Here is a 72,089-nt window from a genome sequence, read left to right as displayed (position 1 = left end):
AAAACACATGTGGCTGGCCTGTGTCAGTTGACTCAGGCTTGTGGAGCTTGGGCTGCAGGGCTATAACTCTTCAGAGTAGATATCTGTGCTTGGACTGGAGCCTGGGCTTTGGGACCCTGTGAGAGGGGGAAGGTGCCAGATCCCAGGCTCCAGCCGGAGCCCAGACATCTACACAACAATTTCATAGCCCTGCAAGCTTGAGTCAGTTGCCATGGGTCAGCTGCTGGTGTTTGATGGCAGTGTAAGCATGCCTGGAGGCTCTGTACCTTGCAGGATTGGGCCTCTGGTTAGAGCAGATATTTAGCTATCTAACTAATGCCCTGATCCTGCAATGTGTAGTGTGGGTGCCCAGTGGGGTCCCAGCAGGTGTAGGAGTCTTTTCTATGCTCTTCCCAATGTGAGGTTAGGCCTAAACTATATACTGATGTTCAAAAAGCAGCTATCTCTGAGAGGTATCTAAGTGGCAAAGTAAGCAGTGCAAGCTATCCACTACTTCCTATTACTAGTTAGACTTGAAATAAAAAAGTCTTTCTTGGGACATTTTGAAAATGTTGTTTCCAGCCCAAGCCAAGAGGAGTGCAAATGAAGCAAGGAATGCTTGGACAAGTGGAAGTGAAAAATCATTGAAAAAGAATAAAAAGTTAACTGAAGTTTTTGAGCCTCATAATAATTATTCTTCAAGTTACTTTTGATTTTTGAGTTGAGGTTTGTGCCATTCCTGATTGTATCTGAATCGGTTTCCTCATTCCTAATTGAGAAGCAATTATCTTCTTAGATAAATTTCATTTAAGTAAAAACTCTAATGAAATATGGGTGAAAGAACAGGTGCCACAAGACTAGAAAGATGGTATCATTGTGGCATTATCCAAAAAAGGGTGATCTCAGTGCACTATCTGGATAGGTATTGTAGTGCCCTCAATCCTGGGCAAAGTATTGACTACTGTTATGCTGAATGAATGAAGAATGAAGAAGGTAGTGGATGAACATTCTGAGAAGAACAGTCTGGGTTTCAGCCAGGTAGATTATGTGGGGAAGAGATATTCCCTCTTTGACAGATCATTGAAAAAGCTACTGCTTTCCAAAAACCCATCTTAGTCAATTTTCTCAACTTTAAGAAAGCATTCAATAGCATCCACAGGAAGCCCCTGGAGGATTTTGTTAGCAGTTATGGGATACCAGACAAGCTGATCAACATAATAAGGAGTTTTAGATGATGGAAGTAGATGCACAGTAAGATCGGATACAGGCTCGGTTCAATGTTGTGGTTCAATGTTGTGACTGGAGTTAGACACAGGTATGTGCTATCATCAATCCTCTTTGCACTAGCAATAGACTGGGTGATAAAGCAGACAACACAAGCCATAATGGATGGTGTAAAATTGGCTAGTGGAGATGAGTTACATGACCTTGACTTTGCCAATAACATTGGTTTACTAAGTATGATCTGATACAGAATCATTACTCCTACATCAGAGTGAGAACAGGAAGCAGTAAAAATTGGATTGAAAGTAAATGCAGAGAAAACCAAGATTATGAAGGTAGGAAACTGGTCAACATATGTAAAGGTGTACATGGATGGAAAAGAAATCACAGAGGTAGAAGACTTCTGCTATCTACGGAATGTGATGACATTTGAAAGTGGCTGCAATAAAGCTATTCATATGAGATTAGGAAAAGCAAACACTGTTTTTGGAAGAATGAAAAACATCTGGTCAACGTGAAGTCTCCCCACCAAACTAAAGGTCAGGTTATACCATGCGATTGTAGTGGACAGGCAAGAGTATGGAGCAGAGACTTGGCTGATGACAGTGAGTTACTACAAGAGATAGGAAGCTAACCAACACAGGTGGCTGAGGAAGATCCTGCACATTTCATGGAAAGATAAAATAACAAATCCAAGAATAAGGGAGCTGGCAGAGCAGGTCATACTAGAAAACATCATAGAAGAAAGAAGGCTTAGGTGGTTGGGACATGGATGCTGCATTTGATTGTCAGGAGCCTATAGAGAGGACAGTGCTCCTGCATGAAGGACTGCTGCTGTGGAAATTGTTTTTCAGTTCACTGGAGGTCTAGAGGAGGGAAACTGAATTAATTTGTTAAATCCATGCAGTGTATGTGCTCTAGCTTGTATTTTGAATTGTTTTGAGCGGAGTGAACAGACTAGGGTGCTATTCTAAGAGCTTCTAGAACATAGAATTTGCAGCTCAGTGGGAATGGGGTGCTTTAAGCCACTTTTGTGGCCTCCCGGTCCTGGGCTGCTCTCCTTGTTGGAGAGCCTGTATGGGCCTAATTTACTGCAGCTTCCTGGCATTGTCCAATGGGCTGCAGTGCTGCCTGGAATCTCACCAGTTCTGCATACTATGACCCTGATGCTGCATGACCCCTAAGCTGAGGCTTATAATGGGGTCATTGGAATGCAGCCTGATTGCTGTATTCTGCAGTGTCTGTGCGAGGGGACCCTTCCCAGGCCACAACTGGGGCTTTTAGGGCTCCTTTATGCAGGGCTGAATTAACTCTCCTGTGGGCCGGGGCAATTAGATTTTGTGGAGCCCCTGTATACAAGTCTTTTTCCTGGAAGGGAGTTTGGTGCAGGAGGCGGCTGGGGCAAGGGGTTGGGATGGAGGAGGGGGTGCGAGGTGCAGGCTCTGGCTGGGAGGCACTTACCACAGGGTAAAACACTCATATACTTTAAGGCCTGGAAGGGATCATCATGATCATCTAGTCAGACCTCCTGCACAGCACAGGCTACAGGATGTCAGCCACCCTCTCCTGTAACAGGCCCACAACCTCTGGCTGAGTTAGTGAAGTCCTTAAATCATGATTTAAAGACTTCAGAGTTACAGAAAATCCATCATTTACTCTGGTTCAAAGCAGCAAGTGACCCATGCCCCAAGCTTGCAGAGGAAGGTGGAAAACCACCAGGGTCTCTGCCAATCTGACCCGGGGAGAAATTCCTTCCAGACCCCAAATACGGTGATCAGTTAGACCCTGAGTATGTGGACAAGACCCGCCAGGCAGACATTGTAGGCAACCTCATTTAACTTAATGCAAAGGGGCTCAAGCATGGATTAGTATCTCAACCAAGGATCTTAATTGTTGGGTTTGCTAGCCATCCCTATGGAACCAGTGGTTTTTCTTTTCTTATCACAAGCCCTTGCAATGTAGTCACCAAAATATCACATTGCTCATAGAAAAGGAAAGAAAATATCTGATACCAAAGGAACAGGAGTTTGGAATTTGCTTCATCCATGAAGATTTTGAAAGTTTTGCCTGAAAGAGCAAAATATGACCTCATCATTTTATATCAAAGCAGATCCTGCGGCTTTGCAAAGTGGACCCTAAAATCTATCAGCCCAGGCACAAAATCCGCATAGAAACATTTTACAATGCAGAGTATGACAATAGGGTAAAATGATTACTTGGCATGGAGGCAACTGGAATTTTACAAGACTGTTTTGTCATTGTATTGAACTCCAAACCTGGGGTAAGGATTTTCCATTAGTTTCTCAGGCTAGGAAACATGGCACATACTTCATTTTCAATGGACAGGATTTTGAAAAAGAATTTTCAAGCCAGGGGTGATGACAAGTCATCAAGTGAGCCCTGGGGAGCATATGAAATATTACTTGTTTCCTCCCCTCTTTTCCACACAGTCTGCTCTTTTTTCTGCAAGGCCTCTTTCACAATAATAATAATCATACTAAAAATCAATAACGTCTATCACTTCCTACAAAGATCAAGGAGAAGGTCACCTTAGAAAACACCAGCTGTTGGCCATGAGCTAAGGTCATCTAATTTTTTTCACCTGAAATGAGAAAGCTGTAACACACACATCAAATATAATGCAAATACGCCCTTATTTGTCTTATACAGTGTCCTTCATACATGCTCTAGAGAGAGAGTCAGATTTAAGCTGGTGAGAAAAAATTGTTTTTAAGGCCAGATTTAAATGAGAAGGGACTTATTTTCTCAGAGTGGAAGAGAGAGTTCTAGAGAAAGAGGGTACCACAATGGAAGAATGATCCCCAATTGGGCAACATATTCTTAGACAATTTATTCAGGCAGAGCATTCAGGAAGGGCATTTATCCACAGGAGGGCAAATAAAAAGGACTCCTCCCTGCCAAGTCTCAGATCAGCTGCTGAGCTACTGTGGCTTTGAGACTATAGAAGCTATTCTAGCCTTAACATGTTCATTGTGTGGTAGGGAAGGATGGGGATGCAGGATATAAGTCATGTAGGGAATGTCCCCCATACCCTCATACATACCACGGACTGTGATATATCTGGACAAAACAAGGTCTCTTGATGGGTAAAGGATTCCAAAAGATCTCGAATAATGACATTATTTTAGTTAGGTAAACCTTCTTCCAGTTTCCAGGTGGTGAAGACTTAAAGAGGAAAAACCTTTTGATATCTACTCCACTTACTGTGCTGCTGATGTTACATTGAATGTTTTATTGAACATACTGATGTTTACACTGATGTTTTATTGAAATACAGGTTATAATTAATTTGGAACCCCAAAGGGGTAGTTTAAAGTGTTCTGTACAATCCATGTTACTTTGCATTTGTCTGCTGAAAAATGCTGTAAGGCATAGTGGTTCAGTATTTTGGATAATTTTATTTGTATAGAGCCCAATCTTTGCCAAAGGGATGCAGACACTTAAAAATAACATAAAATAGCACAGAGAACTATAATAAACATGTAATAAAATCTACACTCTTAACAGGTGAACAAATGAAGGGGCAATTCTTTTTAAAAAGTGGGGAAAGGGATTGAATAGGAAGGCAATAAACATAGGATCAAATATGTTCATTTAAAAAATGTCTTATTTAAAAGGGAGAAAGAAAAAACGAGAAGATTTCAGGGGTCAAGTAACTCTTAGGTTAGGATTTACCAGTTCAATAGTTTCAGAGTAACAGCCGTGTTAGTCTGTATTCGCAAAAAGAAAAGGAGTACTTGTGGCACCTTAGAGACTAACCAGTTTATTTGAGCATGAGCTTTCGTGAGCTACAGCTCACTTCATCAGATACATACCGTGGAAACTGCAGCAGACTTTATATATACACAGAGAATATGAAACAATACCTCCTCCCACCCCACTGTCCTGCTGGTAATAGCTTATCTAAAGTAATCGTCAGGTTAGGCCATTTCCAGCACAAATCCAGGTTTTCTCACCCTCCACCCCCCCACACAAATTCACTCTCCTGCTGGTGATAGCCCATCCAAAGTGACAACTCTTTACACAATGTGCATGATAATGAAGTTAGGCCATTTCCTGCACAAATCCAGGTTCTCTCACTCCCTCACCCCCCTCCAAAAACCCACCCCCATACACACACAGACTCACTCTCCTGCTGGTAATAGCTCGTCCAAACTGACCACTCTCAGTGGTCAGTTTGGACGAGCTATTACCAGCAGGAGAGTGAGTCTGTGTGTGTATGGGGGTGGGTTTTTGGAGGGGGGTGAGGGAGTGAGAGAACCTGGATTTGTGCAGGAAATGGCCTAACTTCATTATCATGCACATTGTGTAAAGAGTTGTCACTTTGGATGGGCTATCACCAGCAGGAGAGTGAATTTGTGTGGGGGGGTGGAGGGTGAGAAAACCTGGATTTGTGCTGGAAATGGCCTAACCTGACGATTACTTTAGATAAGCTATTACCAGCAGGACAGTGGGGTGGGAGGAGGTATTGTTTCATATTCTCTGTGTATATATAAAGTCTGCTGCAGTTTCCACGGTATGTATCTGATGAAGTGAGCTGTAGCTCACGAAAGCTCATGCTCAAATAAACTGGTTAGTCTCTAAGGTGCCACAAGTACTCCTTTTCTTTCAGTTCAATAGTGAGATTACAGGCTGACTTCAGACATGATTGTGGAAACTGGGAGACTTAAGTGTTATCCAGCATTAGGCAAAAGAACCAATAGGTCTTGCAAAAACCATCAAGGACCTTAAACATAAATACTGCTAATTTAATGTTCTGCAAATAAAAATATCATAATTTCAAAGGCTGCTATCTTGTGGTTTTCTGGGGCTAGAAGCAAGCGATGGGCGTACTATGGGGAAACTGGGAGTCTCCCATTTGCAATGACCTAATGCTCCCTATCTAGCCTCATAGGACTGCAAGATATCAGACCTTAAATCTCTCACTCGTGCAGGTTACCTTCAAGCAGGGTAATTTGGGGGCAGAAATACTACGTTCTGGGAAAGAAGGAAAGAAACCTTTTGAGGCAAGTAGATTTAAGCACAGTGGTGGGTGTTTGAAGTTGCTCAGAGGTCGGAACATTAGAAGTACAGTCTAATTCCAGTTATTCAAATTCCCTTTATCCAAAAATCCTAGTTATCGAAATCCACAGTGTTTGAACTGCAGCTCAGAGTAGAACATCTCCTTACCTGAATACCTCATTATCCAAAACTTTCAGATGTACCCCAGGCCATTCAAATAAACAGAAATGTACTGTAGTTCTGATGGAAATGAATTAGTGGACCAAGTGTTAGTCAGGGGGTCAAAGGTGCATGAGAAGTACAATGTATTATGTAGTTCTGAAACGTACCACATGGTTCTGCCTTTTACCATATGGATCTCACCTCCATATACTGTATATGATATAGATTAGATTAAAATCGTATCATTTCCCACTGTTGATTGTTAAATTTATAGCAGTATTGGCCGTGCTTCCCTGGGTAAAGCTATAGGAAATAGTGCAAATGACGTAGTAAATTCACACACCAAGGCACAGAACATGTTCAGTTTTTGAAGCCCCAACTATATTTGGCAGAGATAGTCAATCCCAGACCTAGATCTGCTTAGAGATCAGTGAAAGAGCAGAATCTTGCTTAAATTTCACTGCCTCATTCCTATGCAGAGCGGTCCCCCATAATTTCATACATAAGCCCACCAAAAGGTGCAGTAAGTATGCTCTCCCACCCTGATTTTGGTATGACAGTTGGTGCTTAAGAGGTAGTAGGACTATGAGCCCTTGACCTTTGGGAAGTCTAGTATGACTAGTGGCCCCTGGGGCAGGTGTGCAAAAGAGAGGTAAGGAAAATAGGGCTACTTGTACCCTCTCCTCTTGTTTGTGTACCCACAGCCAAAATCTGCTGTATAGTCAGACAAAAACCAGTATGGATTCACCAAAAGCCCAGGTCTGAATCTGGTTTTACCTTTAAAAATCCACACCAGAGAACTGGATTTTTAATAAGGAAAGCCAGAGCATTTAAAATAATATTGCAGGAGAAGGGCTGTTGCACTGCATTACTCTGTTTTCTTATCAATTATGCATAGCTGTTTGCACTGAAGCTGCAACCAAAGCTTTGTGATTAGGTTCGTTTTCTGTATGACAGAGCTCCTATTTAATCGGTTCTCATGAGTCCTCTATTGGAACGCCATGTTGAATTAAAGTAAATCTTATGTGTAAATTAAGTGCTGGTAAACAGGTGGTAAAGCAACAGCCCAAACAAAACCCTGGTCAGCCACGTTCTCCTGTGTTTGTAGATATAATATTTGAAATCAGTATTTTAATAAAGAATCAAATATACAAAACAGCTGGGCTGGGAGTTGAAAAAATGCCCTATGTTGCTTGTTACGTTACAGTTAACATAGGGCCCAAGAGTTCCCACAGATCTGTGTTCAGTGGGACCTCCCTGTGTGTGAAACTTGCCCTTCCTGTGAAGAAGGTGATGGCGGAGGGGGAACATGCTACTTTTTAATGAAGCCCCACCTGTGCTTGGAATTTATCCTTAACGGGGCTCCTATGGACAGAGCCAGATAAGGAAGCCCTTGCTGTGGGGCTTTAGTGGAGCAGAAGGCCCTAGAGTTGCACAAATGACCACGGGCCTCCAGGAGATTCTTCAACGCTTGTGCAGACCTTACAGGAGCCTGAGGGTTTTGAGACCCAGCCCTGCTTCTTTTGCTGGTTGGCAACAAACCATTCTGTCCTAAGAGAACAAATTGAAGAAAATTATGAGGTTGCCATGGTTACTTCTTTAGCAGCTACAATTAGACCCATAATATTTAAGGCTGAGAATTTCAAAGATGTCTGTAGGATTTAGATACATAATTTGCATTAAGAAAAGGAGTACTTGTGGCACCTTAGAGACTAACAAATTTATTTGAGCATAAGCTTTCGTGAGCTACAGCTCACTTCATCGGATGCATCATGAAAGCTTATGCTCAAATAAATCTGTTAGTCGCTAAGGTGCCACAAGTACTCCTTTTCTTTTTCCTTAAGTTAAGTATCCTCACACCTTCTTGTCAAGGCCATCTTGATTATCACTACAAAAGTTTTTCCTCCTGCTGATAATAGCTCATCTTAACTAATTAGCCTCTCACAGTTTGTATGGTAACTTCTAACTTATCTGTTTCAGAGTAGCAGCAGTCTTAGTCTGTATCCGCAAAAAGAAAAGGAGTACTTGTAGCACCTTAGAGACTAACAGACTCATTTGAGCATAAGCTTTCGTGAGCTACAGGATGCATCCGATGAAGTGAGCTGTAGTTCACGAAAGCTTATGCTCAAGTAAATTTGTTAGTCTCTAATGTGCCACAAGTACTCCTTTTCTTTTTGCAAATACAGACTCACACAGCTGCTACTCTGACACCTGTCTTAATTTCCATTAGTTTCAATGGGAACTGTGCACCTAAATCCCCTGGGTGGTTTGCAAATGCCAGTCTAAAAGAACAGAATTAGGTGTCACCTAAAAAGGGGCTGCCCAGTTTTTTTTCTTACCCATGTTTACCAGAAATCAACAGGTCATTCACACCAATGAGAATCTGTAATTCACCTAAATCAACTGAGTTACTTTGTATTTATACCAGCAATACTGAGGTCAGAATTTGGTCTCTTGGTTCTAACCTAGTCACTCTTTCCAACTTTTGTTCTTTAACAAACCACCAGTTCAACAAAATGAAAAGGTTCTTGCCAGGTGTCCCTCGCTCCAGTTTTTGTAGAGCTTGAAAAGCATCTCTGCTTATTCTTTGTGATAACTGTGTATACTAGGTCTAAAGCATAATGAAAACTAAAGGACAACAATAAAATCCCTGTGCTGTTGCCCAGCTTGATGACTTTAGCTTTGTGTGTCCCCAGTTTATGGCAACAGCTAGTAAAGACTGAACTGTTTGCTTCTGCCAGAATCATTTTAATTGCATTGCAGCTAGTCCATGGGGTTGCAATCTGTGAAATATTGTTTGTGATGGTGATTTATGGGGTGATACATTTATATTGTTAAATGAGCTTCCTTGCTTGCCCCAGCTGGTCCCTTTGCAGTGTGGTTTATAATTCTACTCATGCTTATGCTATTTTCTCTTCTGAGTTGCCTATGGTGTTATTACTCATGGTATAGCATCATAGAAATGTAGGGCTGGATGGGACCCTGAGAGGTATTGAATTTTGTGTATGCACCTGGATGTGTTTATAATTTACAATTGCATGTACTCTCTTCATTTCTTAAATAAATTTGTTTTTAAAAATCACTATAGTGAGCAAAACCCTGGATGTAAAAGTTCAATGACTAATAACTTTGAGCCAAATATCTAGTAACTACTTACGGCCTGCAAACATATTGCGTATCCCAGGGGTAAGCAGTCCAAAACCGACTCCTTTCCAAATTTTTGCTTTTCAGACCATATTATTTGCGGCCTTTCCCAGCTTCTCCTCTTTTTAAAAATATTTATTTATTTGCTTATTTGTTTTTGAAGTATATGAACAATACAGAGTGCAATGGACTAGTGTCTAGTTTTTCACTGTGTTTCTTCATGGACTGCCTCCTGGTCTTAAAACAGTAAGCCTGATAGCAAGAATTTGTAATGACCCCATAAATTTGGGGGTTGTACCCTATGACTGGAGAATTGCTAATATTTTTAAGAATTGCTATTTTTAAGAAAGGGGGAAAAAAGTGATCCAGGAAACTACAGGTCAGTTAGTTTGACCTCAATTGTATGTAAGGTCTTGGAACAAATTTTGAAAGGGAAAGTAGTTAAAGACATAGACGTAAATGGTAACTGGGATAAAATACAACATGGCTTTACAAAAGGTAAGTCATGCCAGACCAACCTGATCTCTTTCTCTGAGATAACTGATTTTCTAGACAAAGGAAATGCAGTGGATCTAATCTATCTGGATTTCATTAAGACATTTGATACAGTTCCACATGGGAAATTATTAGTTAAATTATTAGTTAAATTGGAGAAGAGAGGCATTAATATGAGAACTGAAAGATGGATAAGGGGAGACCACAATAGTTCTTACTGAATGGGGGACTGTCATGCTGCAGGTGCAGTTCCTCAAGGATCGGTCTTGGGATCAATCTTATTTAACATGTTCAGTAATAACATTAGCACAAAAAGTGGAAGCGTGCTAATAAAATCTGTGGATGATACAAAGTTAGGAGATATTGCCAATATGGAGGAGACTCACAATATCATACAAGAAGATCTGGATGACCTTGAAAACTGGAATAATATAAATGGGATGAAATTTAATAGTGCGAAGCCATGCACTTAGGGACTAACAAGAATGTTTGCTATAAGCTGGGGACTTATCAGTGGGAAGTGACAAAGGAGGAAAAAGACCTGGCTGATTGCCAGATGAATATGAGCCACTGTGATGCAGCCATGAAAAAGGCTAATGCAATCCTAGCATGCATCAGGGAAGCTATTTCCAGGAGAGATAGGTAAGGGTTAGGCTATGTCTACACTACAACCTATGTTGGCAAACTTGTGTTGCTCAGGGGTGTGAATATTCCACTCCCATGAGTGACAGAAGTTACACCGACATAAGTGCTCGTGTACACAGCGCTTTTTGGCAGGAGGCGGGTTTTTTATGCCCATGGGAGAACTCTTTCCTGTCAGCACAGAGCATCTTCACCAGATGCGCTGCAGCGACGCAGCTGTGCTGCTGCAGAGCTGTACGTGTGGACATACCCTTAGTACAGTTACACAGCATACTGGTGAGACCTCGTCTGGAATACTGTGTGCAGTTCTGGTCTGAGTTCTGAGGAACGGAAAACCTACCTTATGAGAGGAGACTCAAAGAGCTTGTTTTGTTTAGCCTAACCAAATGAAGGCTGAGGGGAAATCTGCGTGCTCTCTAATAAATACATCAGAGGGATAAATACTAGGGAAAGAGAGGAGTTATTTAAGTTAAGCACCAATGTGGACACAAGAGCAAGTGGATATAAACTGGTCATCAACAAGTTTAGGCTTGAAATTAGACGAAGGTTCCTAACCATCACCGGAGTGAAGTTCTGGAACAGCCTTCCAAGGGGAGCAGTCAGGGTAAATAAGCTAACTGGCTTCAAGACTGAGTGTGATACATTTATGGAAGGGATGGTATGATGATACTGCCTACAAGGCATGTGGCCATCTGCGACTGCTAATAGCAAATATCCCCAGCAGCTGGAGATGAGATACTAGATGGGGAGGGCTCTGAGTTACTACAGAGAATTATTTCCGAGGTATCTGCCTGGTGGGTCTTGCCCACATGGTCAGGGTCTAACTGATTGCCATATTTAGGGTCGGGAAGGAATTTTCCCCTGAGTCAGATTGGCAGAGACCCTAGGGGTTTTCTGCCTTCCTCCGCAGCATAGGGCATGGGTCACTTGCAGGTTTAAACTAGAGTAAATGATGAATTCTCTGTAACTTGAAGTCTTTAAATCATGACTTGAGGACTTTAGTAACTTAGCCAGAGGTTAGGGGTCTATTGCAGGAGTGGGTGGGAGAGGTTCTGTGGCCTGCAATATGCAGGAAGTCAGACTCAATGATCATGATGGTCACTCCTTAAATCCTATAAGTCTAAATGAGAGATGGCTTCTCAATTTTTCATTTTCATTTAGCACATATGTGTATTGACGCATTTCTGTATTCTGAAGCTAAACCAGATATAATAATTGAGCGCCATTCATTAAAAGAATACCTAATTGTCATTGTCACAAAAGTAAATAGAGCAGGAAATTCCACTTCCAGTTAAAGTAGATGTGGAGAAAACACCTGGGAAGGAGTGCAGCACAGACAAACAGAGTTTGTTTCTCTCACAGCCATGTAAACTACCTTTCTTTGCAAGATACTTCTACTAAATTCTGGATGGAGACGAGATGATCTAATGGTCCTTCTTTTCTCAGAATCTATGAATTGTGCTTTACTCTTGTGAGGGTCGGAAGGGTTACAATGAGCCTGCCTCCTTGTTGGCATGCCTTATGCAAAGGCCGAGCACAATCACAGTCTCAGAATTCAAGACTGTGCAGAGGATATTTCCTAGCACCCCTATGGCACATTGCAGCCCCAAAGGGTTGAAGAAGGCGGGAGAAGGTTGAGATGCTCCCTTCCTCCATCCATGTCAGGGAACTTAGTTATCAGTAATGGAGACGGTGCCATATGCTCACTCCCTCTGGGAGCCAGGAAGCTTCCAGGAAGGATTATGCCAGACAGCCCCTGACTCAGAGCTGTGAGTAAGTTGATCCCTAAACATATATTTCTTCCTGTAAATCTACAGACTAGTTTCTGTGGAGGTAAGGAGAGTTTGTGGAAAGAGAATCTAGTAGTTACGCCCCATGGAACAATGATAGGGTACTACAGTACACCACAATTTAGAGGAAATTGATATTACAGCAGAGGGCCTAATAACGTAGTATTTCATCAATAAGGGATTGCACACGCATTTTCACAGGGAGGAGCTGACTCTGTGATAGTGACACTCCGGGTATGACTCTTGTGTTATTACATGCGGCTTTCCATAAATGCAGGATGACCTAGGTGCCTGAAGAATGGCTGAGTTCTCATCCTGTTTTTGTTGCTGACTTGCTGTATAGCACTGGCCAAGTCTCTGACATCTGTGTCTCAGTCTCATCAGTGGCTGAATGGGTATAACAATATTTACGTACTCACAGGGCTATTGTGGGAATGAACAGATGAATGAAGAAATGTTTCTGCAGGGCTTTGACACTGTAAAAGCACTAAGAGTATTATAACAAAGCAGGCAGCGCAGATTTGTACTGGTAGCCAGTTTCCCTAAGAGAAAATATCATCCTGATGATGCACTCTACAGGCCTAGGCTCCTTGAAACTAGCCTGACAAATCTCTACAAACTTCATGACAAATGTTATTTATTTGTTATTTATTCCAAGTTACTGGCCGCAGATCTGGGCTCTCATGCGGCCTCTGTGCACCAGTGCTGCAGGCATACCGGGGCAGCAAAGCTGGTGGATCTTCCCCTTTCCTAGGCATACCTCCGCCAAGGCTCAGTAGAATGTCCTGTGTGGCCCTCGCAGCCCTCGGCCCAGGCAATGCTTAGGGTATGGAGGAGGCCTGGTCAGAGCACAGTCATGCCAGACATTTTGTGCTGCTAGATGGCTCCATAGGCATGTTGCAGGCAGCATAAGCAATAGTGTTCTTGGGGGCTTTCCCTATTTGGGCCACTCCAGTTCCTTGGCCCTCCAGAATCAGGGAAGCAGAAAGGTGTCTGTGCAGTCTGCACTCAGTTCAGCTCAGTTTCATTATATGCTTTTGGATATTGAGCTCAGCTCAATTGCAGTCCAGGATCTGGACCTTTATTTATAGAGTTGGTTGAGAATTTTTTGATGAGACATTTTTCTATTGAAAAATGTTGATTTGTAGAAGCCAAAACTGTTCAGGGGAAAAGGTCGGTTTGGATGAATTTCTGAACTCAAAACAACGGCAGAAATTGTTTTCAAAAATGACATTTTTTCAGAATGAAAAATGTTGGTTTCACAGTTCAAAATGACTTTTCAGTTCAAAATTCAAGCTAATTATAGTAAAATACTTTTTAAATGGTTGAAATAGAAATGTTTCTAAATGACCAGAACAAAGAGTTTTGTTTGACCTAAGCCAATATTTGTTTCATTTGTGAAAATCTGAAATTTCAATTTTGTGTCTCAATTTGGGATGGAAATGTTTTTACAAGCTTGGCTATTTTCCAAAGATGGGAAAACTGTTTCCCACCCGCTCTATTTAGTCATTACAATGAAGGATAAAAGGTGAAACCACAGTTGCGCTCAGCTTCAACCCAGAAACCAAGACCCAGCCAACACCCACCTTTTCACAAACACCATGCCACCCTGAAAGCCTGGGTAAACAGGCTGGCAATTTGTCCTGAAGGACAATATTTGGGGTATTTTTATAAGGAAAGGGGTCTTTTACAGGGCTTTGGAGCTGTGCTCCGGCTCTACTCCAGCTCCAGGCAAAAACCTGCTGCTCCACTGCTCCGGACCTGCTTCACGCTCCAGCTCCGGGCTCCTCTCCAAAGCCCTGGTCTTTTATTCTCTTGGGGCTCAAGCTTGCAAATATGGCAATCCTCTTAGTGTTTGTGCAATGTGCCTCAGGATTCCATCACTGAATTTGGTCTACTAGTTGGATCCGGGCCGGGTACTAATGGGGAGTGTGACGTGAACTCTGATCCTTGGTGTCCCCCACCCCCACCCATGTGGTAGTATAGCATGGTGAGAGAAACAGTCTCTCAAGTAGGCAACTTCCAAGCTACTCAAGATCAAAAACAACACCTGAAATACCACTCAGAAACCAAAAGACAGGCAGTGCAGATCACAGAGCACTGGTGTTACATGCTCCAACCAAGACAGTTTAATGTATTTTTCTATTCTAAATATTTTAGTTACTAGACCTCAGAAGCAGAAATAATGTAATTACAAAGATACAATAAAAACAATTAAGCCAGTAGTTTGGATGTATTCAGAAAAAAACAAAATTGACACTATGCACATTATCTATGCTCAAATAGATAATGCTCAGCTTTTCTGTACTCAAATATCATTCCTCACATATGTCCCTGTTTATTCTTGTTTGAAGTAATGTATCCCATTTGTTTTGCCTCTAATTCATAATAGTTTGTGTAAAGGGTCTTCTGGCAACTAGACTATTGGAGTGAGTTTATTGGCTGCCATTTCTAGCTAGTTTTAATTGGCTGTTTAAGGTGAAGTGTTGCTAATGCAATAGGTTCGTTCCTTCAGAAACACTTATTGCAATTTGTGTGTTTTAATAAATGTTGGGGGTCTCACAAAAAATTATAACAGGTCATGCTCTGCTCTCTAGATGCATGCAAAATGTTGAGAGGTAGGCTCTGATCTTACAGTTAGCATGCAAGTGAATTTCCCCATTGATACAGGTGCAGCATTCTCCCTGCTGCAATCAGTTATGGTGTCAGTCCTTAGACAGTTTGATTCCACAAAAAGAGCTGAGAAAACTTGCATGACAAAATACCAATAATGTGTATGTCTGATCATAGAGTTAGATTTAGATTGTGTTCTAGGTTCTGTGCATGAACTTGGAATCCCAAATCTCAAAGTACTGGAGTGGGTTTTTTAATTAACCCAAAAAGAAGTGCCCCATTTATTTTTACTTTGTTCCTACAACCTTTGTAGACACTTTTCAGAGTAGCAGCCGTGTTAGTCTGTATTCTCAAAAAGAAAAGGAGTACTTGTGGCACCTTAGAGACTAACCAATTTATTTGAGCATGAGCTTTCGTGAGCTACAGCTCACTTCATCGGATGCATACAGTGGAAAATACAGAAGATGTTTGTTTTTATACACACAAATCATGAAAAAATGGGTGTTTATCACTACAAAAGGTTTTCTCTCCCCCCACCCCACTCTCCTGCTGGTAATAGCTTATGTAAAGTGATCACTCTCCTTACAATGTGTATGATAATCAAGGTGGGCCATGCATAGGAGAATGATCGCTTTACATAAGCTATTACCAGCAGGAGAGTGGGGTGGGGGGAGAGAAAACCTTTTGTAGTGATAAACACCCATTTTTTCATGATTTGTGTGTATAAAAACAAACATCTTCTATATTTTCCACTGTATGCATCCGATGACGTGAGCTGTAGCTCACGAAAGCTCATGCTCAAATAAATTGGTTAGTCTCTAAGGTGCAACAAGTACTCCTTTTTTTTTTTTTGTAGACACTGGAGTTCTGCCACTGTCTTCAACAGGAACAGAATTCCGCCTTTTAATGGTTTCATTTTGGCTGTTCAAATTGCTTTCATGCCACCCTGAAACTTCTTTTTGTAATTTCTATAACATGCAATGGACTGCAGAATGTACATCCAAATAACTGCAAAAGCTTTAATTTTTCCAAAGTATAGTAAATAGGGTGAAAAGCCAGAATGTCATTCTGCAGAGCCCTTGTGACCCATTCTCACAATTCCCCATGCTCAGAACACATTTCTCAATTATATTTATTAATTCAACCATATATTAAAGATATTAACGAATTACTATACCATATTTCACCTAATGCGATTCTTTAAGCTTCACTGCATTCAGAGTGTCAAATGTGTTTAAAGCATCCAGTCACAGGAAGAAATATGATCTCTTTCCACTGGTTAGATGATTTTTGTTCCATTTCCTAGAATAGTTTTAGGTCGTTCTTTATAGAATAGCAGTGTTTGTTATAAAGCTTGAAAAGAAGCAGCGATTTTTACATCACTGCTGATTTCATTTGCCATTAGAAAACCAGAGATAAACAGAATTTATTCTGAAATTATTGGGTGCACGTACTTGTTGCAGTATTGCCCTTACTGAGCTATAGATCTTGTTATGTATTGCATGTTTCATTTAGCATTATTATCAAGCAAATCACAAAATGCTTCTTGACTACAAAGTGCTTCCCAGTGGAATAATGATACATTCAACAAATAGCATCCAAGACAAGTCGATATCGCACCCGTTGGTACATCTTAAATACATAGAAGCCCAATTGCTCCCTGTCCTGGGGAATCACCTTGGGAGGAGGTTAAAGGAAATGAAATATCCATGAACTCTCTATGCAATTTCCCCCCACCCTTACAGTTCTATTGGTTGGACAGGCTTTGTTCTTGTCCCTTAATGAAGAAGGACAGCTTCCAAATCTCATGGGTCTTCCAAAATTCGAACAAGGTGAGAGTGGGGGATTAGAGGCCCCATGACTCCATGCCAACTCTGGGTCTTTGATGTCCTCACTCCTGGCAGTGCTCCTGCAGTCAATGGCTCTCCCACCTTTAATGGGGATCCTCACTGAGGGTGAGTATGCCACAAATGGGTAATGCACCCTATGGATGGAGTGAGTTGTTGTCCAAAGATTCACAAAGTTGGTGGGGGGGACAGTTTGTTTTCCACACTCTCCCGTTGCCCCCAATGTCCTTGCACAGATCCAAAGACCCCTGAAGTGCATCATTTTGGGGATTTGGGAGGAAGATTGTGTCATTGCTTCAAAGTGATCTTACCACCATCATCACCATTACCGCCCTTGCTAGAGAAGGACATCCATACATAGGTCTACTGAGTATGACTGGGTCCTGTGTTTGAGCAAGGGTAAAGCATATAAAGGCCAAATGATAGAGTGGACTGGAAAGCTTAGGGAATGAGGTATGATTGAGATCAATAAGAGTCAAAGGCCAAGAAGAAATGGGTGTTGAGAAGAGATTTAAAGAGGGGAAGATGCAGAGAGATGGAGGCTGTTCCAAGTAGTGTGAATGAACAGTAAGATAGAAGAATATAATAACCACTGTAGAAAGAGACAAATAAAAGTAAGATATTTGAGATATATAATGAAGGGGCTGAGAAATAGACACCGAATCTGGGAGATAAGGGTCCTACTGGATCTGAGGGATGAACGTCCAAGCTCCATAAAGGATCCTGAAGACTCATAGAGTGATTTTGCAGTGAGTACTAAGATGAAATGTAAAGATTACTGAGGATGGAGGTGTTGTATCCCTGCCTCTGCTCTGGTCAGCTATTGGAACAATATTAGCATGCTGTAGACGGAGCCACATCCAGCCCTCTCATTAGGGGGAATGTTATAATTATGTGGGGATTTGAGCTGTAAAAGTGGCAAAATGAAGGCCAGAAGGGATCATGTAAGCACCAAGCTAAAGAAAAGTCATTAGGTACTGTGGATAAAGAGGAAAACAAGACTGAATTAAAATTCACATTGATATTGAGAAGGAAATATTCTGGTGGGGAAAAAATGCTGAAGTACAGAAATACATGAACAAACAGCCAGGTAGATGTGTCTGAGAGTGTAAATGCATTCAAGGAGAGGAGACTAGAAGGAACACTGGATTGATATCAGAGCATGTGACAATAGCAGAGTAAGGAAAGTATCATAAATGCTTGTTGAGAGAGAGAGAGACTGACTGACATTATTTTTCACCCTGTCATCAGAGAAAGGAAGGGGAAGAACTAATCAGAAAACCGGCTCACTGTGAGTGCGTGAGACAGATTAAAGAGGTGGCAGATAAAGCCTTGAGTAAGCGCTGAAGAGCTGCAACATGCTTAATAGAGAGCCACATCCAGAAGGAAGGGGGAAACAAAGAGAAATAATGTCATATTTTTCTAGTGTAGGTTGGTGGATTGGCACCCTCAGTGGAGAAGGATGTGTAGCTGGCAATAGGCTAGCTGGACGATGTTCTTTCTTAACACCTCGCAACTAAGTCTTAGAAGCGCTTATGGAAGATCAGCCTATTTTCCCTGCACTTGTTCTATTTGATTCAGCAATGAGATATTTTAGCTGAGGATGGAAGGAAACTAGTAAACCCCAGTGTCTCTTATCAACATGTAACTCATACATTTTAATGGGTCTATTTTCCCTTTAATGCACATAAAGAACTCCTGTTAATATTAAGTAATATTGGGTTAATGAGAGTACTGCAAGAACTTTAAAAGGCAGAATAGACCTCTAAGGAACAAAATCTTGAGAACAACATGCTTGAGATAATACAGCCCTGTTTAATGATAATAGACTTTATCCTCCATCCTCTTCAAAAGTGATATAGAATTAATTTTTCCCTTTGAGAAATGTCTTGGAATGCCAAAAATGGATTATTTTTTCTATGTTCTTAAATACTTAAAGGGAAGTTTAAGTTAAAGGGCTACTCTGAAAAATAGGTTTCAGAGTAGCAGCCGTGTTAGTCTGTATCCGTAAAAAGAACGAGGAGAACTTGTGGCACCTTAGAGACTAACACATTGATTTGAACATAAGCTTTCGTGAGCTACAGCTCACTTCATCGGATGCATGCAGTGGAAAATACAGTGGGGAGATTTAATATACACAGAGAACATGAAACAATGGCTGTTACCATACACACTGTAATGAGAGTGATCAGGTAAGGTGAGCTATTACCAGCAGGAGAGAAAAAAAAACCTTTTCTAGTGATAATCAAGGTGGGCCAATTCCAGCAGTTGACAAGCATGTGTGAGGAACAGTGGCGGGGGGGGGAGAGGGGAAGTATAAACATGGGGAAATAGTTTTACTTTGTGTAATGACCCATCTACTCCCAGTCTCTATTCAAGCCTAATGGTGTCCAGTTTGCAAATTAATTCCAATTCAGCAGTCTCTCATTGGAGTCTGTTTTTGAAGTTTTTTGGTTGAAGAATTGCCACTTTTAGGTCTGTAGTCGAGTGACCAGGGAGCTTGAAGCATGCTCCGACTGGTTTTTGAATGTTCTAATTCCTGACGTCTGATTTGTGCAACGTCATATTTAACAGTCTCGCTTTTTCTGTGTTTTGAGTTATGTAGCCCCTCATTAGTGACGAGAGAATTTGTTGCTCCTTTTTTTTTCAGCTCTGCAGAGCCGTCAGAGATAGGAGAGATTTAGTTGGCTTCTCTTCCACCTTGTACACATTCAGCAGTGACGTAATTAACAAGTTATTTTATTTATCTTCATTAACTGTCAGTGTTAATAATACACGGATATGAACTACTCCATTCATCGCTCCCTTAGCAACAAATCTTGACCTGCTATATGTGTCCACAGAGGGGAATAAGAGGACATAAAGCGCTAGTGCAGACTACCGACCTGAGGAGCATTGTGCAGGGGAAGGTCAGTCACCAAGGGGAGGCTATTCCCTGCCTATATGAATGGGGCAGGGAGCAAGTGGTAAGGGCAGGGAGTGGTTAAAACCTTGACTTTGCCAACCCACCCTCGACATGCCGGCCAGCAGAGCCGAGCCAGTACAGATGGGGAAGTACCAATGATTGATTGAACTCACTTAGGGGCCTATTTCAATACTCCTTCTACAAGAAAATCTCCCGTTGGTTTCAATAGATTTTTTTTTGCACAAGCAATATTGCAGGGCAGTGTTCAAGAACTCCTGAAATGGGAAGGAAGGATCCAGACTGCCCTGTCTAGTCCCTATTTCAATCTTTTTGGGAAAAGAAATACTTGGACTAGTTTACACTGCGGGCGGGAATGAAATTAGTACATACATTTATCTGTAGTTGACTTGGACACTGGATAATGAAGCATTCACATGGACTAATAAATTAAATGTCTATTGTTCCTCATAGACGTCAGATCTGGTGGATGCTGAATGCAATCTAAGTCATTTCAAGTGCATACTAAAGGCAATTTTGCCCTTTAGGGTAATCTTTAATTAATAACAATACCTAACTTTTCAATAGTGCTTTTCATCAGTGCATCTCAAAGCGCTGTACAAAGGAGGTCAGTATCATTATCTCTATTAGGGAAATTATATATACCTGTAAAGATTCTGATGCTGCCAAATATGGGTGCACCCATCAATCCTATTTAAATAGGGCATTTCACTATTAGCACAGTACATAGACATTAGGTGCTACTAGGGTCCTTGTCATGCTTTCTAAAAGGCTGCTTCTCTAAATGTTAGCACAAAGGTAGCTGGATAGCAGCAGGTTTTTCAGCCACCCATTTCCAGGTTACAGTGAAAGGGTTAAAATAATTATTTTGAATTTGTTAGCTGCATTGTTGACTTGAGCCTTCCCAATTGCCTCCACCAGCCTCAGTGTATAACTGGCTTCTATTCTCTGTGTATATATAAAGTCTGCTGCAGTTTCCACGGTATGCATCTGATGAAGTGAGCTGTAGCTCACGAAAGCTCATGCTCAAATAAATTGGTTAGTCTCTAAGGTGCCACAAGGACTCCTTTTCTTTTGGCTTCTATTAGTGTCTCTTCCCATGACTTAGCTTCTTCCGACCCCCTACTGGTCGATGGCCATGGGCTGATTTTACTGCACAAGAGCCCCTAAGGCACCTGGAATTACTCTTACTGTACTGTACCTTCTCTGCACTGAGTTTGCAGCAGCTGCTGTTTTTGTCTTGGCACATCTGATACTGCCGATAATTTTAATCTTAAGAAAAAAAAGCAACCCCACATAACGGATATTCTATTTTATAAATGTACAGTAGATAATTCATTAAATGCCTTATGCTGGGTCTGGGCCCTAAATTTACTGTGGCCCAGAACCATTGTACTGCTCATACACAATTGCAAAGGCAAAGGAACGGTTGGGATTGCAGTCCATGCCTGAGCTCCCCCACTGCAACTATTCTGTCACTGCAGCTCATGAATAACATTCAGCATAAAGTCCAGATCCGGTTTCCATACAGAAATCAGAGGGCTGAGCAGGGGATTGTGCCATGGAAAATGGCTGGGCATCTGCTCTGCTCCAGCTGTCCCCAGTCTCAAAACCCCACCTTGGAGAGCTCCAGTGGAGGGGCTTGGCTGGGCTAGCTATCACACCAATCACAGTGGAACACGAGCCTCTCTGCTCTTTCTTATTTAATTTAATAGTATTATTTAGTTTAGTTAGGTGGTGTGTTTTCACCTAGATGGCATTTGTAGCCCTTATATGGTGTGTTTAGCACAGATTTCAAAGTGTTTCACAAAGGAGGATAAGTAAGATTATCTCCGTTTCACAGAAGGGCCACTGACGCACCCTGAAGCAAAGTGACCTGCCCAAGGTCACACAGCAGCCGAGCAGGGGATAAAACCTTAGCATCCTGACTCTCACTCCAGTTCCCTATTTTCTGGCCCATGCTGCCTCCCCCATATACTGCAGTCTTTTTTTCTCGTGGCTGTAATGATTGTAGAAAAATATTATAAGTAAATAAATGCTTCTAGCCCAAACGGCAGGTGGACAAGCAGGAAGACAAAAACCAGATAACAAGGGTTTTTTTTAATGGAAGTATTGTCCAGTGGTTGGTGGGGGAGTTAGCCTGGTAGGCCAGGGAACCAGGTTCCAGTTCCTGCTCTGCTACAGACTTCTTGTGTGACCTTGGGGCAAGTCTCTGACCCATCTCCGTGGCTCAATTCCCCATCTGCAAAAAGGGGGTAATAGAACCTCCCTATTAACACAGGATGTTGTAGGAATAAATACATTAAAGACGGTGAGCTGTTCAGCTACATATATAATGAGGGACCTTTTAAATACCTTAGGAAGGTGCTTTCAAACTAGCAGCTACCTGATCAAAATAAATGAGTAAGAGGAAAACCACTTCAGAAGAAAAGTGCCAACAACCTTAAGTTGAATAAAAGATGCATTTTCAATCTGTCAGTACTACATGGTGTTACTTCTCCATGGCATATATCCTAGATTACGTTTGAAAACAGGATCTTCTAGTGAATTAAGATAAAGCACTACAGATTACATTTCCTATTGGCATTTTTCCATTTTAAAAGCATCAGAGCACCAAAAGGCGTTTTAAAACAACGTGCTCTGACTTGTAGATTGGTGCTGAGTTTTGGTGCTGCAAACAAAATCACAGAACTATGTTGTTTCCATGGCAACTACATTTTAATAAGGTGAAATCTCCAGTTTGATAGCGCCAAACAACTAATAATGTCAGTTTCCAATGTTGCTGAAGCTAAGGTGTCAGTAAGGGTCAGCATAAAACACAGCTAAGATTGATCCATTGCTGCGTTCATATTTATTGCCAGTATAATCTTTTGGAAAGCCAATAAAAGAAATTATTAAAACAGTAATCTTATTTTCACACAATCCTCATATTGTACAGCATTAACACTTAAAACACATCAATTTAAAGCTTAGTCTAATGTCTCCACAAGGCACTATCATACTCAGAATGGAAATGTATGCCATGTTTTTCAGGCTGGGTTTTGAGGGTATCTCATAAGGTGGGTTATGTGAATTGTTCGTTTGACTAAAGTTACCTCTGGTGGACACTCACTGACAAGGTGCAACAATGTCTATCTCACATAAAATCAGTTTGGGGTTTAACAAATGAATTCTTTTCACAATAAAACACCGATGTTCTTTGAGCCCAAGAAACTGAATTTAAAAGAGTAAATGAGATTTTTTTAAAATGAACCAAAAGAAATAAAGGGACAGATGCCTTCATAGCCTGCCCAAGGAAGGTAGAGGGGCTGAGACATTGGCAGATCAGCATTGGTACCCTGCTCCATTTCCCCCTTTCTCTGATTCTGTGGAAGCCTTTTCGTGAGGTCCCATGGGCTTTAATCTGTTACTGTGGGATGAGCTGGGAAGAAGTGGACCTTGTGGGGTTGGCTGATCTCTATGGTAAACAACCCCTCCCCCAAGTAATGGTGTGTGTGTGGGACATTGATGAGTAATGTTGACGCTAATCACTTCCTTTTGATGTTAACTACCCGCAAGGGGGATGTTTGGGGACAATGGCCTGGAAATGCCATGGCTGGGGGGCCTTGGTGCAGATGGTCCTAATCTTCACAAGTCTTGAGGGATCTACCAGTTTTGGGGGCCATCCCACTTGTTCCATGGATGGAGATGCATGTGTGGAAATCCTGCTCCATCAAGACGATGTTGCCAAGGAAATCTCAGGTTTGCCACCCCAAACGTTCAAAAATCACAAGTCAGGCCCTTAAAAGATCATGAGCTTGCTTAAAAACAGTGACACTTTACTGCACTTCAGTGGAAGTTGATTTAGACCAAATCTGAAGTTTGAACACAGAGTTCTGTGGAAGTAGAGTTAAACCAATGCTGAGGGCTTTTGAAACTCCCACACTTTATACAAAAGGTGCATGAGTATTCTTCCCTCTACACTGCAATAACACCAAAGTTGCTTTGGGGGTTATATTTTCTTTTTTTGACTTGGCTGCATATCTAGGTTTTGTTAACTTAACCAAAGGTCAGACCTGTTAATTTAAACTAAAAGTAATTTATTTAGAATTTGATGTGCAAAGTTGTACACAAAGGAAATGTAAGTATCTGAAAATACTGCTCAGTGCATTTTATATGTTGCAAAATCATTGCACTTTCACCCATCAAATCTTACTGGGGATATTAAACTATAATTTGCAACTATAATTACATTATGTATATTAATCACATTATGTGCTGTTTATGTCGTAACACTTCATGTTATACTATCCATATGAAAAATGGCCTATGCAAGCTTATAAAAACATCAAAATATGAAGCCAAGCTGTTAACATGATCAAAGATTCAAAATTATATGTTGAATAATTGATATTTTATTGCTGATGTATTTTTTTAAATGTAGATTCTCCTAATGCTCAGGGCCAAATGTCATGAATTCAGTGGATTGCTCAGGGCATAAATCATCACACCAGTAGGCCCTAAAGGCTTTGTTTAATGCCTTCTTTGCATTTTATATCCAGCTTAATTTAAGATTGTTTGCCTCTCTGTGGTGTATTTAGGAATGGGGGGGGTGTTACCAATTGGTAACATTGGTAACCAATTGGTGGATTATTGGGATGAAGTAGGTCCAGCTGAGGTCCAGAGACAAAATATGAATGAAAGTTGACAGGGTCTATGCTGATCTCCCTTCGAAGGGTGCATAGGATTGGGCCTTCTCGATTTTCCTCTTCCATTACACTTTTTGTATGAATTTAGTACCTGATTGACAGCCCTGGAGACAGAAGTCCTGTACTTATCTACAGACAATTAACAGAATGGGTGACCACAATAACAATTCCCCAAAGTATCATAATCATGATATGGATAGCAGGACCGCCTCTTGAGGCAGGAGTGTAGGTCAGTCTCCAGGCCCAATCAGTGCCTGGCCATTCTGCTCATTTCAAAAAGGCCACCAAACAGCTTTCCGAGGGAAACAACATTCAGTTACTACGGGACTGATCAGAGAGCCTTAGTTTTGGACACAACAGGGTTACGTACTAGAAGAAGAAATAAAAAATATGCACACTGACCAACATACACCCATTTTTTCCCTGGCTCCACATTACCTATCTATAAGACTCATCCTTTCATGTAGGCCTAGCCCTGTGATTGCGGATGCACATCTCCTCTCAGGATCAGGCACCTTAGAGGCTGATCCTTAACTCAGCACTCATTATTAAGGATCTACAACCTATCCTAAAGGATGACCCAACACTCTCACAAATCTTGGGAGACAGGCCAGTCCTTGCCTACAGACAGCCCCGCAACCTGAAGCAAATACTCACCAACAACCACATACCACACAACAGAACCACTAACCCAGGAACTTATCCTTGCAACAAAGCCCGTTGCCAATTGTGCCCTCATATCTATTCAGGGGACACCATCACAGGGCCTAATAACATCAGCCACACTATCAGAGGCTCGTTCACCTGCACATCCACCAATGTGATTTATGCCATCATGTGCCAGCAATGCCCCTCTGCCATGTACATTGGTCAAACTGGACAGTCTCTGCGTAAAAGAATAAATGGACACAAATCAGATGTCAAGAATTATAACATTCATAAACCAGTCGGAGAACACTTCAATCTCTCTGGTCACGCAATCACAGACATGAAGGTCGCTATCTTAAAACAAAAAAACTTCAAATCCAGACTCCAGCGAGAAACTGCTGAATTGGAATTCATTTGCAAATTGGATACTATTAATTTAGGTTTAAATAGAGACTGGGAGTGGCTAAGTCATTATGCAAGGTAGCCTATTTCCTCTTGTTTTTTCCTACCCCCCCCCCCCAGATGTTCTGGTTTAACTTGGATTTAAACTTGGAGAGTGGTCAGTTTGGATGAGCTATTACCAGCAGGAGAGTGAGTTTGTGTGTGTATGGGGGTGGGTTTTTGGAGGGGGGTGAGGGAGTGAGAGAACCTGGATTTGTGCAGGAAATGGCCTAACTTGATTATCATGCACATTGTGTAAAGAGTTGTCACTTTGGATGGGCTATCACCAGCAGGAGAGTGAATTTGTGTGGGGGGGTGGAGGGTGAGAAAACCTGGATTTGTGCTGGAAATGGCCTAACCTGAAGATTACTTTAGATAAGCTATTACCAGCAGGACGGTGGGGTGGGAGGAGGTATTGTTTCATATTCTCTGTGTATATATAAAGTCTGCTGCAGTTTCCACGGTATGCATCTGATGAAGTGAGCTGTAGCTCACGAAAGCTCATGCTCAAATAAATTGGTTAGTCTCTAAGGTGCCACAAGTACTCCTTTTCTTTTCACTCAGTTTGAGTTACCAGTCCAGGCACTGGGTCAAGGGCACTGGGTGGGGGTGGGAAGGATGGAAAGTATCTTCCCTCTAAGCCCATGGCGTAGCTGTGGAACCATCCTTCAGAAGGCTATTCAAGTCCCACTGACTGACGATGGTCTGCAGTCTCCTCATGCATCCTTTCTCCCCTTACAGAGGGGGTCGGGAAGAAGAGGAGACTGAAACAACTGCTATAGCAATTGATCCACCAGTCCTGGCCCTCTGTCACCTGCCTTTGCTCCATTCCCTGCATGCTGCCATACAGGAGGCTCATGAAGAGCTCTGTTTCACAGCACTCTGAGGCCCTGTGCAACATCCCACCTCAAACAGTCAGATTACACAAGTTCTGCAGATAAGGGGCCCCCTTGACTGCAGAGGAGAGATGGTTTTGCCCCTTAGCGCACTTGAAATCAAGATGGGCCTTGTTCTTATATAAGGAACAAGGCCCATGGAATTAGGATTTAAGAGGCTCTCCAATTAGGACTGAATCTATTAATCACACCCTGCTGAAGTATAATGCTTAACTTTAAACCAGCTCATGATATAAAGGGGCACCACCAGCTTAGAATATTCATAGGACTCCCTGATAATTGAGACCTTTGAACAATAAAATAATTATAATTAAGCCCTTATAAAGTGTGTTATATTTGCAAAGTGCTGTGAAGATATTAACTTATTAAACCTCAAAATACCCTGCAATACACCCACATGTTAGCCTCAGTTCACAGGTTGAGAACCTGGGGCCCATCTGTTAAGTGACTTCCCAAGGACACCCAATATATCTGTGGCAAAGCCAGGGCCAGGATTAGGAATCAGAGATTCCAGCCTCATGTGCAGTGCATTAGACCACATTGCCTTTAATTATCTGTAATTAATTAGATGCCAAAATGCCACTGAATTGCAATGCGATTTGTGTGACTAAAAATCCAGCCCTTAAAGGTATTTAGGTACCTCAGTGTTCAGACAGGCACCTAGCGGTAGGGGCCTGTCTGAATCTTTAGGCATCTAAATAAATTTAAAACTCTGTACCTAACTCCCTCAGGCTCCTTTGAAAACCCCAGTCAGCATCATTAATTATAAACACTATAATGTTGTGTGTTTGTCTGCATAGGGATGTGCTGAGTAATAGTGCTCAGTTCTGGCAGCCTTACACTGAGCAGAGCATGTCTCATTAATATCACTATAAGTGTTTCACAGTAAGCTGTACTCAGTGGAAACAATTTCATTGGGACTAGCTGTGGAGTAAGGAAATATTAAAAGTGAGTAAGGCTGGCAGAATTTAGTCCTAAAAAGATTCTACTGCTATATACAGTTGAGATACAGGTATATGCGCCAAAGGCTGGGGGGAAATGTATCATGCATACACATTCTGTGTATTTTAAATAGAAGCAATTTACTGAGGATTCTCTGAAATCAAAATTCAGTTAATTTATTCCCAGAATATTACCTATATCAGACACAAACATGCATATAACTTCAGCTACATTTTCAAAGGATGCATTTTAGCAATTAAAGGCAGGACTGTGAGCAGGCATAACCAACAGAACAAACTATCTCATAGGCAGTTCAATTTGTGCTTCGGTTCTCACTGAACTTACTATTTCATGTTTATAGTGATAAATGGTGCCCAAGGGGCCAAGACAGCTGGGCAGAGGTGGAGTTTAATTTGGGAGACTAACACAATTAGAGAATATAATTAAAGAATCTTCTTTCTGTCAGATTTTCCACACACTGAGGTTGTAGATGAAGCAGGATGTTGTTGTTGTTTGTTTTTTCTGTTAATCTAATTCTAGTGGTTCTTTCTGCTTTGTAGAGAACAGAAAATGGATGAAATGTTGACAATTTGTCTTTATGAGCAAGTTCTCAAGTAATTTGACTTCACTCGGTTTGCTATTTCATTACTATTCAGAGTAATTTTTTGGATGAAATTATTGAACTGGAAAGGAAAACAGCTATGGAATGTAAAAGAGACACTAATCACCAGGAAGAGTAAATCACTACACATGTTTTTAGTGTCTGAAATGTCATGAAAAGGAGTATGGCTTATCTCCATCATTGGAGAGGAAATGTTAAGTGGCCCATTTGTTGTGAAAAACAAAGTTTCCAAGATAGATGTGAAATGTGAGCATTTCCCTCAGTTTTGTGTGCCCTGGAAGAACCCTGTCTCTAGGAGGCACCACCTCCCCATTGCCTACCCAGAAACTCAGCTGCACTCTGTAGCCACCTTTCATGTGGGAAGAGCTTGCTAAGAGGTTGCTTTGTCTTTCCTGGGCTGCAGTGGCTCAGCAGTGTCCATTCTGAGCATCTGCTGCTTCAAGGGGTGGGAGAAGAAGCTTCTCTCGCTGCTCCCCTGACTGGTGAGCTTTAAAAGACCTGGTAGCAGCAGGAATGGCTCTCCACTATCACATCATGGGCTCAGGGAAGGGAGAACCCCTCTTACAGAGCCATTGAGGACCACAAAGGCAAAAGGATTAAGAGAGCTGCCGGGAGACCGTTTACCCTTATCTGTTTAAAATAATAGATATAATTTGGGGGGGGGGGAGGGAGAGTATTGTTGGTTTGTCATAGTAATTTATAGTGAATAACTTAATTTTCATATTTGAAATTAAAAAGTTGGGTTTTGATTATGTCAGTTACTTGAACGTGTCTGGTTCCAGACTACATAAAAGTCATTGGATCAGGTTTGCAGTGTGAATACTTGAACATTGGGTTCTCCATTTGCTTTCCATAAATATTTATAGATTTTTGTTTAACATTCACTGGCTTGATAAAAATTCCTGCTTGTGAGAGGGCTCTCAAGAATCTTGACAGGAAGCAAACCCCAAAAGCGTGCAAACACTGGCATTGTGAATTGGACTTTTTTCTCCAGTACATATTCATTTACAGTTTTATAGTACTGTTTTTTAGTGGTGAGATCCCAGTTGTGCACTGTTGTGAGTTAGTACACAGACGAGATATTATCAAAAAGACCCAAACGAGCAATCTGGACATAGTTTTGGACAATCTGTGCCAGATTTTCCAAATTGTGTGAGTTCAAATGCACATACCTTTGGTGACTAATTTGCAAGGGTAATTACTATGATTGTGCGCACATGGACAACACTTCACCTTACTCCAGTGCTTCACGGTGTTAATATACTCAGTACTGAGCTGTGTTCCTTCTAATTTTTCCCACGCAGGTGCGGAATGAATTTTGTCATGTGCACCAATATGGAGGTGATGTGTGACACCTCACCTTCATATCGGTGCACATAACAAAATTCATGTGGCAGGGATGGGGCCGAGGCGTTCGGAATGTGGGAGGGGGCTCAGGGCTGGAGCAGCAGGTTAGCATGTGGGGGGTGAGGGCTCTGGCTGGGGGTGCAGGCTCTGGGGTTGGGCTGGGGATGAGGGGCTCAGGGCTGGGGCAGAGGGTTGGGGTGCAGGGGGATGAGAGCTCTGGCTGGGGGTGCGGGTCTGGGGTGGGGCTGGAGGGTTTGGGGTGCAGGCTGCCCCGGGGCTACGGCAGGGAGAGAAGACTCCCCGCAGCAGCACCTGAGCTGGGGTTGGGTTGGGGCCAGGGGAGGGGGAGCGGGAGGGGCGCCTCTCCCCCAGCCACGGGTCAGGGCTGGGGGAGGGGCATCTCTCACCGCTGCTGCCTGAGTGCCTGCATGGTGCTGAATAGGCTGCTGCACAGTGGGAACTTAGGTGCCAAGCCTACCTCCTTGGCATACCAAGGTTGCTACCTTGAGTAGCCATTCCACCACAGGGGGGGGGGGGGAGGGGTATGCAGTAAAGAAGGCCTTACACTAGTGGGTGACTATTGATACTATAACATTATTACTTACATTAAATTGACTTTATGTGCAGATGGTAATCTCCAACTGCCAAACAATAATGCAACAGAACACAAGAAAACTGCATGCCCATGTCACAAATTAATTACCCCGATGGCATAAAATTGACCAGTGTAACCTATCACTGATCAGTTGGTCCCTCCCAGGCCTTGACCCCAGTGCTTCCTTCTATGACTGCACATTTGGAGTCTATCTGCCTGCCATGGGCAGAGTGTTCCCTTGACACATCCGTTGCAGCCATTCTGCCTGCAACGGATGTGTCACAGGCTTTCTTCCAAGGGGTTGCTTTCAGCCATAATACATATATTAAATTGACATTACATTCAGTGTAGACAGTAACCCCCAGAACCTTCACACTGATGCAAGGAGGCATACAAAAATGACATGCCAATCTAGCGTCTGAACTATGAGTGAAGCGGCTGCTCATCTTCACGAGATTCTGATAGAGGATAATCTTGCAAGTGGAAATTTGACTGCTTCAGCTGAAACTGCCTGCATTTGTCCCAGTCCTCTGAAGAAAAAGCTTAAATGAATTGCACACAAATAATGAGAAACAGAGATGCACTTACCCAGTACAAATTCAAAACCCTCTGGAGCAGAGATCCATAACCAGATGAGGCAGCAAACGTCACACCCGAAAACCCATGAGGCATGGCTTCTCAATTATAGGCCAGCTCTTGTTAAAGTAATTCAGAGGGGTCCAGTCACTAAATATTTTCTCTTGCAAAGCAGGAAAAGTCTGGATTAGGAATGGTTAGGAGCATAGCAAAGCTAACCATAGTAATAATAATAATCTTCAAACCCATAGGTGTTTGATAGGCTCTCAGGAAAGGTAGTTTTAAAATGTATTTCATACAGTACAATAAAGAGAATGAGTAAAAATGAACTGATATTCGGAAATCTAGAATACTGAAGATTAGTAGACTTCTGCTCTAGGGCCAAGGTTGAGTAGGGCAATGTATTGATAATGATCACGTTGGTGCAATGCAGTCCTGCAGATGTACAGTATGTTACAGAAGCTTTTGGAGGTACAGTGCTACCCATTAGGAGACTGTTGTTTTGTTTGTTTTAACCATTTCAGTGCCATGTGGGCATTCAAGACAATTTGGGTACCTAGAGTTATATAGCTAAGCCAATATTGATAGGAATGATCAAAATTTTTCCATGAAAGCTGTTTTGATGAAAAATTGGATTTTTGACAAAACAACATTTTTCATGAAAAAATGTCTGCTTTCCATGGAAAACGCTGATTTGGGGCCAAAAAAAAAAAAGCCCCCAAACCAGAGAAGTTTTGTTAAAACTCAAATTTTGGCCAAAATCCATAATATTTGAATTCATATATGCCACTGTGCAATTCCAGTGTGCCTCATAGATACAGTTCGGTTGCCTCATGTCTCTGTTCTCTTCCGTGGGCCTGACTCCTCAGCTGGATGTCATAACCGCAGGACAAAATACGTGATTCAGAGTCACTCTAATCCATCTGTATAGTCACTTGGAGAGGGCTTATTACTGTGCTATCTAAATCCTGCTCCTGGATTCAAAACTACCAGTGAGGGCTTTGTATAAGGCTGTCAATTAACAGTCCTACTTCTAAATGTAATAATCAAAGCCTCTACTGTTCTCTTTCCCAGTCCAGGACTGGTCAAGGACTGTTATATTTTAACTTGGTGCTGACATTTTCCCCCTCCTAGTACTTTTGGGAATGCTGTAGCACAGAAATGAGTCTTATAGTATGTCTTAAATATTTTGAGGGAAGGACTTTTCCTGATTTCTTTTGGGCAGTTGTCATAGAGTCTGAGAGTTTAAGGCCAGAGGGGACCACCAGATCAACTACTCTAACCTCCTGCATATCACAGGCCAGTAAACACCACTCAGTCTCCCCCACACCAAGCCCAACAATCAAATTATTACAGCTTAGAGGAGTTGGATTATTATGTGCCACAGGCAGAGGATGAGCAGGACCAAAGTGCACCAGTGCTTGAGGCCCTTGCAATGCAGGGAATTGATGAAATGAGACATATCCAGACTATTCTGGCAAATGACCTGCACCCCACTCTGCAGAGGAAGACAAAACACCCCCAATGTCACTGCCAATCTGAGCTGGGGGAAAATCCCTTCCCAACACCACATATTGCAATCAGTTAGACCCTGAGCATGTGAACAAGAAACAGCCAGCCAAGCACCTGAGTCAATTCTCAGTACCACTTCAGGATGCTGGCCTGCCATGTCCATTGTCTCATCTCCAGCCATGGCCATCTCTAATGCTTCAAAGACAATGGATTTCAAGAAGGCAGACTTTAGCAAACTCAGGGAGTTGGTAGGAAAGATCCTATGGGAAACAAGTCTAAGAGGAAAAACAGTTCAAGAGAGTTGGTAGGTTTTCAAAGAGACATTATTAAAAACACAAGAGCAAACTATCCCACTGCATAGGAAAGATAGGAAGTGTGGCAAGAGACCACACTTGGCTTAACCAGGAGATCTTCAATTATCTGAAACTCAAAAAAGAGTCCTACAAAAAGTGGGGAAATGTCAAAGGATTAATTACAAATTACAAATACAAATTACAAATTACAAAGGATTAATATAAAAAAAATAACACAAGTATGGAGGAACAAAATTAGAAAGGCCAAGCTACAAAATGAGATTAAACTAATTAGAGACATAAAAGGTAACGAAAAAACATTCTACAAATACATTAGAAGCAAGAGGAAGACTACGGGCAGGGTAGGCCTGCTACTCAACGAGAGGGAAAAACAATAACAGAAAATGTGGAAATGGCAGAAGTACTAAATGACTTTTTTGTTTCATTTTTTACCAAAAAGGCTAGTAGTGATTGGATGTCTAATATAGTGAATGCCAGTGAAAATGAGGTAGAAGCGGGGCTAAAATAGGGAAAGAACAAGTTAAAAGTTACTTAGACAAGTTAGATGTCTTCAAGTCATCAGGGCCTGATGAAATACATCCTAGAATACTCAGGGAGCTGACTGAGGAGATATCTGAGCCATTAGTGATTATCTCTGAAAAGTCCTGGAAGACGGGAAAGATTCCAGAGGATTCGAAAAGGGCAAATATAGTACCAATATAAAAAAATAAAAAAGGAAAATAGGGACAACCTGGGGAATTACAGACCAATCAGTTTAACGTCAGTACCCAGAAAGATAATGGAGCAAACAATTAAGCAATCAATTTGCAAATACCTAGATGGTAATAAGGGGATAAGCATCAGTCAAAATGGATTTGTCAAGAACAAATCATGTCAAATCAACCTAATAGCTTTCTTTGACAGAGTAACAAGTCTTATGGATAGGGGGGAAGCAGTAGATGTGGTATATCTTGACTTCTGATATTGTCTCACATGACCGCCTCATAAACAAACTTGGGAAATACAATCTAGATGGAGCTGTTATAGTTGGAAAACCATTCCCAGAGTGCAATTATCACTGGTTCACAGTCAAGCTGGAAGGGCATATCGAGTGGGGTCCTACAGAAATCAATTCTGTTCAATATTTTCATTAGTGAGTTAGATAATAGCATACAGAGTAAGTTTGCAGACCATACCAAGCTGGGACAGGTTACAAGTGCTTTGGAGGACAGCATTAAAATTCAAAATGATCTGGAAAAACTGGAGAAATGGTATAAAGTTAATAGGATGAAATCCAAAAAGCACAAATGTAAAGTAGTCCACTTAGGAAGGAACAATCAATTGCACACAATGGGAAATGACTGTCTAGGAGTACTGCAGAAAAGGATCAGGGAGTCAGACTGGATCACAAGCTAAATATGAGTCAACAATGTAACACTAGTACAAAAAAAGCAAACATCATTCTGGGATGTATCAACAGGAGTGTTGTAAGCAAGACACAAGAAGTAATTCTTCCACTCTACTCCATGCTAATTAGGCCTTAGCTGGAGTATTGTGTCCAATTCAGGGCACCATATTTCAGGAAAGATGTGGACATATTGGAGAAAGTCCAGAGAAGAGCAACAAAAATAATTAAAGGTCTAGAAAACATGACCTATGAGGGAAGATTGAAAATATTGGATTTGTTTAGTCTGGAGAAGAGAGGACTGAGCGGGGACATGATAACAGTTTGCAAGAATGTAAAAGGTTATTATAAGGAGGAAGGAGAAAAATAGTCCTTCTTAACCTCTGAGGATAGGACAGGAAGCAATGGGCTTAAATTGCAGTAAGGGTAGTTTAGGTTGGACTTTAGGAAAAACTTCCTAAATATCAGAGTAGTTAAGTACTGGAATAAATTGCCTAAGGAGGATGTGGAATCTCCATTATTGGAGATTTTTAAGAGCAGGTTAGACAAACACATGTCAGGGATGATCTAGATAATAAATACTTAGTCCTGCCTTGAATGCAGGGGACTGGATTAGATGACCTCCCGGGGTCCCTTCCATCCTATGATTCTATGATTCTTAAGGAAGGAGACAAAAAAATCTATACCCCTGCACCCCAAAAACAATCTAAAAACAACAGCAGAAAATATCAGGGGGTAAACTGTTCCCTCCCTCAACCCGCACAGGTTACTGGCTGAAGCAGGAAGGGACCCTAAGACATAATGAGGAAGGGACCTTGAGGGCTGCCAAAACCAGCCTCCCCCCACCATCACAGGCAACCCCATCATAAAATCCCACTACTGTTCTGAGTTTGGGTCCTGAAACTTACTGCTGGAAATGTTCTGCCTCCTGCTCCCTTGAGTTTGTATCTTGCTTTTTATGATGGTGACCATTGTGGGGAATCCTTGAAGGACAGGTAGTATTTGAGGTAACAAAGGCCTATTCCATTAAGACCTTTATATATTAGTGCCAAAACCTTAAAATATATACAGCAGTGAGTGTGAGTGAGTGCAAGTTGTGGAACATTCTTTGATGTATTCTTTGGCATATACCATTCAGTAGGAAATGGATTGCCTAATTCTGTATCCATTTTTGCTTCTTCACAAATTACATAGATTTTACGGCCAGAAGGGACCATTAGATCATATAGGCTGACCTCCTGTATGCCACAGGCCATTAACTTTCACCAAGTAACCCTGGTTTCTGCCCAATAACTTGTCTTTCACTGAAGCATAAGTTGTGTTTGGCTAAAGAATAACTTCCGGAAAGCGCCCAGTCTTGAACGTATTCAGGTCATGATCACTGGTCCTTAGGCTAACACCAGCTTCCAGTCCAGTGATTCATCTTTATCCATCATAATGAAGTTCAAAATAGTTACCTCATTTGGGGTCCAATACCTTTTGTGTTAGAAAACCATCATCTATCATTTTAAAGACTCTAATGATATTTTACTAGTGACAGCAGGAGACCTCTAGCATATGTATCGCAAATTGAAATCCCCCATAACAACACAGGTTTTCTTTCCACATACATTACAGATAAGTGCTAAATGAATAACTCATCCTGTTTCTGGTTTGATTTGGTAGTCTGTCACACGCCCCCATCAATATCTGCTCCTCGGCTTTGTTGGTTAATACATTCATATGCATTCACGCTCCTGTGCTTACTAATAACTCCAAAACAGGTAATTGTCTCTTTAATGTAGAGTGCCACCCCCATCTGTTTTACCCACAGATTAGAACCAAAGTAAAGAGCATTGCAGTAGTTCAGTCTGGAGATGATGAATGCATGAACTTTTGTGATCTGGTTTTGTCTGAGAGAGGAGGCTGCAGTCTTCTTGCTAGTAACAAGGGGAATAGGATGCTTTTAGTGACACTGGTATTTGATTTTCCAGAGTTATTGCTGAGTCCAACCTGTCACCAAAGCTATGTACCATCTTAATGTCTGCGGTGCATAAGCCTTTGAGTAAGGCATGGGGAGATTCTCAAGATATTTACCTCCTCTGTCTGTCATTACTCAAGACTTTCTTGTATTCATTTTAAGTTAGCTGGTGTTCACCCACGCGCCTCTGACCCACACGCACTGTTTTATCTGTGAGTTAGATATGTCTATCTCGATGAAAATGATACATAGAACTTCAGGCTTCATTAAAGAGACATCTAAGTTCAACAACTAACAGCCATACATCAAAGAAGCAGATAGTTTTAAAGCTTGAGAGGAGATGCACTGAGATAAGCCGGGGCTAGGTGAACAAGATGCACAAAAAACCCCAAACCCAGCCATATGAAAGTGTCAGGTTTGCAAAAGTCCAATTCAGATTCAACAGGCGCTCTTCTGTCCAATCGGTTCAATGCTCAACTAGTTAGACTACAAATATACAGGATTTTTATATTGTATGCAAAGTTAGTCCTAGGAAAAAGCTATTATTAGGGCCCTACCAAATTCACGGCCATGAAAAACGCATCACGGACCATGAAATCTGGTCTCCCTCCATTAAATCTGGTCTTTTGTGTGCTTTCGCCTTATACGATACAGATTTCATGGGGGAGATCAGCATTTCTCAAATTGGGGGTCCTGACCCAAAAAGGAGTTGCGGGGGGGGTCACAAAATTATTTTAGAGGGGGTCACAGTATTGCCACCCTTACTTCTGTGCTGCCTTCAGTGCTGGGTGGCCGGAGAGCAACTGCTTCTCTCCAGCTGCCCAGCTCTGAAGTAGCGCTGCCGTCCGCAGCAGCACGGAAGTACGAGTAGCAGTACGGCAACCCCCACCCCACAATAACCTTGCGCCCACCCCACAACTTCTTTTTGAGTCAGGACCCCTGCAATTACAACACCATGAAATTTCAGATTTAAATAGCTGAAATCGTGAAATTTACGATTTTTTAAATCCTGTGACCATGAAATTGACCAAAATGGACTGTGAATTTGGTAGGGCCCTAGCTATTATGAAGCCTAGGTCCATGAGAACATCATTTACTAGCTATTTATGTATTTATTATTATTGGTTAAGCACCAACAATGTGTTTTGTGAAGTAAATGGCTATCTGGCCATCTGACTGAATAAACACTAAGAGAACCATAAAAAAACATCAAAACTACTCTCTGGCTATGGTGTTTGGAAACCAGCTTTGGCTCACATGGTTCTAATACTGTCTAGGGTTGCCAGGTGTCCAGTTTTCGACTGGAACACCTGGTCAAAAGGGACCTTGGCAGCTGTTAAAAGTCCGTTTGGTGTTGCAGCGGGGCTAAGGCAGGTTCCCTACCTGCCGTGGCTCCACACGGCTCCCTGAAGCAGCAGCATGTCCCCACTCTGGCTCCCAGGCTGGGAACCATGGCCAATGGGAGCTATGGGGGTGGCACCTGAGAATGGAGCAGCGTGCAGAGCTGCCTGACCATGCCTCCGCATACGAGCCGGAGAGGGGACATGCAGCTGCTTTTGGGAGCTGCTTGAGGTAAGCGCCACCCAGAGCCTGAACCCCTGACTCCCTCCTGTGTCCCAACCTCCTGCCCCAGCCCTGATCCCCCTCCTGCCCTCTGAACCTCTCAGCCCCAGCCCGGAGCACCCTATTGAACCCCAAACCCCTCAGCCCCAGCCTCACATCAGAGCCCATACCCTCAGCCCAGAGCCCATACCCCCTCCCACACCTCAACCCCCTGCCTCATTGGCTTGCTAAACCCAGGGTTGTGAGTTCAATCCTTGAGGGGGCCATTTGGGATCTGGGGCAAAAATTGGGGCTTGGTCCTGCTTTGAGCAGGGGGTTGGACTAGATGACCTCCTGAGGTCCCTTCCAACCCTGGTATTCTATGTTTCTAAAATAACACATACATTCTAAGTGTTGGTTTTTCAAAGCTGCCTAACTGAGATAGGAGCACAAGTCCCATTAATGTGTGCTCCTAAATCATTTGGTTTTTTTGAAAATCCTTCCCCAAGTCTCCTCTCATATGCATGAGTGTAAATCAGTATTTTATTTTAAAAACCACATCTTTCCAGTCCTCTCACTACAGCCAGCCTCACTTCTTTTATACTAAAAAGAAAAGGAGTACTTGTGGCACCTTAGAGACTAACCAATTTATTTGAGCATAAGTTTTCATGAGCTACAGCTCACTTCATCGGATGCCGATGAAGTGAGCTGTAGCTCACGAAAGCTTAATGCTCAGATAGATTGGTTAGTCTCTAAGGTGCCACAAGTACTCCTTTTCTTTTTGCGAATACAGACTAACACGGCTGTTACTCTGAAACCTTCTTTTATTCTGCCTCCCCCATTTATATCAGCAGGTAAGTGGACAATAATGCTATCTTTGAGCATCTGACAAGACTCTCACTTTCTGATGCAATTCTGGAGATGCAGTGACGAGGTACATAGGGACTGGACAGAGACACTTGGCCAATATATTTGACTCTTTAAATTCGGTAAAAAGTCATTAATTGTAAACATATTTTAACAGTTGAGTCTTTGCATATTTCATGGATTATATTTGAATTAAGGTACTTGAGTATCTAATATTAGTGGACTAGCATAGACAGTGCTGTAACCAGGGCAGGGCAAGTGGGGCAGACACCCAGGGCACAAAGCCACAGAGGTGGAAAAATGGAGTGGAGAAATGCCAAAAAAATCCAAAAACCCCAGCAGGAGGCACAAATACACTTCCTTGTCCTGGGGGCTAATATGCCTAGTTACAGTTCTGACTACAGACATAGGAATTAAGAGTTCTTTCTGGAATTCTACAAATGATAAGGTATTGTAGACACTATATAACTATCTGTGTTAGTTCTGAAGGGAAAGGAATGATTTTTTTTTCCTTTTTCTCAGTACTCTATAGCTTCAAGTTCTCTCCTGCTCATGCAGTTTGCTTCCTATTAAACTAAATTGCTATTTTCTAACTTGTCTCCAAACTCTTAATTATGTCTACTCAAAGCAGGGTGTTATATGCATTTTCTAGCTTGTTTATGTAAAGCTGCAAATGTGTTGGATGTGGGAGTGTTGCAAACTAGCATGTGTTTGTTATCAGACAGGCCCTAATATGTATTATCAATTGGTAGAATGACCAGAGGAGGCTGAAAGAGATGGCTGAGTGCAAATGAAAACTGGCATGCGTACTTCCTCTTTGGATCCTAAAAACTACACACTGGAACAGGGATATAGGGAACCACCATTTTGGAAGTGTTTGGGTATTTGCCCACATGGGGTGTAAATCCCGGCAGATGGAGCATCTTTTCTACCTATTGCAGACGCTACCATCTTGAGTTCCATCATTGTCAAAAAGTAGAACGTTTGCCATAAAAAAAAATCATTTATCAATATTCAGCACACCGTGGTGTCTGAGTTACCACAATTATTTACCATTCTAAATATAGAGGTTAACCGTGGTATCACAGACACCACTGTGAAAAGCTTGGCAAATACTGACTTTTAAATGGCAGCCACTGTCCCAGTCCTGCTTTGGCAGTTGTACAACCAGCACATAACAGGATTGGCTTTATTGGCTGTTCCTGTGACATCACTTAGTCTAAAAGGTGGTATTTAAAGGGATACCTTAGGGAGGAAGTGAGGAAGTATTAATATCGATAGACTTTTCATTGCAGGTTTGATGTGAAAACACAGCAAACCATTCAACGTGGGACAAACTGGAATGCAGTTTTTCTCCCTCACCCCCATTTATAAATTCAGAGATTTTGATACACTGGGACCCTGATCCATCACACCTTCAGTCTGGATTTTGAAAAACAACAATACATCTGTGTAAAACCTAAACCATTCCTAGATTTTGCTTACATCTTTCAAAAACAGATATAGAGACAGCCCCAAACCATTATATTTAACAATTACACTTACGCTTTGAAGGTTTAAAAAAAGATCTGTTTTCCTTTGGCTATATCAAAAGTTGTCTGACAGGTTTTCAACAGTCACCCATAATTTTGCCTAATTTTACCTCCCAGATTGTTTACGTGTGGGTAAGGTAGATATTGAAGAAACAAGTATACAGGCAGGCTAGCAGGAAAATTTAGCCCTGGCTCACCTCCGTTTATGTACTGAACTTATTGGCATTTCATCATCATTGTACCACATAGCACCATTACAATTTTGTGAAATATAATTTAACCAAAAGGCAACACCCCACATATGTTATCATTTATTATGAACTGAAAGACACTCTACTTCTTTGAAAAAGAAGCAGCTGTGTGTTTCTTAAAGCTACAGTATACTAGCACCACATTATCGGTTACTGGTGCTGTTAATGAGTTGAAATTTGCAACGAGTTAACATGCATATTGGCTGTGGACATACAGTGTCCTGTTACCCTACTGCCTATTGTAAGATACCGCAGTTCAAAGTTACCTCTTTACAACTACCAATGAATGTTACGGGAATTCCTTTTCTGACATACTGCAGTTAGAAAGATTTAAATTGGTCCTAATCAATCTGGTCAACATCAGGTATACTTGTTAGGGGGCTTATTCCTTCACCCACTTACTTCCCTCGTCCTTCTCGCATGAACAGAGAGCAACAATACCCGAAGTCCAAAGGTGCAAACAATTTGATGTTTATTGGGGTGAACTTCCAGCAAGCATGATTCCAGTTTCCTTCCTTAGTATCCTCCTTCCCAGCTCTGACACCACAGAGCCTTACACCTGTGTCCCTATTCCCATTCCTGCCCTTAGCCAAACATGATTCCAACTTTCTTACTCCCATTCCCTGTTCCCATTTCCCCCTTTAGCAAAACATGATTCCAATTTTATTACCCCCATTCCCTGTTCCCATCTCCCCCACACACCCACATGCCCACCCCCACCCACTCACTTCCTCATTGACTACAGATTATATAGTAAAACTTGAGTTCTGCTTAGCTATACTTTAACCAATCATTTTCCTGAAATTTAACTAACCAATCCTAACATATTGTAACATGATTATGTAACCAATTATATCCCACCACCTTAATTAGTTTACACCCAGCAAAATTAATTCTACAGCAGACAGGAACAATCACAGAACCAGACGGAGATTATACAGACAAACAATAGCAAAGTGGGAACTATAATGACAAGACAACACAGAAGTGAGGATTTCACATCCCAGCTATTGATAAGTGAGTTCTTGCCAGACAGGATGCTATCAAACTAAGTTTCCTTTTACATTTTCTAGGCACTTCCGTTTCTCTGGAGGTGATAGGAATACAATCCTGTCCTGATAGTGCCTAACAGCCCAATAGCACCTTATTTCAATGTGACTAGTTTGGAATGTGAGGAGGTGACTGTTCGCTTCCCAGCTTATGGCTGCCTCTGCTGCTTAGCCAAAGGCCTGAGCCTAAGCACAGGGCCACAAACTGTCACAGTAAGAGAAGGCCCTTACACCAGCAGACAGTGATTTTGATTCTTTCTTTTATACCTCTAGAACTAGCCAAGTGATAAGAATACACCTAAATTCTTAAAGCACAGGCCTTTGCAGACAGGCCTGAATATTTTATCCTAACAATACTCACAGGCCCAAACACTGGTTCGTTATTTTCCTTGCCCAACTTAACATTAAACTAATACTTGCCTGGATCCTGAACTTTATAATTTCTGATGGAAATAGTGCTGTGTATAGGTGCAGTATAGCTATGCATGAGTTCTAGGAGTCACACAAAGAGGACAATCCTTTATCCCTGCTTTACTGCCTTTATAAAAGTATATTTTGTAATAGCCTTACTATAGTGCTTTGGATCATTAAGGTAGAATATGGTAATCATTTTTTTAATAAGGATCTAGAGCTGAGCAAATAATTCACAATGAATAATTAATTTGTTGAATTTAGGCTCTTTCTGCTCATGGAATATCCATGAGCAGATTACGATTTCTTTTAATTTATTCATTATTTAAAATTATTCATGAAATTTTATTTGCAATTTTTAACTTTATGGATTGATCACAAAGAGAGTATTTAATATTTGACATTCCAGTTCTGCTGGTTAGCTGTTCAGATAATCACACAGGGCTAGAAACTGCCACTCTTATATTGAATAATATCTTTCTCTTTGAGTAGTCCCCCTGACATCAATTGAATCAATATGACCAGTCTAAGTAAGGTACTAGTCAATGTGAATAAGGGGATAGAATTTAGCCATAGATGAATGCATAAGCTCTTTCGGCGCAAATACTCACATATGCAAATTCAGAGTTTATTTTCCATCAATATTCACACACATGAATGACATTAACCTTCCACAAACATTGGTGCTGGTAAATCCATTGCACTTATGTTCATGGAAAGCAAATCCAAAAAGACCCTGGCCATGCCCAAAGCAGATTCGTTCAAAAATTCAAGCAACTATTCGTGGAACACTTTTTGCAGGATTTGCCCATCTTTGTCAGAATTTATTTTATGAACCTGCAATTAGTAATATTATTTGTATTGCAGTAGTGCCCACTCATATACCATAAACCCATTGTGCTAGGTGGAACAAAGATACAGTCCCTGCTCCAAAGAACTTACAATGTAATTAATTAGAAATATCATATCTATTATAGGTATATTTAGGGCACCAGTCACCATATTATTTAAGTGGTAGGAGCTTGTACTTGAGGGCATGGATACTCTCGACAGATATTTGTGTAGATAACTAAGGAATACCCATCCCAACTATAAATATGGTTAAAAACCGAGTAATGCAGTATAAACAAATGAGAGTTCATGCATACATGCTTTTCTCACCTTGCTATATTTTTTAATAACCTTCATGGATATAGAAGCTTCAGTTTCACTGGAACATAGATATACAGTTAGCCAAAGATGTATTTAGTTTGTCACACTGAAGTCATTGCAATATATTAGGCTGCTCAACAATCATTCAGGTGACGTTTGTAGGCCTATGAAAAAGAAATGGAAGTGCGTGGTTCAGAAGAGTAGATGTTGAAATGCCGTCAACATAAAACCAAAACTGAATTTTACACAAGATGCATTACACAAAGCAACGGCTCCCAATTAAGATGATATCTCCATCCTGTTTAAAAAGAGGCTATGTCTTCTCTTGCAGCAGGGGGCGCGATTCCCAGCCTGTGTAGACGTACTCATGCTAGTGCGCTAAAAATAGCAGCATAGCTGTGGTAGCATGTGGCAGCATGGGCCAGCCACTCTGAGTACAAACCCACCTGGACCCCAGGGGTACATATTTGGGGCAGCTAGCCTGTACTACTGCTGCCTGTGTTACCAGGGCCACACTGCTTGTTTCAGGTTTCATAACTGGAAATGCTAACTGGTAGCTCTAATTGGTCCTTTGACACTCTACAGGATACATTATTTGTTTTAATCAGGGAGGGTAAGCAACCAGCTGCAGAATATAGGTGCACCTTTTAAAAAGCACTACAGGCATTTCACAACAGCAATAAGTCAATGCCAAAGGTTGCCTTGAGATGACCCACCTTCCGGGGCTCGGCATTCTGGTAATGCCTGGTGCCTTATGAGAACTGAAGGGAATCTGCTGCTTTTTTAAATGCAGTTTCAGCAGAAAAAGAGCTGGGACTGATTTCATGTTACAGGCATAATGATAAGTCATCCTTTTATGGAGCTCCTGAAGTTGTAAGTTTCACAGGATGAATTCAGCCTGCCTGCTAAAGCGTGTTAAATGGGCTTATTTATGTACCCAAAAATCTGCGTGCTGTACTTAACTGCTGTATGTACAGAATAGTCAGCAAATCCTCAAAGTTCTCCTAGAACATCTAATGTTAATGAGATTACTTGGGCCATTTCTGAAGTCACTGCTAATGTACCCAGTGGGACAGGGGAACTGAGAGTAAAGTATGCATGATTTAATTTACATCTGTTCTTTAAATAAATCTTTACAGAAACCATTTGATTTTAGTGGCAGAAAGCTGGCATATCTGTGAGGAAAGCTCATGGGAACAGAATGGGGCTTGGTTTGGACTTGTGGAAAGGTGATACCTGTTCCTAGAATTGATTTCTCAACATTATTGGCATATCTCACAAGATCAGTCTGCAGTGGAGCAGCAATATTGGTTGAGTCTTGGCTATGAATAAGAAACTACTAAATGACTTAACTTATGCCATAAACTTAACTGAATTTTTATTTTTTGAACACAAAAGTATTAAGGTTAGATGCCTTGCAGTGCTTTTGAGGCATAAAGATGTCCCAGCATGCCACTCACTATATTGGGTCTTCTCCTCATGATTTGTGGTGTTTAATGGATTCATGATCATCTTGGAATATTTGCTATGCAATCAACATGTCTTGTTAGTTGAAATGTGGAATGCTAGTTACTGATGCTGGAACTGAGATTTGTTGGAAATGGGGCTGGATTCTACTCCAATTTATGTTAATAGCAACACTCTGACTGAATTTAATGGATGCAGGATCAGTCTCCAGGCCCTTGGGAAGTTTTAAAGTAGAAACCAACAGCTGTGACAAAAAAAAAAAAAAAAAAAAAGAGAGAGAGAGAGATACAGTATTTGCCTATATCATAGCATCATAAACTGCTAACTTAAGTGAGGTACCTATTGGCTTGAAGTAACATTACTAAAGCTAAATATTTTTAACAGTAATTTTATGCTTCCTTCCAAGCATGTTAGAACAAACAAAACCTCCGGTATCAGCAAAATACAGTGCATCCTACATTGTTTCAAAACTAAACCAAATGTATGCTTCCTAGCAAAGCATGTTAGAACAAAACAAATCTTTCTCTATCAGCAAAATGCAGCTTAACAATTAGGTTTCTAAAAGATTAAAAAAGACATTTAAATAGATATAGGTGTTTACTCTGAGCCTGGGTACATGTTTAAAAGCTAGAGCAGGAAAATGCTGCTCATGCAAAAATGGCTTAACTGCTTTCAGCATGAGATTGTCAAACAAAGATGTAGCAGCAGGATCTCTCAAATATCTGCAAAGTATAATAAACTGTAAAAAAGAAACCAAAATGGGCATTGTGAGGATAAGTGGGTAGAGAGTTCTAGAAAGTAATGAGCTAACAAGTCGGATGGAATAACTTGGGGGTATGGTAATACAGCACAGACCGTTCCAGCTGTAGGCTGGTTGTCTGAATATGGTACAGGTCAGTAGTGACCAAAAAGTTATTTCCACCTCACAAAAGATCAGTGCACTAAATGAAATGAGTTATAAGCCTATCCCACACCATTCCTAGTGACAAGGGTCAGATCCTCAGCTGGTATAAACTGGCATAAATCCATTCACTATATCAATTTGCACCAGCTGAATATCTGGCCCCAAGTGTCCCCCAACACAAAACTTCTCATAAGATTGGATTGTGCCTAGCCAGCACACTGAACCAGTGTGCAAGAGATAAACTGGGCATAAGACTTCCCCCAACCCTACCAGTGTACCCTCTGTGCAGGAACCAGGTACGTTTGCAGTCCACTCCTCAACATCCTCTGAGATGACAGCATGTGAAGAGTGTGAGATTGAGCTACAGTAATGTTATGTGTACCTTACTTTACCTTCTTGACATTATTTTGACTACACAGAATTCAATCAAAAGGAACTGTTATGAAGAACAAGAAGGAAATGACACAGTGACAAGAGATAAGACACCTGGGGTCCTGGTCCATAACTAGGGCTCTTAGGTGTTATGATAATAAAAATAAAGAATAATAAATAATAACCTGGGTAAACAACTTCCAGGGAGTTAAGATAACAATGGCTGGGCTGTTGACTGGGAAAATGCTATTTCCAGGTGCCAGGTAGAGTTACACAACTGATTTACCAAAGCTGAGTGCCTAAGATCAAAAGGACCCTGAACAGTTAAAAACTCATTCTCTAAAGAGAGACGGGGGTTCAGCTGTAGGGTGGCTACTTGTGGAGAGCAGACAGACAGAGACACAGGCCCTGCAGGATGGGTCTGGGGCAGCTAGGCTGGCCCAAGCTTTGAAGGAAACTCCAAAAGAGCCAGACATGTAGTCCTTTTGTTGAGTTAACCCTTTTCTTTGATTGCTATGTATCTTTGCGTGAAAAAGCAATACCTTTGTTTTGAAGAAGCTATTTTGATTCACTTTAATCAGTTGCTGTTTACAGGCCCCTGGAGGGAAGTTTCTTGCAGGTGACAAATACAGTTGGGCCTTCCATGGAAAACAGGGACTAAAACACAAAGATCCAGTCTCAGAGAAAGGTTGCTAATTTTGCTTAGCTGTATTCCTGGAGACTTTATCACATGATAATCTTTAATTAAAGATTAATTTTTCATTCCTGGAGACTCCAGGCCAATACTGCAAGGTTGGAAACCCTATCTCAGAGTGGTTGAGCTGGCAGGTTCTACCTTGAGAGAGGTGAAAGGAACAAAACCTGTCACCTGAAGGGTGCACTCAAGAGGTGCAGGTTACCCTGTAACCATTAGATAGCAAATTCATAGAATCATAGAATCATAGAATATCAGGGTTGGAAGGGACCTCAGGAGGTCATCTAGTCCAACCCCCTGCTCAAAGCAGGACCAATCCCCAATTAAATCATCCCAGCCAGGGCTTTGTCAAGCCTGACCTTAAAAACTTCTAAGGAAGGAGATTCTACCACCTCCCTAGGTAACGCATTCCAGTGTTTCACCACCCTCCTAGTGAAAAAGTTTTTCCTAATATCCAACCTAAACCTCCCCCACTGCAACTTGAGACCATTACTCCTTGTCCTGTCCTCTTCTACCACTGAGAATAGTCTAGAACCATCCTCTCTGGAACCACCTCTCAGGTAGTTGAAAGCAGCTATCAAATCCCCCCTCATTCTTCTCTTCTGCAGACTAAACAATCCCAGTTCCCTCAGCCTCTCCTCCTAAGCCATGTGTTCCAGACCCCTAATCATTTTTGTTGCCCTTCGCTGGACTCTCTCCAATTTATCCACATCCTTCTTGTAGTGTGGGGCCCAAAACTGGACACAGTACTCCAGATGAGGCCTCACCAATGTCGAATAGAGGGGGACGATCACGTCCCTCGATCTGCTCGCTATGCCCCTACTTATACATCCCAAAATGCCATTGGCCTTCTTGGCAACAAGGGCACACTGCTGACTCATATCCAGCTTCTCGTCCACTGTCACCCCTAGGTCGTTTTCCGCAGAACTGCTGCCTAGCCATTCGGTCCCTAGTCTGTAGCTGTGCATTGGGTTCTTCCGTCCTAAGTGCAGGACCCTGCACTTATCCTTATTGAACCTCATCAGATTTCTTTTGGCCCAATCCTCCAATTTGTCTAGGTCCCTCTGTATCCTATCCCTGCCCTCTAGTGTATCAACCAATCCTCCCAGTTTAGTATCATCCGCAAATTTGCTGAGAGTGCAATCCACACCATCCTCCAGATCATTTATGAAGATATTGAACAAAACCGGCCCCAGGACCGACCCCTGGGGCACTCCACTTGACACCGGCTGACAACTAGACATGGAGCCATTGATCACTACCCGTTGAGCCCGACAATCTAGCCAACTTTCTACCCACCTTATAGTGCATTCATCCAGCCCGTACTTCTTTAACTTGCTGACAAGAATAATTCTTGCTGACAAGAAAAATTCAAAGAGGATAAGTAGGAGCAGGGCCATAGCCCCACCCACCTCTGCACTAGCTAACAGAAATGGCAAGCCACAGACACAGGAGCACAATGCTCCCAAAGAAAGTCTGTAGCATCATTCAGACTTCCTCTGCACCCCTATAAGCTCCAGAAGGGATTGTATCCCTCTGAATGGGCACAGAACTGGACTTCCCTCTCATATGTTGAAGTGAGCTCTCCAGATCTGAATGAAGGCATATCAATGGGGCAATGTGCAGAAGCTTGCTACTTGCCTGTGCTGTGGGTGTACAAGACAACAACGTCAAGGGCTTGTGATTTTGCACTTTTTAGAAATACTAGATTCAATCATTCTTTTTCTAAGCACCAGGCAGTAAGCAAATAGCATATATTACCTTTCTAGTATATTCCATTCTCTGCTCTGGTCTTGCCTCAGTAGGGAACCAGTCCGGTTACTCAGATTTCAGCCTGAAGACTTTACAGATCTTGGGGATAGATTGTTAAAAAGTGACAAAAGAAAAAATGAATATAAATGGTGAAAAAAGCATCTGTCTCCTTCTCTCACCCACCCACACAATCAGTTCACTTGTAAAGAGAGGCTAGTTCTTAGCAAAAGCTAATCTTAATTTTATGTGAACATATTTGTTTTTTCCCATTACATTAAGTCTAATTAACAATTTCCATATATACAAATTCAGATCATCTGTATACAGTCTTATTCAGAAACACTGAGTATTTGACTTCATAGATCAGATTTTCTGACACCGCACTCAGCCTCTGACTTACATGTCTACTTTCATGTTATAATCTACCTCATTAAAAAGAAATGTGCTTTTATTTTTTCAAGGAAAATGTTTTGTGCACTAAATGGGCACTGGACTTTGAAATGACAGATTTATAAGTAATATGTGCAATGATCTGGATACACATGGCAAATTCAATACTAGGGCTGAAAATTTGGCTCGATAGCCATTTGCACAACCAGGTGGTCAAATCATTTGTATGATCACACTCAGTGAAGCTGAAGTAACAGCCAACATTCTCATTCTCATTAGATTCTAATGAACCTTACCTGTCTAATTTTGGATCAGAGTGTCTGGCTTTGGGCAACTTACTTTTGGACCTACACATTTTGGTTCTGAACTCTTCTATGAGATAATCCTATGCAGAGTATTGCAGCAGGCAAATAAGGAACACATTTTGTTTCCTAAGAGAGTGTTTGGTCTCCAGGGTAAAATACACCAAATTTCTCACTAGTTGTTTTACACTATAAATTCTCTCCTGCTGGTAATAGCTCACCTTACCTGATCACTCTTGTTACAGCGTGTATGGCAACACCCATTGTTTCATGTTCTCTGTGTATATAAAATCTCCCTACTGTATTTTCCACTGCATGCATCCGATGAAGTGAGCTGTAGTTCATGAAAGCTCATGCTCAAATAAATTTGTTAGTCTCTAAGGTGCCACAAGTACTCCTTTTCTTTTTGCAGATACAGACTAACATGGCTGCTACTCTGAAACTATAAATTTATTGATTTTTGTTCTCTGATATTTCATTTTAAGATACATAGAACATTTTTACCTACACTTTTTATGAAGGTAGAAGATAGGAACATAGGAATTGCCAGATCGGTGATCCCTCTAATCTTGTATCCTGTATCTGACTGACCAGCACCAGATTGTACACAGATGATCTGAAAATAGCTAGTTAATAAATTGAGTGCCAATAGATGGCACTCAAGAATATGTAGCACTGTTCCTGGGTTTTGTAGAACCAACCAAAAGTCTTGGTATGCACTGCTAATAGTTTCCTCCAACTATTTTTCACGTCAGATCTTACAGCAGATGTTTTCCAGGAAGCTGCACGAAACACGACAGAAGAAAGATGTGGAAAGATCTGCCCCTGTTTAGAGATTGGTTTAAATCCTGAAACATGAGGTCTACATTTTTTAAAGAATTGGCTATTATAGAAATAGAATAAACATAAATTAACCTATGGAGAATATTTTGAGAGCATTTTTCAATAATATTGTCTTCACAGAGTAATGGAAAATGGTGTATTATCTTTTATTCCAATCACAGCAGATTATTTTATCGAAATATTTTATATTTTTCCCTCATCAGGGGAGAGGGTAGATAGTTTTATTATGAAAGCTCTTAATATGCATTCTAATATTCTAGGTTTGGAATATTTATTTTAACAGAACATGAATAACTGTTAGCATCTGTCCCTATGATACAATATTTTATAATTGAACAGGTACAGGGCTTTTTTTGTTTTTTGTTTTGCTTTCCTCTAAAGCATCCCAAGTGCATTTCACCACTGTTGGATAGAGAGTTCAGTCACTGAGGATTTTCAGCAAGGATTGCACAGGGTCAACCTCCCCACAAGCAAGTCCAACCTGTATTAATTTATAAAAACTCTATTTTATAAAATAAAATGAATAAAACATAAACTCTAACTATAAGGAGTGGTTGGAGAATAATGATTGATTATGAGCGTACCCCAGCTGTTATTGAACCAGCCATACTTGGTTCTGAAATGTTTGGAAACATAGAAAATGCATGTGGCCCATAATGGCTTTATAGATATTTTTAATCCATCTGAAATGAGCAGCGGCTTTGGGCTGCTGGAAAATAACGTGTTGAAAGACCATTCTAGCAACTATCCCAGTAATAAAAATATGAAAGATGGTCATTTTATTAAATGAATGAACTGAACTTTATGCTACTGGTTTCTCAAGTGGAAGTCTAAATGGAAGATACATCACTTCTTACCAAGATGAAACCTTCTGATGATAGAATTGAATCATAAGAAATTTATTACATCAGTCCACTTACATAAGCATCATTGTCTACTTCCCTGGTTAATCTACTGGCATCACAGTGTATATAACCCAGTCAGCTAGAAAATGTCTTCAGTACTTCTGCTGTTAGTGAGAAATGGCTGTGATTTTATTCCCGAACTATTGCATTATTATAATAAATTGTCAGAATATCTTTAAGACTGATTCACTCATATTCGCTGTAAAAATAATCACCTTGATAACACAAGCACAAATCTAAGATGTGGTACCCATTAGTGCTTATTTGTTGGTCTCAGGTCTGTCTTTGCTATAGGATAATCTACATCACAAAACCATCTTTTTGTGTAACTTTCAAGACAACTGGCTATAGCTAATAGCCTTTAGTGAGGGCAGCCAAATGATTGAAGGACCAGAGAAATCAAATTACCTCTGACCCTGAGAGATGGTAGTCCTCTACATCAGAGTTCATTCTTCTGGCAGAGGAATAATGGGAAGCTCTTGCTACAGCAGAGTGTATAATGCTGTCTGGTTGGTGAGTAAAGGTCTTTGGTTTACTACTTTTCCCCTTTCTCATGACATATTCACCTTAATTTAAAACAGTAATTGACTCAGAGCCTCAATAGCGGGAGAGAGCAAGACAACCAGAAAGGAGTTCTGAGACATGCCAGTCTGCTCTGTGAAAATGATAGCACTCTTGTGTTCATTGTACTTCAATGAAGTTTAAAGGAGTTCTGTTTCTTCTTTTTTACACTTGTTTCCCCATGTTGGCAGGTATCGATGCTAAGCCATTTTTTTCCTGGCACTTGTGCCCTAAATGTTGTGTCCCTACCCATAGTTCCCATAGAACACAAAGATTCCCACTTTTTGCCATGTGCTGCTATGACCTATTATGCTGCTCCTCTCACTTAGGACTGCTTAGTACACTGTATTCTGTCCCCACACTGAGCCCCATTTCCTCCCAGGCTGCACTGAGAGAGAGGGAAGGAATGGCAAACTCCTCCTTCCCACAAGGGTAGTGGCAGCACCAATTTTTCCGTGCATGAAGAAAATAGAAATAGCTTCCATCCTAAGGCTTTTTTGGGGGGGGAGGAATTGTGTGGTAGAGGGCTCCTAGTGTTCAGGTATCCATTAGGACTCTTGTATGTACAAATCTCCCATCACTGGAGTTCATGGTTGTGTTTTTTGCAGCATTGTGTTACTGTGATAGAACATCATCATTAGAGTTAGTTAAATATCTTCCCGAGTTCAAATTTTTGATGAAAATGTTTTGCCTTTTTTTATTTTGATAGCCATAGTGCCTGTAAGTGACCTAACTTCTGTGAAAGTGCTGTTCCAACATGACCACCCTCACTGGCTCCAAACGATGCTACAACAGCCATTGCTGTTCCCTGCTCAGTGTTGTATATAAACGGCCTGACCTGAAACATGGACCTTGATTTCAAAAACAATTCTATTTGCCAATTGGACTTTTTTCTGAAAGACACGGGTCATTTGTAGGGTCAAACTATTTAATTGCAGCCACACCACACACATTGCTTTAATCAGTCACAGATGGGGACTTAAGGACCGGGAACTGCTATAGGACATAGCAATTTAATACTAAGATGTGGGGTTGGAAGTGATCTGAATTTGCATAAATGCCCACAAAACCTGAATTCATCTCTGCATATGGGGAAAAGCAGTTAAAGTAGCATAAAAATTGATAGTTTTGTCTTAAAAATTACATTTTACCTAAAGAGAGAGAAAAATATCACATACTAACTAGATGTTGTTGTTATTATGCATATTTTCCAAGAGAGTAACTTCTTTTTATTTAACTGAGTGGGCATTACTATGACAGGGAAATGAAAATCTTTATTTTATGCTTCAGTGATTAGACTCTTCCCTACATTTCACCACTCCAGGGATATTATCTCTTTCACTCATGTTATTTGTTCCTTTTATCCAATGGTGTGAATAAGGGAAACAAAGATTAATCTCTTCTAAGAATAAGCAGGAAGCTAAGAGTACAGCAGCCCTGAAGAAATAAACAAATACAAGAATATGACCATACATATAAAAAAAGAGAGCCAAATGTTTGAGAGAGATAGTGAAAGTCCCTCACATCAGCACATAAAGTAGGTTCTTTTCAGAACACAGGAGCAATTCACTTAGGAACCCAGGTTCCATTGGAAGCCAGTGACTTTCTCTTAAGCATGTACTTAATTTTAAGCATGTGAGTAGTTCCATTTAGAACTCAAGACTACTCACTTTAAGTTAAGTTAAGCACATGCTTAAGAGCTTTGCTGGGTCAGGACCAAGGTTTTCAGCACCTTACACGATAAACCCAAAATGAGCATCTTTGTCTAAGCACTTACCAAGAAGAGCAGAAGAAACATGCCAACCTGAAAAGTGGAATAAATGTAGAATTCCTAAAATTGAAGGTCACAGGTAAAATTGAAGGTAAAGCAGGGGAAAACAGAGACAGATCAAGGTGTATTGATGGAGACGGGTTTTGTCACCTCCTTCAATCCTATGAAGTTTACTATGTCAACTTTATTCAGCATTTCAAATTGTGATTTTCACACATCCTGCAGGAATGTCTCCTGAAAGCTCACCCTCATTTCTGATATGTATTGTATTTTGCCACATACTTGAATCTGTTTTTGTGAATGACACCTTTACAGATTGGAATTGCTCTGTAAATGGTTTATAAGTACTGGAGCTGCAAAATAACTATCCTCCACACTATACTGTTCATTTCATTGCAAACCCTGGCTTTCCTCAGCTGACTAAGGCTGTGCTTCCAATAGTCTGTTTATTTTCCTTGTATAATAGTATCACTTTATGATGAAGCAAAAGCAAAGACCAGATTAAAATGAACAACAAATTAAATTACAGTGATATTGTGATCAGTTGTAGTTCCATGACAGGACCCAGTTGGGAATAGAACACGTTGCTGTATATAAAAGCCCCCAAAGAACAAGTGCACATTAAACATTTTTATTATGATATTTTAAGGTGACCATAGGGACACTACAAGCCTGTGCCCCATTTATATGTTTAAACAGCACAATGGTAGGGGAAAGTGGCTGTAATATACCATGTGTTGGTAATTCATAAAAATTAATGATCAGAGAAGAATGAGTAGCTGTAAATCAAGAGCTGCATTATTAAAATGAGAGAAATCCTTGCCAAATATCACAAAATAAGACAAGAGTCATCCCATTTAAGCCAGTTATACTTTTATTATTCCATCAGTGGAGGATACTAATATTGTTCCCACTGGCCTGGGTTAATTATTGTTTTGCTTGTTAGCATATTTCATAGTCTAATTAACTGTTATGAAATAGAGATCTGAAAATTTTAATAATTGATAGCTCCTAAAATCTTGCCCTTTAATAGATGCAAGCAATATTGTGTAGTCTGAGATTGGACATGGAAAGAGAAAATGTGGTGGTGGTTTATTTTTTTTTTTTTTACCTTTTTTATCTTTACCTTAAATCTACAATATGATACAGGAAATAAACCAGAAAGCCAATCAAATTTCACACAGAAAAAGTACAAAATGCTTTCCTCTTCCAATTCCATTTCTCAGAATTCAACCATATGCAAAAATAATCTGATTCCATGGAATTACACCACAATTTGGCTGTGTAGAGATGACAAAAAGATAACATTCAAAATGTGGAGATACAGCACTATGTATAGAAGGGACAGGATTTAGAGAAGCACACTGCTGTGAAAAACCTTCAGAGGAATGGCATGACTGATTACACTCTGCCATATATTGCTTTTCACACTGGTTACTCCCCAAATGTTGTTACTACAGCACTTTAGGAAAAAGAAACTGACATTGGATATATTCGCAAGTATTAAGGTTCATGTTTTCAGGCAGTGTTGTTAGCACATCTCCTTAAGCAGAGATTCTATGGCAGTAAGTCCATCAATGTAATCATTACTATGGTGACTAGCACATTCATGCATTAAATACAGGAACATATTATGCAATGAATGCCTCTGTAAACCAGGATATTTTCTTGCTGTAACCATCTTTCTCACATGAGAGCATTGCACAGCAGTTGCATACATAACTGTTTCCTTAAAATAAGGAGACCTGGGAATTACAAAAATGTATACTTTGTAGGTCAGGCTCAGCTATGCTAAAGAAGATCTTGATTGAAAATTAGAATTAATCTACAGAGCTTTCAGCCAGACTGAATAATTCTGATCACTGAGTTTTTGTTATATGCTCAAAAACTCTGATCCTCAACTAGCCAGTCAGATGCTGTGATTAATCACACCCATTTGTGTACACAGAGAGAGAGAACAGAATCATTTCCTCATTTCTAGGTCCTTCTTGACTATAAGGCAGAAGACACAAAAGACTCAACATTACTCAAACCTACACTGGGCAAGACTGTGCTCTCAGTTTGTGTGTTTATTTTAGGCACTTTTAAAGTTCCTTGAGTTGCTTTTTTATTTTGGATTCATACCAGTTTACCTGAGAATTCAAACTGGCCCATTTAATGTATATATATATGTGTGTGTATATATGTATATATATATATATTTAACATAGTGGTCTGAATGAGCTCTCTCCTGTCATCTATTGATGAATTAGGGGGAAAGACTTCAGGAGCAAACTGTATTTACATAGACATACCTGCTTTGCCAAAGTGCTCAATTTTGGCTATTATGGATTAAAATTCACTCAAGTCATGGATGCAGGGGTAATGAAACATTGTTATCTTCATTGTATGACTAAGGTCAGCAGAACTGTACTTAATATGTCTTAATTCAAGGATCACCCTAACATAACCTCACTTACTAAGCATGGGGTAGTGATGCCAAATGCAAATGATAAGGATGTAGATGTTTCTGTGTAGTGCTATGGTCTCTATTTAAAGGGTCCTAGATGCTATTTGACTCTCCCTCTGCAGTGTTCAAAGATGGAACTGGTGAGACTCAGTTGAGAGTCCTTGTTTCATCTTTGTGATCACTACAGCAGAAATCACTGAGAAGATGGTTTAGGGGACTGGTGTGGGGATGATGTTGTGGTGAAAATGCAAAGGATGCAGCATCAGTGAAGTTCCCTACTACTTCTTTAAATCACTAAGAGCTGAAATCATTAAGGACTAGGCTAGGTGGTAGATCCTCAGAACATAGTTATCTCTGCCATTGCTTTTAACTGCAGTGCTAAGTTGTAACAGAGGTAGTGACATCACTCGTCTCCCCTCTCTCACCCCCCCCAGCCTTCGGGGCAGAAGGTGAATTCATCTGAACCCACCTCCAGACTCTGGAACTTTGCTGACCTTGGACAATAAATTGTGAGTGGGGTGCAGTGTAGTGAGTTGGGGAGTAGCATGTTAAAGGGACATTCATCCTTTGGACTTTCACACTGCAAGGGGGGAAAACTGAGGCAAAGGATTACTGCCCAAGATACTCTGGAAAAGGTGATTACTTATTGTTTGCATACTTTCGAAGCATAAGTTATAGTGTTTTCCCAGATTTATGCTGTGGCCCCTCTCCTCTTAATACACGTTTTCTTTTGTTATATACAGACTCTATGCTTGTGAGTGGGGAAATATTGCATCTTAGGGGTGCCGAGGGGTAGTGCTCAGGTTTCCCAGATTTCTGGGTGAGAGCTAGAGACAGTTTTGTTTTGTAATGTTATTGAACTTGGCCCTTGTTGCTGTTGACAACACCTGGCCAAAGGGTTTATATATATATTGTGGCAAGATGGTCAATTTTAGTCTGGTAGGTAGGAGCTTTTCTTGGCAGGGAGATAAGATACCACCCTTTATGCCTGCTCTTGGGTGCCAAGGGCCTCGCTACTAGCCCGGGAAGGTGGTAGAGGAGGTCTGCGCCTTGCTCTGAGTCCCAGCCCCTCTCAACCCCTGTGGGTTTCTTACCCTCATCACCCTTAGGTGGGGTTACCCTCAGTCCTTAGATGCGGGGGGGGGGGGGGAAGGGGTCTCCCTTACTTCAATTCTCAGGGCTTCTAAATCTCTCATCACACCTCCAAACTCCAGTCCTTCTTCCCCTGTCTGCCTGATGCAGGGGGGTTTTATTAGGTTCCTAACAGGGCCTTAATTGACTGCAGGTGCTCCAATTAACCTGCAGCCACCTTCCCTAGTCTACAGGGAACCACGCCTTAATTAGCCTTGAGCTTATATATTTCCCCCTCTAGCACTCTCCCTGGTCTTCCTGTATCACATAATATATAAATGGAAAGGTAACATATGTCTAATAGTTTCTGTAATATTGACAGTAAAGTAATTAAGACAAGAAGAGTAATACAAGAAGTAAAATATTGTGGTCAAAGTTTTGCAGAGCCCCGTTGTAGGGCCAAACAGAATTGAAATCCTTTTCTGTGTGCTGCACCTTGAAGAGTAGGGAATTCCCCTGGCAAGCTGTAGAGGCCATTACTGAAGTGGAACCTCAGCCTTCTACTGAAGAGAAACACACACTGTGCTTTTCCAGTGCCAGCTGACTTTCTCATTTTGTTATTTTCTTAATATAAAATATAGGTCTTTCACACTGAACATAGATGGTGAATAGAAAAGCACAATGAAATTGTTTTTGTTTTTTCCTTTCTCACTAGTTCAACAAATTTTGCTTTAGGTTCTGGAAGTTCTTGCAATCCCATCAGAACCAGAACCCAACTCCCAACTAAAGCTTGCCTATCGCACTCTGACTTTCATGAACAGCAAATGAGCCATTAGTTTGCATGCATAAGCAAATGTAAGCAAACGGCCTTCAGAAATACCATGTGGAAGCCAGGCTTCACATTTTTCTCAAAGAGATTTAATACAAACCAGTCTAGTCCTGTAATTAGTCAAGGAAATCAATCTAGGCAGAGCAATACAGCACTATTCTAATAAACTTCATGACAAATATTTACTCAACATTTGGAAACAGATCAAAATACAGTGCTTGCTCCACATTTAAAAATATATTGACCTACTAAACCCCGTAAAGTCTACTGGAGATATCTGTTTTTTTCCCTCAGTATTGCAAGGAAGGCTGCACCCTTTCATGTGGCCTTTCTTTTTTAAACAGACAACAGAGGTTGCCACTGTACTTCCTTATATTTCACAGACCAGGAATCAAGTTGTAGTGATTCAAGAAACGATGTGTGCATTCTCTCTCTCTCTCTCATAGTTTCCAACTATTGCAATTTTACTGTGAGTCTTGTAATATTTAATATTTTTCTTAAAGCCCCAGCACCTGGAGTCATGTGAATACATCAGAATCTTTGCATTAATCCTGATTATTATGATAGTGCCTAAGAACTAACCAAGAATGGGGCCCCACTGTGGTAGTTACTGTATGGACACTGAGTATCACACAGTCCCTGCCGGAAAAGCTTATAGTCTAAATAAACCAGACAGACAAAGGGTAGGGGAAAGGGTAGAACATGGAAGCTGAGTGAACAATGTGATGGTAGCAAACATCATGTTAATTCCATCTACGTGGGGCATGCTCCAGCCAGGTATCCCATCCCCCTTTAGTGCTCATCCACATAGAAGATGGTGCTCATTCACATAGAAGATGACAACTTACTATTGCTATCAGCTACATTTTTTGCTCAAGTAACAGAGATATATGTGGTGGATCTAAGGGTTCCAACCCTGATGATGAAACACGTGAGTGTCAGTATGATGCCACATGACTCTTTATTTCAGTTAGGTTTTCTAAAACTGTAGAAAATTACATACACACACAGTGTTAGAAGAACAGTATTAAGGTGACAAAGGCAAACACTCAGGTTAGGAACTGCCAGAATTAAGGTTGCCTGTGCAATCTTAATTTGACTCCTTGTGCATATGCATGATTATGATAAAGTCTTAATTACATGATCACATAATGCTTTCCCCACAGGATCCCTGCCTCATTCACAGGATGGACCTGCTTTGGGGATGTTTCAGTTCTATACTGAAGGAGAATGTTATCTGTAGGACCCCTGCCTAATGCATTGCAGCAGTTGGAAGATATGTGATGAATGGGGCAGGGGACTGCAGAAAAAGAAAGGATGGCCTTGTGCTTAAGACAGTTGAATTCTGCACTACGGAATGGGATTCTACCTCTGCCACAGAGTTCCTATGTGAGGCTCGGCAAGTCACTTAAACTAAGCTTTTCACAAGTGGTCACTAATTGTGTGTTCCTCATTTTCTGGGTGCCTGACTTGAGACCCTGGTGTCTGATTCGCAGAAATGGTGAGCGCTCAATGCTGCAGCTGAAGTCAATGGAGTTGTGCTTTGTAATGCTACATAACTCTAAGAATGCTGAAAAATTACGTCCAATTGGGCACCTAAAATGTGTGAATATTTTTCATCTTAATCTCTCCGTGCCTCAGTTTCCCATCTTAAAAAGGGGTAATGCCCCCCTCTTACTTCACAGGGGTATTATGAGAATAAATTCATTATCATTTGTGAAGCACTCCTGTAACCCTCCTGTCAAATGGTGTTGGCAGCAACAAGGGCTGGTTGCAAATGTCAACAAGTTCCTTTAAAAAATAATACAAGCTCCCACCCCGAAAACTAAATACTGGCCCAGGTGCCCTTAATAGGCAACACATCTCGGTGTGCAAACAATGGATAAAACATGGATGACTATATTAGAGGAAAAGAAGACACCAGAATCAGCTTGGGAAATAGTAATAAATCAACAATATCTGGAATATATATTAACTAAACAAAATACCCCACCTCCCCGGGGGGTCATGGCAATACTACACTCAATCCTCTACTTATAGTCTGAGCATCCACTAAGGAAAATGTGTTCCTGCAAAAACCACTTCCCTTCTCTACTGCTGTACGCCTATGCACCGTTTTTTTTCTGGGGTTGGTCAAGAACAGAGTTTGGGCAGGGTCCATCTCCAGCCCCTAAGGGAAATTCTGCCTGGTCTGCTTCAGGGGCTCTACCATCCATCCCAGCTGTAATGATTACAGCTTTAATGATTGCTGGGTAAGGAGGCCCTCACCAGATTTCTTCAGCTATGCTGCTGTCCTCAGCAGTTTCAGCAAATGGTTCCTCAATACCACCAGAGGTTGCAAAACCACCTACCTTTTCTAAAAGCTATCTCTGCATCCCCTCTTTGTCTTAATGGGTACTCACATTAGAAGTGGAGGATTGAGTTCAGAGACAGGCCAATGGTATATAGGACCTTACCATCTGGAAGATACTCATCAGAAAATAAGAACTAATTTTCTTTCTCTCTGGCTTGTATCCTACCTCCAAATAAAGTGTTAGTTGAGGTGACCCCTTATCCCAGGCATATTTGGTACAGTTCTCTTGTCCTTCCATTTCCCAATGGGAATAAGAGAATTTCATTACTTCAAACCTTAACTGCATTTCAACCAAAATACCCACACTGTCACATACATGCAATGCAAATGAAGCCTGGATCATTCAGTCTTTTCTCCTTGCTCACCGCTTAGATGGCTGAAGACAGCTCCTTCTCTTTATGGAACTTCTGTCCATTTGGAGTTTGCAAGCAGCCATGGGCCACTCTTCTACCTGTTTACGAACAGACGTTGATAATGAGCTCCTGACTCTCCCTGTCTTAAGGGCATGGGCTTACACTCAAACTGTAGTGATGAGGGCCACAGAAAAGCCCATGAGGAAATTAATAATTCTATCTTCAGAGAAGGGTTCGAATAGTGTGCAGTAAATGACGCATAAGGCCATACACTGAACAATAACGAGAAAACAAAATATTAAGCAGCTGTACACTGAATGAGGTAGGGGGATCCTATAGAAAAAGTAGCTGGTGATCATGTAATTGAAGAATGTATCATAATGCATACACACAAGGGGGCTGAATTAAAGTTGTACAGCCAACCTGAATTCTGCCATTTGCTAACTTTTGATTGCTTGACTTTACAACTTAATAATGTTGTTTTAACATAGTTTTGTGTGAAATTATATATGTATGTGTTTCACATTCTATTGTTTAATATGGAGCGGTTTTGCGTATCAAAATCTTCAACGAGTAGAAGGCAGTGAGATATATATGGCCAGATTCTGATTCTCTTTTACCAGTGTAACTTTAGAGTAATGCCACTGAAGTCAATGAAGTTATTCCAGATCGAACTGTTATAAATGAGATCACAATTTGGCCCATACTAAATATTTTAATGCATTTAGATTAATTCCTACTAGGCTAACGAAAAAAATAGAAAATGGAAGGCACCTTTGCCCCTTGATTGACACTTAAATTGCAGATTTGTTCCATGTGATTCCACTGACAAGAAAGGGTGTTCCTCCATTCTTATGAACTATTTATTTTTGTAGAGCCTACAAACTAGGGTTATTTGACAGTCTGATACAAAAATTGGGCACTGTTATTTTTGAACTGCAAATGAAACCTGCAGTTTCTCAAAAAATAATTTAAAAGTATTAAATATTATGATGCATTGGCTTGTTTTTATAAAAAAAGGATTCTGGTTTCCTACTGCTGATAGAAAACAACTTAATAATCTGTCAGCTCTTTAAATGGACACAAATAGTTTAATGGAAATATATCTTGTCCCACAAAAGCCTTGTATTGATCTCAATATGATCAGCAGTGGGTAGCGTCAACTAACACAGGAGAGAATTACAGTCAATTAGTCACATGTTGTAGTGTCATCCCATTCCTCAGCTTCCTTCTCATACATAAACTTCATGTTTTATTTATCTCAGCTATTGTCCTTTGTATTGTTAATGCATCTTGGTTTTCCTTAACGTTATTTATGACAAGAAATAAGCGCACACAGGACAAAAGACAATCCATTTTCTAATAGCCAGGATATCTGAGAGTTCCCTATAAAACATACATGTGCTACTGAGTTAGCTGGTGTAAAAAGGAGGGAAATGTTTATTTGTGCTCTCTACAATCTCTAATATCATATAAAAGAGAATATTTGGACCAGGCATAGTAATAAGGCTCTCTTGGGAATGCTGATTACCAGGTTTCAAGTTTGCCTCTCATCTGATCAATTTAAAATCATCTCTGCCTGCAGACAGAGCGCCTTGGGCTGTTTTTTATTAAGTTCTCAGAAGCCTAAAAGCTCAGGTGTAGTCAGTGATTGGAGGGAAAACTCCAAGCAAAACAATTCTCCAGCAACTGGAATTCAATAACTACTCCCCCAGGAAGTGGGGGGTAGGAGTGCTAGGAGTGCTGACTTTGAATTGATATGTTAAACTGATATCCTGCTTACTTATGGTAAATAGAGATCCAATAGCACTTTTTACAAGACTAAGGGTATACACCTCTATGTCCTGACTAAATTCAAATATGGGTAATTACACATTTCCTATTTAGAGTTCCCCTGCACTTCAGTGTGTCTGTGAACTGTTAAGCAGCTGTCACATTCCCTCAGAGCCAGCTATATTTCAGTGTTGAGTGACACAATTCACCCTGTATACATGCCGTAAAGACCCCACCCTGGCTCAGTGGAGGAGAGAATTTGCTTGGACCAGCAACAATGGAACCCAAACCACTGAAAAGGGGGGAAGGGAGAGAGTGGAGTGGCATGGGCAAGGAGGTAATGGGGCTGTGCTCCTTTTGCATACCTCAAGAGGTAAAAAATATACCTGCGGGTGAGGGAAAGGGGGTTCTCTCCTTCCATTGGCGGGACAGGGGAAATAAATTAACTGATTTGCCCTGGCACTCCCCCATCCTTCTCCAGGAACTTTGATGGGCAATTCTGCCTCAATTTATTGCTGCCCTGCCCTCCCTTCACGTACTTGAGGTATAGTGAGCTGCATTCCCAGGATGCTGTGGGTCTGTAGTTGGGATTAGGAAGATATTTTTCCCTCTGCACCAAACTGGTTGAGACATGGTAGGATTTTAACATACCTGGCAGCTTTGTGGAGGCACTGTTAGGTTAAAGGCAGTAAGAATGGAAAATCTAACAGTAGGACAATATAGGGATGTTTTAGCTCATTGCAACTTGCAGCCAGTACCCAGTGAAGATAAAAGCTAAATGAACCAGTTCCTAGAGGTAAATGAGAACTGGGATTTTGCTGGTGGACCTTGTGCCTCTGAGAAGAGGAGACCTGAAGTCCTCACAGGCTGAAATCCCCCTTGATACCTTCTACCTTGCTCACCAGGGGAAAGACAAGAGGATTCAGGAGGAGGGAGCTGAATCCTAGGAGTAGGTGGAAGAGGATCTGCTCCAACCTTCTGGTTACATGGTGGGACCCAGTTAAATGTCTGACATGTGAGAGTGGGTGGCATATAGGCTACAGCCTGCTGCTTAAATCCATCTATGTGTCAGTCTTTCATTGACCTGTGTGTCCTGATTTAAACAATGTGGGATATACAGCAGTATGGCCCCAATTCAGCAAAGGAATAGACAAATGTGTAAGTGTTTTACTATGTAAATATAAAATGATTGTTTCATCCTGACCGCACTGTTTCTTAAAAAAAAAAAAGAAAAAAAAAAAAAGCTGAGAAATTACTATTATGTACATTACATTGTGCTGTTTCTCTGTCAGGGATATTTAATCATCATTTCTTTACTCTTAGAACTCCCATTCTTTAGCATTGGAATTCGCAAAGACTTATGAGCTGGCAGAGTCCACGACATTATAATTGTCCACTTCTTTACAGAGAGGGCATAAGGGAATTTCTCCCAGTAGCACTGCAATTTGAATGTGCCAAGTGCACTAATGATGTGCAGTAGAGTCCTGAGTGCATCTGGTTCTGGATTTTCTGACCAAAAAGGTTGTCACTGGAAAATGCTAATTCATCAAAAGCAAAACATTTCGCAAAAACATTTTGGTTTGGGATCCCAGGGCTTCCAGATTCCAGACTGCAGAGCCAGGATCCTGGCAGCCCTAGAAGACAGCAGGGAGCCTGGAAAACCTGAAATGCTGGCCCAAGCTCCCAGGTCAGCTGTGGCGCTGAGGGCTTCCCCATCAATCCGTGTTTCCCATCAATCCACTAGGGGTGATGGGGAGCTGGGAGCCTAAAATCCCTAGGAGCCATGGCTGAGGAGGAAGCGTTGGAGCTGAGGCTCCCAGACCCAACCAATTTCATTTCAAATTTTTTAAAGGATTTTTTAAATTTTCCCTTCAGTGAGGAATTTCAAAATATTCCACATTTCATTCTGAAATGGAATGAATTTTTTTCGGCATTTCCTGAGGAACAGAAATTCCAGCTTTTGACCAGTTCTAGGCCTGAATATCATGCATGCGAGGAAAGGCCAAAATGAAATCAAGAGTTGATTCATTTTTTAAAACTATCCAGGTGCTATGCTACTATCTCCTCTGGCACGTCTTATAGCAGTGGTGGGCAACCTGTGGCCTGCGGGCCACACGCGGCCCATCAGGATAGTCCGCTGGCAGGGCACCAGACGTTTTTAATTTTACTAGGCTTCTTCCTGTGCATTACTTTCTATGTATTTCAGGTTTCCTCTTCAGATGGTTGATGACAAAGCAATGGCAATAATCAATGAGTGAAAAGATGAAGCCATCTCCCTGATGTCAAAATATGCGTCTTCCTGAATCGGGGACTGGACAATCTCAGATATTGCTGTCACCACCAGGAGTTCTAGGATGTACTACACCTTTCAAAGCAAATGATAAAAGAGCACTTTCTGGAAAAAGATAAAATTTGTGTATATCAGAAGAAGAATGACTGTCTGCCAGTGATGTTCCTGATGCCATCAGAACCAAAGGATGGGATGAAATTAGTCACTACTGCCAACCATCTGAATAGAATGACAAAAATTTGAAATCTGTTCTTACGTTTACAAGGTCAAATGGTTGTGTGAGTCTCTAACAATTATATGATCACTAGGAATAGCATATATCATTCCATGCCAGTTTTATAGAAAGCCGAAAGATCTTCGGCTATTAGGTTTTAAAAAGGCTTATGAAATATTTCAATCGCAAAATAATAGATCATCCAAGTTTTAAATACAATCTTCCCAATAGCCCTGCTTACTCCAGTCATTTAAATTAAAAATAATACAATTGTGTGGATACTTTGTAATATATATAAAACACCAGAAAAAAACACAACTTCTCCTTTAAAAAAATAAAGATAACTAATGAGGGTTATTGCGGTTTGATGCAATTTATTACCATTAAAAGTGCTAATGAATAAAGCCTAGAGAGTAATAGCCAGAAATATTCTGATCTTCCAATTGTAAAGGTCAAAAGTGGGATAAATTATTTAGGTCAGATTGCATATTGAGTAAAAAGACACTAGCTGTAGTTTTAATATGGGTCTTGGAAAATGTGTGGTAAAGTGCATTTAGAATGTGGGAAAATGATATTTTCAGGTGTAAAATGATAGTGAGATAATGCCTGGAGAACAAAAAAGGACTTCTCTGATCATATTTCAGATTAAATAGAGATTATTCAAATGGGAAATAAGGAGTCTTACATTTGAACCCTCATGTCTGGGTAATTATATTACATTCTGATGTTGCAAATTGGATGCTTACACAATATGATTTTTGCAGGACACTGATAGATGGCATTGCTCTTGTGTCAGCAAATGCTAGTAGCCCTTTTAAAAATAATGCCTATCATTATGATACAAAAATATGACTGCCCTTTTTGCCTGACCTAGTTCCTTGAAACCAGAGATTAAAGTATGCATTGTCTCCATACCAACAAGATGAAAATGGCTAGTATTCAGCCAGTCCTTAATTGTATTTAACTGCTTGCTAATGGCTTTTAAGTAAAGGCATTACATGTATTTGTGGCATTGTCTTCCATTTCATTGGCATCAGCATGTACATGCTCAGATTTAAACTTTCATCCTGTATCCTGCATAAGAAAGCAAAAGTAAAATTGAAATAGTTCATTATGCAGAATCTAGCAAGAATCTTTAATAGACTAATGACATGGAAAGCATGTTATATTGGCTCTTGATTTTTTATTCTCTCTTTTTAATATCACAGCAGGAGGCTTGTCTTCAGACTGAAAGTAGTGTAAATGGTTAACATTTGATTCTGCTGCAAGTTACTAAGGCATATTCACTTGATGTTACAATAAAGTGTGAAAAAGATATTTATTCTATTGAATGAAGCTAGGTGGGAATTTTGCTCAAGCCTCAGTTAACTTTATTCAGTGCAGAAGAATTCAGACCTCACTATGAATTTGGTAACTTAAAAATAAACATATCAAGTAAAAACAGGGTCTTTTGTTGTTTGTGGTGGCTTGTATTTTTAATTTCCTTTTGTAGCTCTTAAAGTCCTTTGGCCTTTTAAATTTATTTTTCTGATCACGCCATTGCTTGAAAATAGCTTTTTAAGATGCTGCCTCTTTCTGAAGATTGCTGAAGAGGAGAAGTTACTATAACAGGTTTCAGTCATTTGGCAATCAAAATGAGAAGATAATCTGTGCATACAATGGTGCTGAAAACAATTTTAAAATATATATTTTTTAACATCTACCTACTGATTCCTACAGAGAATTAAAGTGATCGGTCACTAGAAGAGAATGATTAATGTTATAGCAGCTCTCCTGTTTGATCAGAAATGAATTACGTTTCTTGTCTCTGCCACCGATTTCCTCAATGATAACTTGAACAAGGCCATTAATCTCCCTGTGCTTGTGCAATGGAGATGATGATACTGCTTTCTTTCTCCCACCCTTTGCCTGTTGTGTTAATTTATGCCCTAATCTTGCAATGAGAACTGCATGGGCAGATCCTCACAGAGGTCTCAGATTATCAGTACTTTGGGGTGGAGCTCTCTTACGAGGTGAATGGCACAGTGGGACTGCTATCTTGGTTTGGGCCTCTAAGTACTATTGTAATTGAAATAATTAATAATAATATTTGTTAAATGGAATATCTCTAAGTCAGAGTCAGCTACATGAATTAGAGAGATATTAATTGCTAAGAAGATGGTGGGATATTATTTTTATTTCCATTCTTATATCAGGTGGACTTAGAACTAGAGAAAGAGCTCCAGCCCACTGATATAACTCAAGGACTGTGTTAAGATCATGCTTTGTAAACACATGTACAACCAGAAATCAGTGTACCAAAATTGATGTGTTGGAAGCTAGACCTAATTGGTGGACAAAATAATGAGGGGATGAATATTCCACCCACCACTCTCTTTGCGGGTCCTTAAAGAAAAGAAACAGACTTGGGGGAGAAAAATTGGCTACTGAAGCAAGCTTGGCTGACAACCCTGCCGTTTCCTTGGACCCTGGGCTTTTGTCATCTCGATCCTGAAAGATGTCCTCTCCAGACCAGGCCAGAAAGAGGGACTCAGATGACATCAGCACCTCTACTGGCTCCAGATGAATCCCAAACACTATCTGGGATGAAATGGGATTGGACTATAACAACAAAACTAATAATTACAATTCCATCCCATATCAACTAACTTCCTCTCTTTTCCCAAAAAAGAACAATTATCATAATATTTGATATCATCTAAAAGACCGTCAGACAAGGGGTTTTTTCCTCTAAAAACTCTGTCCAGTTAAAGGGAATGGGAACAAGTGATGTTGTTAAAATTAAAGCCTTATTTAATACTGTGAGGTCATTCCTGGAGGGTCTAAGGGAAGCACTATGTTGACTTGTCCCATGAAAACCACTGGGCTAGATTCTGCACCTGTTACCCTTCACAACCCAGCTGAAGTGCCCAAGTGCCTTATTTCTCAAAAATATATCACTAGTCCCCATATTAAATCAAAAAGTGTATGTTAATCTTTTTCTCTCTCATGCTTTGAGGGTCATACTATAATATTAAGTTATTGTATTCTCATATTAGTATGCTGGCCCTTTTTGATCTCTGATGTTCCAAGTTCCAATCACATGTGAGGGTTCAAACTCGGAGACATTTTATGACATTATTCTATATTATGCATGCCAAAGGGAAAATCCAATCAGTGATGCACAAAACAGATGCCTTTAGGCAGCGAGAGGGCAATATCATGCTTGTCCATGCAAGTATTGCTAGTCACTTGCCAATGGAAGCATTGTTTTTTTCTCTCCGAGGAGCTATCAATAGAAGCTAGAGAAAGACTTAAGACATAAAGGAAAAATGATGACAGATGGAGCAGCCACAATCATAAAAGCAAAAGTAAACTTGATTTCTGTCTGTAAGTCCTATTTATGTTTTTAATTCATAGGAGTGAAAGGAACTTAATGGGGTTTTAACTTTTAATGAGCAGACACTGAGCAACCTGATTTAAACATGATAAACCTGATTTTTAGTTCACCTATCACATTTGGATAATCAAAGCTGGAAAGGAGAAAAAAATAATTAGATCTGTAGAGATTTAAAACTAATGTGGTAAATAAGTGTAGTAAAATATTTTAAAAATGAAGTCTCCAAAAGGATTATTAAGGATTATCATTTGGTTGCTTGTTTCCATCACTCTGAAGAAAATTTCAAATCGATTTAAGCCTTACTGGTTAGAAATTCTAGATGTAACCTACTATATTGCATTGGATTTTATTGAGTCTGTTCAATTAAAAATGATCTGCCAAGGTTTTTAAAAGAGAATTTTAGAACTGTGTGCTGAAAGTATGAGATGGCTCATATTGTAAGGATTGGTGGTGACGGGATATGGAATTGGTCATGTTGATGGGTTCCCTTTTCCAAATCTGTTGCCTAAATTTAGGCATCCAAATCTGTATTTTTGCACTTAAATACCTGTTTTAGCAACCCAAGTGCTGATTTAGGAGAATACAGCAAGAATTATCTTTTGTAGCGCTCCTCCAATATAGTTTTCACAGGGCTGTGTGGTTTGCTTCCCACATAGCCTAGAAGTAGGACCCACCTTCAAATCTGGTGGATTTCTGGAATATGTCAATTGTATAGGTCCTGTGTTTCTGTATTAGCTCTGGCTCCCGCAACCTCCCTCCCTTAGTCACTTTATGATAGCTTCACTGGAGCCACTCTACTGGGGACTCACTGAACTGCTGCCACACCAGGTTAGTACTGAGTGGGAGGAAATCAGCCTAGACTGTAATATCTCTTCTGCCTGAACTCTGCAGGGCCAGAGGGAGATGATATGTCACTCCACTGAATCTCCACTCCTCTGATCCCCCACAACATGCACTCTGGACCCACAAAGCAATTTCTGTAAATTCTCTGACAGTGGAGAAATGGTCCCACTGAAGTAGCTGCCAGACAAGATTCTCCTTGCACCAATCTGAGGGAGCTGATCTGGGGCATTGAGCATCCCTGTCATAGCTCTAGTTGAGGTAAACAGCATCTATATTTCAGTTTGAAAAATAAACCAGAAAAAATAGTCCCAAGAACATATAACAGGTTGCTTTCCCTATCATGGAAAAAAAAAAAAAAACACTCTAATGTCAAGCAACGCTATCAGTGGTGTTGAGAAATAAATTGCGAATGGAAGTGTGTACTGCAGAGTCATCAATTTCTTTCCTCATTTTTAAAAATCTCAAATCTGGCTGCACTATACGTAGTCCTACTCTATCACATGCCTTTCTGAGCACCACCGTTGTTAAATTTTTTAGTTTGATTGCACAGGGTCATAAACCTTTAGAAAAAATCAATGCAAATAAACCTCCATTTCCAGAAAATGATGACCTGCAAGATCACGATTGGAGCATCATCATATTCTCTGTATTTCTTCAGCTGTTGATTCTTATCCAGATGATTCAATTGCACTTTACTGTAAAAATGAAAAATGGCCTCAGTCACTTGAGGACTGGGTAATTTATGTGGATTTACTTTACTCAAAGGTTGATATCTTAATTAAAAGAAAAATCACCTTATTTGCAAAACACTGAATTTCTTGCCCTGTTATTTTTTTAAAATAAAATAATAGAACCTGATTGGGGGGGAGAGGGGGGAAGGTGTTGAGCAGCTACAGCTGCCATGAATTGAGATGCAGTTGTAAGAGCTTAGCATCTCTGATAATCAGGTCCTAATGGGCCAGAAGCTGCACTGAATTACATCTGGCTAAGTTTGTCAAATTCTTCACCTGGGTAACTGAGGGTAGTATTTCCTTCAGTATGAGATTCACAGCCTTTCCATATGCAACATGAAATTTCAAAGCACGAGAATATTTGTTCATCGCATGCAAAACAAAACAGGAACAAATGCAGGCCCCGGCTCTAACTGTTCTCAGCTCCTATTGACTTTAGTATAAGCTGATGTCCTATAACCCCCGCATAAGATGTCCTGCACCCTGAAGGATCAGACCCCAAATACCTTGCACAAATGGAATATACAAAACAGTTAGGTTCAAACCTGAGAATGTGTGTGTTTTTCTACATTATAGATGCATTTGAAAAAAAACCCCTGAACTTTCTTTGTTATATTCCTCTAATATCTTCCTCTGCTAAGTGCAACAGTTACCACCATTACATTCTCTGTACGATTTATTCTGATTATTAATTGTTGTTAGGACCATTTAGTCTCAGTAATAACACCTGTTTACATAGCTAGTCTTAGAATATGACTCTGAAGGAATGCAGACCCAAAACACATAGGGTCAGTATCCCTGACTTACTTCAGTGAACTTGTACCCGATGCAAGCCCCTGGAGGACCTATATGGAACAGATACTAGCGTACTTCCTAAAGACTCCTCCTTGAGCAAGCAAGCAAGGTCCTCAAAGCAGTGAATTTGCCAGGTTCTGCTACACGTGGTCCATGAAGAGGCTGCATAGAGGGCCTGTACAGATCCTGCAAGTTACAGAGTACTGCTCTGTGGTGATTCACAGCAAGCAAGTAAGAAGAAAAGGAGTACTTGTGGCACCTTAGAGACTAACCAATTTATTTGAGCATGAGCTTTCGTGAGCTACAGCTCACTTCATCGGATGCATACCGTGGAAACTGCAGCAGACTTTATATACACAGAGAATATGAAACAATACCTCCTCCCACCCCACTGTCCTGCTGGTAATAGCTTATCTATTAGATTATCTATTATCTATTAGATAAGCTATTACCAGCAGGACAGTGGGGTGGGAGGAGGTATTGTTTCATATTCTCTGTGTATATATAAAGTCTGCTGCAGTTTCCACGGTATGCATCCGATGAAGTGAGCTGTAGCTCACGAAAGCTCATGCTCAAATAAATTGGTTAGTCTCTAAGGTGCCACAAGTACTCCTTTTCTTTTTGCGAATACAGACTAACACGGCTGTTACTCTGAAACAAGTAAGAAGAGTTACGGACATATGAGAGGCCATTTCAAATGGTCTGCCGACTATGGAGATCCAATGGCAAAAACTCTGGATAGGGTGTGTATAACACAACCTTTACAACTAGTAAAGGGGTTCAACAGCAGTCATGGATTGACTGCAAGCTACTGTGCACTCTAGCCTCAGGAATTCTGGTCTACTCAAGCCCCAGGGAACTAGTCCATATAAACCCTCTTGATTCAGGCTTTGCCTTAAGAGCAGAATTAGAAATAAATCAAGGCTATTATTTAAAAGCGTCAGAATGCCACATTTTTCTATCACATACATAATTTAGTATTTGTATTCATTTGGCTTCCAGTGAGACTCTAAGGGTATTTCTACACTGCAATTAAAAACCTGAAGCTGGCCCATGCCAGCTGACTAGGGCTTGTGGGGCTCAGGCTAAGGGGCTCTTAAATTGCAGTGTAGATGATTGGGCTCAGGCTGGAGCCTAGGCACTAGGACCCTGCGAGGTGGGAGGGTGCCAGAGCTTGGGCTGCAGCCTGAGCCTGAATCTTTACACTGCAATGAAACAGCACTTTAGCCAGAGCCCCGCAAGCCCGAGTCAGCTGGCACGGGCCAGCTGTCAGTGTCTAATTGCAGCATAGACATACCCTCGGTGGAATAGTCCTTGAAGAGACTCTACCTATTCCCATTAGGAGAATTAAAAGGCAAATACTGACATGTATAGATTATACAAAAATGTCCCATGCTGACATTTTTCAGTAATAGTCTTGTTTTACTTTCAGTTTTGTTCAGGACAAATTCTGATTCGTACTCTCCAGGGTTTTAGGTGGAGTCAGCAAACTGAGCTGGCTTCTACATCATCCATACCTTGGTAGATTTGAATTCCTAAGCACTTAATCTGTAGAAACAAAAAGATAAAATGTAACTTGGCTAGATGTTCAAGTTATACCTGTGAATTGGTCTCATCAATGTACAGACCAGACAGCCTTGTCTATTTTGGATGGTACTGAGAATTTTGGGGAACATTTATTTTAGGGTTGAGCACAGAGAGTAAAACACTATCTACATATAGCAAAACAACATTAGGGATCATTAGCCCACGGTCCAGGGATTCCCTACAGACTATAGCTGCTAGTATAATCAATGAGGATCAATGCAAATAAAATTGGAGGTAGGGTAGTGCATTCTCATGAACTATGCATACTCCTGTCACAACCATTAGGAGAGGCCACAATATTTGTCTGATATCATGGATTGCATGTTATCCTCAAACAAGCATTTACCATGATTGCCTAGTACCAGCCAGGAGGCACCTTCCATCCTTTGATAATACCAAATTCAAATCTCCAACACTTGTAGGAGTACCATTTTGCTAATTTATTCAGCTTCCTATCAAGAATGGATAATGAAATAGGTTCCTGGAGCTATATTGGTGTTTCAAAGAATACTGATTAACGAGCAGCCTACTCAAAAATGGGCTGTTCCCAAGAAGCTGTCAAGCACTGAGGAATAGTACCAGAACTATCCCTTGCTGTGCCCTCCACACCTCATTGAGCCCAAATTGTTCAATTATTTCTTGCAACTTTTTGGAGGCAGGGGAGGAGTTTTTACATTTAATAGTGGATCTGTCAAGCTGTTTGTCTGTCAAACAGCTAGTCTCCCTCTCCCATCCCTGAAAACATTTTCTCCAGATAGGGGTATAAAGCCTTGAATACTTTTTCAATGAAATGGCCTTCTTTTGTATTTGGGTCAAAGCTGTTGACAGTATATATTAGTGGGCTTTCTATCAGTACTACTTAATGACTGTCTGGGTGTCAGAGATTACCTT

Source organism: Eretmochelys imbricata, chromosome 2, assembly GCF_965152235.1.
Source record: "Eretmochelys imbricata isolate rEreImb1 chromosome 2, rEreImb1.hap1, whole genome shotgun sequence".
In the NCBI taxonomy this organism is placed as follows: domain Eukaryota; kingdom Metazoa; phylum Chordata; order Testudines; family Cheloniidae; genus Eretmochelys; species Eretmochelys imbricata.
This window is presented reverse-complemented; position numbering follows the sequence as displayed.